The following is a 71,520-nucleotide window of genomic DNA, read 5'->3' on the forward strand; positions in this document are numbered from 1 at the left end:
CAGCCTCCTTGAAGTGAATGACCTTCACTGGGTTTGCGCATGTGTACTCGGTGAAATTACAATGCAGCAACCACATTGTAAATCGCAGTTCAATTGTCATGTTGTACACAATGCTTCTAAGTGTTAGCAACAAGCTGTTGATCAGATCCTTGGAGGCCGTTTTCAGCAACAGCTCCCTGGTGACCACCAGTATCTGGTCTGACTTCTCACACTCTGATTTGCTTGCAGGAAAGCTTTGCCATATATGGGCAAAGCTTAAGTACACCAAAATATACCTGGGATACCAATAGGGCTGGCTCATTCTAAGAGAATAGCAACTGGCGCTTGTATTGTGCCAGCTCAGATGCAGCTCTTTGATTAGAACATTGAAGTCCACTCCCCTCTTCCACATCAAGCGTGATTTCTGTGCATGACAAGCCACATCAAACAGCTTGAGATATCCCATGTGCAGCCTGGCTTGCTCTGTACGGGCCTCTGCTACAGGGTAAACTTGTCCCAGGCTAGTTAGATGGTCATGAACATGTTCCAAAGCCCAGCTTTCTAGATCATATGGAAGTTTTGATGCTGACCATGAAACTTTGATGGAAAGAAAGAGAGAGAGAGAGAGAGAGAGAGAGAGAGAGAGAGATTCAACTCTGCACAAGAGACTCCCATGCTCTTTTGGAATTAGGTAAGAAATTGCACTTACTGTAAAGAAGCTACTACTCTTCGAGTTGGAGATGGAGTTCCAGTGCATCGAGCTTTTGCACCAGCTTTCCTAATGACCACTTGGGGTATTGGGAGTAGAGGTAGTTATTGAGGGTCTCCTTACCTGTCCCTGCTTGCCTCTACTCTATGGTCCCTGCTTCGACTCCTCAGCTATTTCCAGTCAAGAGTCAGTCCTCTTCCTTTCCTCTTAGAGAGTAGATGGAAACATCTCTCTCCCCCTTCCTATTCAGTATGTAGCTGATAGATAGGACTAGGTTTTTCCTCTCTAAATGTACTTCACCAATACATCTTTTTCATTTAGATTGTACAACAATCTCCATGCGTGTTCTTCACATAATGGCAACAACTCAACTCTGCACTCTACTCCGTAACTGGTGTGGGTAGCTTCCTTTTGGCGCCTTGCTAATAAGATCAATAAGATGCATAGCTATGTTGTGACCGGACATCAAACCAAGACATTTCATAACCACATGTTAAGACAGAGATCTATCTATCTTGGATGCATTTTTGATCACATTTTGTCTGTTCCCATTGCTCTTTTGGTTGCTGTTGTTGTTTTGTACTGAACGTGTGAAACAACCTTGAAGTGAACTAATCACAAAGTCAGATTTCTTGTGATAGCGAAAGGAAAATGATAGCTTCTGTGGACTCCACCCCACGCCTATAGGCTTTACTACCTTGAAAGAAGTTTGCTTTTGCAACGGAAGGTTGGAAGGCCATTGCGGTAGATTCGGTCTAGAACACACAAGTCTACTTGGTGGCAATGCTTAAACGGGTCATTGGTCAGGAGATCCATGTCTGGTGTTAGCAGCAGAGCAGATCCTTCTAGGGACACACCAAGGTAATTTGGGCATCCAGACCGACCAGCCACGAGCCCCCACCCCCACGCGAGGCTCCCCAAAACTTCCTTTGGGGGGCCCACCCCACCAAAGGTCCATTAAAAAACCAAACCAAAGACTCTAATGGTGGCTGAGGAGTGGCAGCGAGAGGGGAGGGACGTTGTCTTGAAGCAACTGAGATGCACGCCTGTGCAGTTTAGAGATCTTCGCTAGCCCATGACGTTACGTGGGGCAACTCAAGTTGCTCGGAGGGCAACCCAAGCCATGATATTGTTCAAAACGGAGCTGGCTTCATCCAGGTCAGGGTCTCCTTGGAAGTCCAACTGGCGCTTCCCCCCTCTGTGAAGGAAGGATGTTGAGAAATGGAATACAGAAGCAAACAACTACTTATCTTATTTATATCTCATGTTTCAAGGCAACTGTTCTCAAAGTGGTTTACATACAAAAAGGAGAAGAAAGTGGCCCCCTGTCCCCCAAAGAGCTCGCAATCTAAAAAGAAGCACAAGGGAGAAGCTAGTGCCAGTCACGGAAGGAATGCTGTTCTGGAGTTGTCGCCTAACAGAAAACCTGAATTGGTCATAAAGGTCTGTTGCCAGCTCTTCAATGTCTCGGCATGAAATAAAGAGGGCTTGGTGCTAGCATCACCAAGTTCCAGATGTCCTCTTGTCTAATCAAGTGCTGAACCTCCAGCAGGATTGTAAACTGAGAGCAGGAGCAAGCCCCAAATCCAGCCCTATGGCCATTGGTGCTCCTGTGGAGACAGCCTCTCATAATGCATGACTGAGCCACCTCTCCTGGCTTCAGATTCTCTTTCAGCCATGAAAGACACTGGGTGGCCGTGGGCCAGTCACTATTCTCCGCCTAGCCTACCTCAGAAGGCTGTTGCAAGGATAACATGGAGAATGCTACCCTCAGGGAGGAAGAGTGGGGTATAAATGTAATGGGGGTGGGGTGGGGTGGGGCAGCAGTGTTGATCTGGACCCCGGCTGACATCTGTGCTCAGCCATAAACTCACGGGTGGTCTTGAGCAAGTCACACTGTGATCCTGCCTGCCCACTGGTAAAACAGTAGCTATCATGACTCACCCAGTTATGTGCAGATTAATCCCACGAATAAAATGGTGTGTACAATCAAAGATGCGATGTCAAGATTATCATCCAGCACTGCTGTCAGTACAGAGCTCCTCTGCAACCTCTTCTCTCCAAACCTCTTCATAACATCCGTGTATATAGACTTATGCAATAATATACAAGACTTCCAAACGATTCAATCGGATTCCACACAACACAGCCCCAAATCAAGCAAGATCAAAAGCCTGTCTGGGGTTGCACAGCCTGGCCCAGATGAACCCCAAACCACCTACCCCACTAACAACTGGTTTAACCTTTGGGGCCTGCCTCACCTGGGCCCGAGGAGCCATTTTTTCTCACCTCCTGAGAACAAGAGCGCCAAATGCACTCAGCATAGAATAGTCAGGTGAGCTCCTCCACCCGCCACCTTTCCCAGGTTTGGCCCACTCCAGGGCTCCAGGTATGCTATGAATGCTCCTGTGTGGCCAGCCATCATGGGCCTCCTTAGAGAGATTCCTTGAAGGAGATCAGGAATGCAGCATCACAGCCCAGACGTGCTGGCCCCACTATCAAAACACACAAAGCTTTCCATGTTTTCTTCACAGAATTCAAAAAGAAAAATAGCACTTAAGATACACCTTATCATCACCTGTCACTGGGAGAGTAACTGTGGCATTTCCCATTGGGAAGTCCCTACTTCATATATTGTCTCTTCCACAAAAGGCATAAGGAGAGCTTAGGCATAACCCAGTGCCTGAGTCATCCCATCTGTGAGATAGGGCCAATGAGACTCACCTACCCTACAGGGCTGTTGTATGAGTTGCAACAAGACACAAAGCTCAGGATTCTCCATTGCCTCTCAACAATTCCCCAGGGACCCAGTATTCTACTCACCTTCATTCTCTTCCTCTTCTCACTCTTCTTTCTGGGCATTTTTACATCTAGTTCCTTAAATGTTTCCCAAGCTTTTTTCATTTTCTCCCAACAGACCCAGTGTCCTGTCTTCACTAGGTCATGCAGTGTTCAGTCAGCAACTCACTGCACAGGCCCAGTTCAGGGAAGGCTGCTAGTCCAAATGGAGATCAGGCCTAAAAAGAGGACAGGAATACAGTTTGGACAAGGACCAGAGAACTCTTGCAGAAAGGAATAACAGGAAAAGACAAAGGCCCCAGGAGATAAGCCAGCAGAGCTGGGATGCTGGACACAGACTCAGACATTAGAAAACACAGCTAAACATGCTAGGGTCATCTTGAGATTCAGCAGGGCTTAAATAGGGGCCTGCAGGTCTCCACCCTGTAGCTGGTCTCTTCAGCCCTTATTGGGTGCAGCTAGTTCAGGCTCTTCTGTTGCTCTTGAGAAGACCCCTTCCTCACTAGTTGGTCTCTCCTGAGGGAGATGCTATGCTGCCAGTTGGGTGCTTCTTTTCCATTGCTGCAGATCGGCCTGGGTCTGGTGGCATTGTTGCTCTTGGGGCTGCAGTAGGGATGGTGGCACCTCTCTGTTGGCCATGCCGGGATGCAGGGGTGTAACTAGAGGGGGACAGGGGGGGCACGTGCCCCGGGCGCCACCCTGGCGGGTCACATGGGGGGTGCCAAAGAGTGGCTCCCCCCCCTGCCGTTTTCTCTCAAAAAATGATAATAGCATCTCTGCTGAGCTGACTGGAAGAACTGTAGGCACAAGCAAGCAACCAGCGCTTAGTAGCAAGCCTTCTAATGTAAGTGACTATAAATGTTTGCTTTAAGTCAAATGCAATATGATGTTTCTGTACCTTACTTGGCTGCTGGCTTGTTGGAACACTGAGAAGGGGGGGGGGGTACAGAGGCTTATTGGAAAGTTGGTAGCCCTGGTGTGGCTTGTTGTGCTATCAAGTTGGTTTTGATTCCTGGCAACCACAGAATCCTGTGGTTTTCTTTGGTAGAATACAGGAGCAGTTTACCATTGCCTCCTTCCACGTAGTATGAAATGTTGCCTTTCAGCATCTTCCTATATCACTGCTGCCTGATATAGGTGTTTACATTTGAACCCGCAACCTTTTGCTCCCTAGGCAAGTTACTTCCCTGCTGTGCCATTAGGTGTGGCTTGTATTCCTTGTAAATCTAGGAGTAGGCAGTTGTGGGGTGTGTGTGTGTGTGTGTGTGTGTGTGTGTGTGTGTGTGTGTGTAGGATCTTGATTATGGAAGTTGGCTGAGTGTCAGGATGGGACAGGTGTCTTGTGTGTGTGCTGCAGTAGTATTTAGGAACATAGGAAGCTGCCATATACTGAGTCAGACCATTGGTCTATCTAGCTCAGTATTGCCTACCCAGTCTGGCAGCGGCTTCTCCAAGGTTGCAGGCAGGAGTCTCTTGCAGCCCTATCTTGGAGATGCTGCCATGGAGGGAACTTGGGACCTAGATGCTCTTCCCAGAGTGGCTCCATCCGCTGAGGGGAATATCTTACAGTGCTCACACTTCTAGTCTCCCATTCAAATGCAAACCAGGGTGGACCCTGCTTAGCTAAGGGGACCAGTCATGCTTGCTACCACAAGACCAGCTCTCCTCCTCCACAACATAGGAGTATATACTGCATGTTGGCATCTGATGTAGGAATCTGCTTATGGTGGGCAAACGTATGCACAGTATGTTGGGGGCGCAACGGGGGGCGCGGCAGGGGGGGGCGCAATTTCAGTGCTTGCCCCATGCACCGTTTTCCCTAGTTACGCCTCTGCCGGGATGTGTCCTTGCCCCCTGAGCAGGGGTGGGATGGGGGTGGGGTCTGTCAGGGGATTCACAGAATGTGGGGAGATCCCGGAAGGCTGATGGTTTGGATTCCTGCATGACATGACCCAAGGATGTCTCATCTGAAGCCCTGTTGGGGATTGTGTAGGGGTTCTCCACATCTGAGGGCCCCTCAGTGGCAATGTCGGTGTCCTTATCCAAGGATGCTTCAGGGTGTAATTTAGGGTGGATACTGACATCCAGCCCAATTCCGCCTTGGTGTTCCACAAGCTCTTTGGGTGAATATTTGCTCCCTTCCCCTGAAGGAAGGAGACCCCCATCTCCTTTGTCCCCCCACCTTCATCCATATGAGACATGGAAAGGACTTGAGCTATTGACGTGATCCTTCCTATGCACCTTCCTTTCCCACCGAGTGGTCCTCACCAGCTCTTCTTACTTTAATGTCCCCCCACTTAACCCAGACATCCCTTGCTTTCTTTCCCCGTCTCCTCTAATAATAAGCATCTAGTCAGTTAAGCACATACACTTAAGGCCCATTCACATGTTATGTTCAACACTCATACGACGAGTGTACAATGTACACAGGTAAAGTTCTGTACACAGGACAGTCATTCACATGTTATGCTGAGTGCAGTACAGAAGCACACTTCCTATCTGTACCATAATAGGAAACAGATTTGAAGGAAATACCACTACTACTAATAATAACAACAAACAAACAAACTTTATTTGTTAGCTGCCCCATAACAAATTGTTCTCTGGCCTATATCCTGGCCAGGTTTACTTTTAAAATAAACACAGGCACAGCCATTCACACAAACAAGTGTACAGACATCTGTACACTCGTACCGCATAATGTCGGAATCGGACTTTAGACAGTAATGCTGTATTAGTGGCCAGACACGTGAAACATCTTGCGTGATCTGTGTCATGTGGAAATGTCATGTGTGTTTCTTTAGATACAAGTCAAGCCTCTCTTTTGAATTCAATAACATATTTTTATTTCTATTTTAAACCTGTGGGTGGTCAGTTCTTTTGAGAAGTGGTCTATAACTGTGCCTCACTGATTTTTTGTTGAACCCTGTTTGCTCTTTGTGACATCACTCTCTGTGATATTACCAACTGCCTTCTCTCAACTGTCAGCTGCTCAGAAGTTTCTGGTGGGAGCAAAAGGGGTTGATTTCTGCCATTCCTGGAGCCGTTCCCATCACTGAGTGAGAGAGAGGAGCTGGGAGAGGAGCTGCTTCCTTCTCGCCTCTGCTTTCCTCTGCCGGGGTTAGCAGAAAGGTTGATCTCCAGATGATGCAGTTAAGGGCTTCAAGGACACCAGCAGGCCTTTCTCTCCTGGGCGCCTTCAGCATCATAGCAGGTACAGGATAAAGATCATGATGGAGGGTAAGGGGCTTCTCTTCTGTGCTGTGAACCGTTTCATCAAGTGGCGAGGAGTTTCAAGGGTAGCCCTGGCTTTCCTCTGTTTCCTTTGGAGGAGACGTAGGGGGTTTCTGTAGAATTTCCTTTATCCGGCTGTTAGCTAGACCTTGGTCCACTGGGCCAAGAGAGGCACTTTTTAAAGTAGAGACTCTTCTTTTGAGCAGGGGGAGAGCAGTTGTCCCTCTTCAGCACTGCACAGCGCCCTTTCCAGGGCCTCCCTTGTGTCTCTTTTCCAATCATTTGGCCCTTGGGAACAGGGAGCCAATGGGGGGGGGGTCCTCCTCTTGTGCCACACAGTTTGGGAAACGGCCCTGCTCCCTGGGCCAAGAGGGACCTTTGGACGAAGTCGCAGTTCCTTTTGGGACACGGAAACATCTTCGGGCCTTCTTGTGACACACAGCTTGGCTTCCCTCCCTGCTAACTGAGCAAAACATTTTTTAAAGTGGTGCCTCGCTTATATTTCGGGGTGGGGGGCAGGGAGCAACTGCCCCTAATCAACTCAGCATAGCATCCTTCTGAGGCTACTCCTGGCGTCTCTCTGGAGCTGCTGCTTGGACCGTGAGCCCCTCTGGGACAGGGAACTCTCTTCTCATTCCTTTTGCAATGTTAACTCCTTTTAGTTAAAAATGGCATCTCAACCTTTGTACTAATTGTGGATCGTGAGTGTGACTGGAAAGAGTGATGAGATCGCATGGTCCCTCCTCCCTGCATGAGAGGGAGGAGTCTGGTCTTGTTCAGACACACCTCTGCACGTCATTCAGACCCGGGAACTGTGGGTTAAGTGCTTACACATCTGGATGATCTGCTTTTTCTTTATGTCAAAAGAAATAGAGATACCAAAGCAGGACGTGAAAGATTTGGGGGCACAAGAGGAGAGCTGGTCTTGTGGAGGCAAGCATGACTTGTCCCTTTAGCTAAGCAGGGTTGACCCTGGTTGCATCTGAATGGGAGACTTGATGTGTGAGCACTGCAAGATATTCCCCTCAGGGGATGGAGCCGCTCTGGGAAGAGCAGAAGGTTTCAAGTTCCCTCCCTGGCATCTCCAAGATAGGGCTGAGAGAGATTCCTGCCTGCAACCTTGCAGAAGCCACTGCCAGTCTGTGAAGACATTACTGAGCTAGATAGACCAATGGTCTGACTCAGTATATGGCAGTTTCCTATGTCTTTTCTCCTGTCTACCTGGAGGAAGGTCAAGCTGCACAAAGAGAATGCAGGATCCTGCAAGGATACAGCTGACTGTGATGAGGGCATAATCAAGAAAGGTCTGGATTCTTGAACAGTAGAGCCTGAACCAGCTGCACCCAATAAGGGCTGGAGAGACCAGCTACAGGGTGGAGACCTGCAGGCCCCTATTTAAGCCCTGCTGAGTCTAGATGGCCCTTGCTACAAGAGCATGTTTAGCTGTGTTTCCTAATGTTTGAGTCTCTGTCTGTCCAGCATCCAGGCTCTGCTGGCTTATCTCCTGGGGCCTTGGTCTTTCCCTGTTGTTCCTTTCTGCAGGAGTTCTCTGGTTCTTGTCCAAACTGTCTTCCTGTCCTCTTTTTAGGCCTGGTCTCCACTTGGCCTAGCAGCCTTCCCTGAGCTGGGCCTGTGCCAAAGTAAAAGTGCCCAGGAGAAGGAGTGGGAATCGGAAAAGAATGAAGGCGAAGCAAGCAATGGAGGATCCTGATAGCTGTGTCTCCTGATCCATACTACAGTCCTGTAAGGTAGGCGAGTCTTGTTGGTTCCATATCACAGATGGGATAACTGAGGCTGTGGGGTTTGCCTGAAGTCTTCTGAGGCCAGATCCAAAGCAGGGACTTCCAGATGAGTCATCCAGACTCCTGGTCAGCCGGTCCTAGTAGCTCTCCTAGTTACAGAGAGGGCTTTGGGAAGAAGCTGGGTCTGTCTTAGAGAAAGTAGGTGCTCTTTGTGTCTCTGAATTCTGTGGGGGAAACATGGAAAACTCTGCTGTGTTTGGGTTGTGGGGCAAGCACTGCTGGGCTGTGATGCTGCGTTCCTGGTCTCTTCCAAGGAATCTCTCCAAAGATTGGGGAAAGGAGGCTTGCCTTCTCCCCATGGCTCTGCTCTATGCTGAGAGCATTTGGGGCTCTTTCCCCCAGCAAGTGCTCCAAGATGGCCCCTCAGGCCCAGGGGAGGTAGGCCCCAAAGTTAAACCAGCTGTCACTGGGGTAGGTGGTGTGGGGCTCATCTGAGCCAGGCCGTGCAATCCCAGTCTGGGACCAAAATGAGCAGGTGTGGGGAAGAGATGCCCCTGAGGCCCGTGGGGAGTTGCAGGGAGGGAAGGAGAATCGTGTGGCTTGTCTCGTTTCAATCTGCAAATCAGCCCTATAGGGTAGGCAAGTCTTCTCTGGCAGATGGGAAGCCTGAGGCCCTGGGGTTTTCCTGATAGATTTTTAGCCTCTCTTAATGTCTCTGTGCCATTTAAGTTAAATACATTTAAAAAATATTGCACAAAGTTGACTGAAATGCAGCAAACTGGAAGGAGGTGGCAGCTAGCAGGCGGTCCTGGGACTGGATTTGGGGAAAGTGCTGCAGAAGTCGAGTGTGTGGAGGGGAATGCAGGAAGGCCTGGTCCCTGCAGCTGTGTGGAAGACAAGGGCCAGATCGCAATGCTCAGTAGCAGTGAATGGGCCCCGTGAGCAGGGGGGGCTGGTCAGTAAGGGCAGGGGGGCTCTTCCCCCTCACCCCCCCGAATCCCAGGAGGACAGGGGCAGAGGGGAGCATCTCCAGTCAGTGTCCCAGGAGCAGAAAAGGAAGGACTTGCCTAACTGATGTACCAGGCTAGAAGGACTCAGTATCACTTACTGCCTGGCTTTGTGTTTTCATGTTTGAATTCCTGTGTGTCTCCTTGGTTCCCTGTGCCTGCCTCTCAATTTGTGTGCCAAGGTAGGCTTGAGGTGAATATGCCCTAAATATTCTGTTTTCTCAGTATATTCTCACGGGGGCTGGGGGTGGGAATAGGAAATTGTGAGTAATTCCTACTGAGCATTAAAATATTTGGAAAACATTCTCCAAATAATTCTCCCAGCAGCCTCATTGGCAAATGAGAGCTGAACTTTTAATCTGCTTAGAAATGCAGTTACAGTTAATTACCCAGCAGTTATAGCCCATTATTGCTGTGACACCTCCTCCTCTCCCATACTTAATTGACAGATTCACTGTAAAACTGACTCCTGATTCAGTAAGAATTTCCCTTTTTTGTTCCTTTGATTTTTAAAATTAATCTCAGCCTGTTCAGAATCATCATAGCAGGAATGTTAGCATTGAGGAACAGGAGCAGCCCATCAAGACACACGTTTATGTCCTCTTTTCTGCAAACTGACCTTGGAAAAGCAGAATTAAACACAAAATTGTGAAATGTAAAACCCCACATTTGGTGTGCTGATTGTGTTGTGTCTGTTTACCACAAGACAACTGGCGTATGACTCAGGGAGGCGTGAGTTTGAATCCCCCACTCAGCCATGAAAGCCACTGTGTGTGACTGTGGGCCCACATGCTTGTCTCTCAGCCCAAACTACATCTCTGATGGTTGTGAGGATAATAATCATCATGTAAAAATACGACGATGGATATTCATATATTGCTTTTCAACAGCAGTTCCCAAAGCGATTTACAAAGAGAAATAAAAATAAAGATGGATCCCTGTCCCAAAGGGCTCACAATCGAAAAAGAAACCTAAGGCAGACACCAGCAACAGCCACTGGAGGGATGCTGTGCCTGTGTTGGATGGGGCCTGTTGCTTGCCCCCTGCAATGGTAAACCCAAAGAAAACCACAGGGCTCTGTGGGCGCCAGGAGTCAAAATTGACTTGACGGCACACTTTACCCTGCCATAGAAATATATGGCACTGTCTATATTGCACTGTCCTCTTTGCCTTCTCCATACTCCATAATCTTAATCTTGACCAATCCCAAACTGAAAGAAGTGTGCACACAAATTCTAAACTTCAGACAAAGATCTTCATAAAGAGAAGAATAGGCAGCAGACACTTACCCATTGTTCCAAGAAAAGAGGTCAATCTCTCTCTCTCTCTCTGTATTAAGATTAAGAGAGGCTAGAAAACATCCTGTTCCTTTTTACCAAGGCCCTCTTCATAACTTGGAGACTGGAGTAGCACAGGGCCAAGAGGCTGCACTAGCAGTCTGACAGCCCCCACTGGATGCTGCCTCTATCAGGAAAACCCCAGGGCCTCAGGCTTCCCATCTGCCAGAGGGACTTACCTACCCTATAGGGTTGATTTGCAGATTGAAACAAGAGACACTCCACACGATTCTCCTTCCCTCCCTGCAACTCCCATGGGCCTCCAGAGCATCTCTTCCCCACACCTGCTCATTTTGGTCCCAGACAGGGATTGCACGGCCTGGCTCAGATAAGCCCTGTGCAGTAGTCCTGTTCAGGTGTTACATCAACTGTAGATGCTGAAACCAAGATGTACTGGTTTCAATACTAGTACTGGTTTCAGTGCTAGATGTACTGAAACCAAGTACAGCATCCTCTAGAGCAGAGATTCTCAACATTGGGTCCCCAGATGTTATTGGACTTCAACTCCCATAATCCCCAGCCAAAGGCCACTGTAACAGCGGGGAAAGGGGAGGCAGGGAGGTATCCTGCCGCCCCAATTACTCGTAACATTACGGGGCCAGAGCGGGAAAGAGTCGGGAGGGGTAAGTAAGCCCTCCCGCCGCTCTTAAAGCTACCCCCCCCCCCACCTGAACCGGAACGCCAAGGTCCGGACGGTTCCGGGCCCATCCCTACTTGTAGGGATGTGGATGAATCAAGATCTGTGCACAGATTCACAGCACCGTTTTGGCCCCTTTAAAAGGGAGGAGAGAGCAGGTGCCTGCCTATTCCTCCACCTCTCCATGCTGCTTCCTACTGCGATGGCACTCCCCCCAGTAGCCCTGGCGCAGCGGAGCAGCAGCAGCAGCACACACATGGCCTCTGCACATCTTGGTTTGTGCACATCCCTAGTATGTTGCTGCCCCTGCTAACTGAGGAAAGAGGCACCACCTTTTCAAGAGGTGACTTGGTCATATTGAGCAGTGGGTGGAGCAATTCTTCCTATCCAATTCCAGCATAACACCCCTCCATAGTAGTAAACCACTATGGCCTGGTTTACACAGTCATTTGAAGCTAGGTTTAATGTGGGTTACCAGCATTGAAGTGATTGTGTGAACCAAGGTGTTAACCTGAGATTCCCACCTTGACATGGGTTCATGCAATCACACTAATGCTGGTAACCCACATTAAACCTAGATTCAGACTATTCTGTGAACAAGCCATATGTTGTTGTTGTGTTAAGATTTTTTTTAAAGATTTTGAGCCTTTTGGGGAAAGGCAACCATCTTTTCCCTTTTTTTGATGTAATAATAATAATAATAATAATAATAACAATAATAATAATTCAATTTCTATACTGCCCTTCCAAAAATGGCTCAGGGTGGTTTACAAAGAGAAATAACCAACAAATAAGATGGCTCCCTGTCCCCAAAGGGCTCACATTCTAAAAAGAAACATAAGACACACACCAGCAACAGTCACTGGAAGTACTGTGCGGGGGGTGAATAGGGCCTGTTACTCTCCCCCTGCTAAATAAAGAGAATCACCACGGTAAAAGGTGCCTCCTTGCCAAGTTAGCAAGGGTTCCTTTAAAACCCTTGTTGCTCTTGTTGAAAAGTGATTTAGAAATATTTGACATTGTAGTTGTTGCTGTGGACTTCTGGTAGTTCAGCCAATTTTGTTGCTCGTCTAGTCATCATGGTGGATGATTAGTGCTCGGTTGTCTCTTATTTAGCCAGTGTCTTCATTATTTCCCCACTTTTATTTCCATTTTAGCAAAACAGTGCAATAGTGACTAGAACTCCCAGCATCATTTTCTTTTCTTTTTTTAATGTAGGAACAGAAGAAGCTGCCATATACTGAGTCAGACCATAGATCCATCTCTCTCACTATGGTCTACACAGACTGGCAGTGGCTTCTCCAAGGTTGCAGGCAGGACTCTCTCTCAGCCTATCTTGGAGAAGCCAGGGAGGGAACTTGAAACCTTCTGCTCTTCCCAGAGCAGCTTCATCCCCTGAGGGGAATATCTTGCAGTGCTCACACATCAAGTCTCCCATTCATATGCAACTAGGGTGGACCCTGCTTAGCTAAGGGGACAAGTCATGCTTGCTACCACATGACCAGCCCACCTCTCTGTAGCTGCAGGATGTGTGGATATGGATAGGGGCCAGGGTGCAGAGGGATGGGGATCCAGTCTTCTGCTCTTGTGCCAATTACCAGCTTAGATCTCAGTATTCATCACGGAAAGGAAAGCTTATGGGCATTTCCCCTTCAACAGCTAACAAATTCTGGTAGCAATTAGCATTAGGGCTATGGATTTGAGGGGAAGCATTATACCCCTCCTGCACACTACAAACGTCATCCAAATCAGCCCCTCCCTTTGTGGCTTGCTTTATTGGAGGGCGGAGAGGGCATTAGGAGTTCCATAGAGATCCTGAAATACAGTCCCTCTATGTTCAAATACACCCCACCCATTGAGTATTTATCCTGTCTTGAGATTCAAGGTATAAAGAGAGTCTTTGGTCCTAGCAAAAATACATAATTTCTCCCTACAATCAGGCTCTGAAACTACAGGCTGCTTAGCTTAACTTCTGTGCCAGGTAAATTGATGGAAAGCATACTTAAGGACAAAATTGTTAAACAAATAGAAGAATAGGCCTTGCTGAATGAGAACAGGTTCATATGTGGTCTGGTAACAGAAGGCAGGAATAAATGGGCAGTTTTCACAATGGAGGGAAGTGTGAAGTGGGGTCCCCCAGAGATCTGTACTGGGACCAGTGTTATTCAACTTGTTCATAAATGATTTAGAAATTGGGGTAAGCAGCTAAGTGGCCAAATTTTCAGATGACACTCAACTATTTAGTGTAGTGAAATGCAAAACAGATTGTGAAGAGCTCCAAAAGGATCTCTCCAAACTGGGTGAGTGGGCGACAAAATGTCAAATGTGGTTCAATGTAAGCAAATGTAAAGTGATGCATATTGGTATTTTAAAAACCCCAACTTGACATATACACTGATGGGGTCTGAGCTGTCAGTGGCTGACCAGGAGAAAGAGCTTGAGGTCATGGTGGACAGCTCATTGAAAGTGTCCTCAGTGTGCGACAGCTGTGAAAAAAGGCCAATTCTGTGCTAGGGACCATAAGGAAGGGGACGGAAAATAAAAATGTTAGTATTATAATGCCCTTATACAAATCTATGGTGTGGCCAGATTTGGAGTACTGCGCACAGTTCTGGTCACCGTCTTTTAAGAAGGACATTGTCGAACTGGAAAAGGTGCAGAAGAGGGCAACCAAGACAATCAGGGGCCTAGAACTAGGGGCATATCTAGGGGAAATAGTGCCTAGGGCAAGCACTGAAATTGCACTCCTGTCCAAACAGGGATGATGGGACTTGTAGTCAACAATATCTGGAAATGCCTGTTAAAAGGAACACTGTACCATCTAGAGTAGAACACTGTACCATCTAGACATGGTTGTTGATCAAAACCTGAAAACATGAGCCATCTCTGTAAAAGACTTAGAACAGCAGTCAGGAGTTATGTGAGGATTCCAAGTTTCATTTTCGGTCTCATCTCAGGCTTTAAAAAAACAAAAAACAAAACTGTGACTTTGTCCTAGAGGATCACCTGCCCAAATAGCCACTAGCAAAATAGGGGAAGAAGAAGGTGTTGGTGGTGGTGGTGGGGTGTCTATAAACCAGTGAATGATTCCTGCCAGCCTTTGTCTTGTGATGACTGTTGGCTCATGATGGGGTATATGTGCATTCACCACACTAGTGCTTACTTTGGCACCAGGAGGGAGGAGGATACATTAGTTTGCCACACGAGACAGAGGAATTTGCATTTGCAACAGGAGCAGACAGCCAAGTTCTGGCAGGGCCAAAACCAGCCCCTGCCAGACTAAGAAATCATTGTCATTTGCCCCTTCCTGTCACAAGCAGTGTGCTGTTCTTTTATTATTGACTCTAACTCTCAGATATCCCAGTCATGGATGGAAAATTCAGGGTCAATTTACAAGAGACACATTTTCTACATGGAAGTTTCTTCTGTGCAGGTGTTGTGCAGAAAGTTTTGTGTAGTGACCACCAGGGGCATAGCAAGGTTGGAATGGGCCCAGAGATGAGATTTTAAAATGGGCCCCCAGCCCCTCAAAGTCCAGGGCCTCCACACATCCCAGGCCCCCAAGGATTAAGTCTGATATTTCAAAATAAGTATGCTGCCTGGAAATACATTTCACTGAATACACACACGCACACTTCACAGTATATAGTGATAGACATTGAGTACTATATATTTGTGCTACTTTTAATGCCTAGAACACACCAGAAACACTAATTATTAAAATGGCCTCCTCGCTGCAGATTAGCAAAGGAGACTTTCAACCATGCAGGGTGAGCCTATGTTTGTTTTCTCAGAATTCTTGAACAAATTCAGTCAAGTTTGATTCCAGGAGGTTTTTCACATGAGGCTTTTAAAGCCCTTTAACACACACCTCCTCTGGAATGGAGGTGCTGCATTCACATGTTGGCCAGATTTATCCTGAAGTCCCTACAAGTTATTGGGGAGCAGTTCACACGCAATTCAGGTTTTTCCACTGCTCGTTAGAGTGCAGCCTGATTGATATCCAGAGTGTGAGAAGATGCTCTTATACAAAAGTTCTCATGTCTGAGCAAGTTACAGTCTTCATATGCTCATTGTAAGAGAGCAACTAATCATTGGTTTGACTCATGCTGTAGGACACTAAGTAAACAATTGAAGAGTATTTACAGACAGTATAGATCGGGCTCAGAACACTCCCACCAATCTATTTTTCAGATAAAGAAAACATACAAAAGCCGTCTCAAACTTGCTAAACATCAAGCCTCACAAAATGACAATGGATATTCATATACTGCTTTTCAACAGAAGTTCCCCAAGCGATTTACACAGAGAAATAAAAATAAAGATGGATCCCTGTCCCAAAGGGCTCACAATCGAAAAAGAACCCTAAGACAGAAGCCAGCAACAGCCACTGGAGGGATGCTGTGCTGGGGTTGGATGGGACCTGTTGCTTGCCCCCTGCAGTGGTCAACCCAAAGAAAACCACAGGGCTCTGTGGGCGCCAGGAGTCAAAACTGACTTGACGGCACACTTTACCTTACAAATGCCATCGGTATATAAATATCAGAGCATCAGCACTTAAAAAGGTGTCTCTTTGCTCAGTTAGCTGGGGTAGCTGCTAATTGAGTCAAGTTAAGTAGCTAATTGCTAAACTTTATTTTCTTAAAACTACTTGCTTTCATAAAACTCCCCTGCCTTGTCTAGCACTCCTCTGTGTATATGGAGATTGTAGCAAATCCTAAGAGATCAAAGGTAAAGGTAGACTGTGCCGTCGAGTCGGTATCGACTCCTAGTGACCAGGAGTGGTTTACCATTACCATCTCCCATGCAGTACGAGATGATGCCTTTCAGCACCTTCCTGCTGCTGCCCCATATAGGTGTTCCCCATAGTCTGGGAAACATACCACCAGGGATTTGAACCAGCAACCTCTGGCAGTCATGTCATTTCCCTGCTGTGCCATTGAGTAGCTCCTAAGAGATTAGCAAAGCATAAAAAATCTTTCTCTATTTCACAGTGTTGAAGAACCTCTTGAATTTGTCTTCCCAGAAGATGGAGAGGTAAGTCTGACTCCTACCACCTCCAGAGGCCAGACTGTCAGAGAGCTACATAGGAAAAGACAGCAGTCCACAGATATCAAAGGTGTTGAAAAAGGAGCGTACTTCCTCTCTGTTGCTACTGAGCGCAGCACTGAACGCTGCCAATACGAGAATGCAGGTTTAGGCTAGGCAGTAGGAATGCTTTCCCAAATGGGAGAAGGGTTGCCAAGGTCACCTCATGGAGTCCTGGGCTCCTCTTTGCTGATGGTTTTCAGACAGAAGCCAGATAACGATGATCTCCAAGGAGCCTTCCCACTCTAAAATGCAAAGATTCTGCTGTGATCGTCACATTGAGTCTGCAAGGGATCTGCAAGTCCCGCCCCCCCGACACCCAGACTGATTCTATTTGCCCCCCAAGTTGACTGCAGTTATGAGGAAGCAGATTTAAGCTAAGCCTTGAGAATAATTTCCCACGGGAGAGATGTCTGCAGAGGCACACACAACCATCCCAAGTACAGATATAGATAGTATAGAGGTACACTCGCACATATACTTGTGAACACTTTTTTAATGTCAATAATTGGTAAAGAGGGACCAGTGATGCATGGATTTATTTTTCTGATTGAATCCCTTCCCTTGATGGGAGTTGCAGCCCAACAACATCTGGGACCAAGTTTGAGAATCTCTTGTCTGTTGGCTTCCCAGAGGCATCCAGTGAGCCCCTATGGGGAAACAGCATGCTGGATTAGATAGGCCTTGGGTCTGATCCAGCAGGGCTGTTAGGTTCTTAACAGTCAGGTATGATGGGAGTTGTAGTCCAACTTCTATTTCCAGTCATTCTCTTCAGCCTGACCTACTTTACAGGACTATTGTGAGGATAGAAGAATTGCATATTTGGAGGTCCCGGCAGTAAGGGCAGATATAAATTCCAGAAGCCAAGGGTTCTTAAAATTGGGTCCCCAGATGTTTTGGGACTAGAATTCCCATCATCCTCAGCTACAAAACCTTGCAGGAGTATTGCATGTCTTGTTGATCAAAAGGGAATCATGCATGTTTGGAATGGAAGGGTCCTTGTAAGAGCCCTGAAAAGTCAGAAGTTAGATTACACAGAAGTTATATTAGAAGTTACAAATATTTTAAAGTTGATGCTTATGCTTTATTTTAAAAATATTTATATATTTCATATTGAAAAGACTCTTGGTTAAAACAACGCAGGGTTGTGTACAGCCCATCGGATCCCTCTACTACCTCTTGGTTTCTCCCAAGACGTGCTCAAGAGAGATTTCCATAGAGATCTGCTTGCACAGACATTACACTTTCATCTTGCTTCTGCATCCTTGCAATAGCTGCCACTTGAAGCACTAGAGGGGTGGGGAGGGATAGCTATTCACAGCAATTAGCCAAGAAGCTAGGGATGACCCACCTGTAGCTCAGCAGCTGCTGTTGGACTAGAATTCGCATCATCCCCAGCTGCTGTGTTGAGACTACAGATGATCACCCCCATCAAAACAGGTGGCTGGGGATGGTAGAAGTTTTAGTATGGTGGGAGTTGTAATCCAACACAGTGATAACAAATATAGTCCCCTGATGCAAATCCATGGTGAAAAGCATCGTGAAAGAAAGCATCAGGGTTTGGGCAACAGCTTGTATAAGGGGGCTGGATAAAGAAATCAACATGAAAATAGGAAGGTTGAAACTAAGGGCGAATAAGGGAAGGCCATTAAAGTAACACATTGATCTGAATTTAAGATGCTATTACCCCAAATGATTTGATGTTAAAACTCAGGGTCACGACGTAAATTCAGAATCCTGCTGTTTTAGGTAAGTAAATGTTTAACATATATTAAACTGCCACCCATTCCTGGAGGGCCGGCTGCCCGTTGGTTCTTTCCTCCTGCCTCCCAAATGACTTGATGTTAAAATTCAGGTTCATGACATAAATTCAGAATCCTGCTGTTTTAGGTAAGTAAATGTTTAACATATATTAAACTGCCACCCATTCCTGGAGGGCCATTCGCCCGTTTGTTCCCTCCTCCTCTTGCCGGACCCCACAAGGCTTGGCGTTCCCTCCTCCTCTTGCCGGACCCCACAAGGCTTGGCGTTCCCTCCTCCTCTTGCCGGACCCCACAAGGCTTGGCGTTCCCTCCTCCTCTTGCCGGACCCCACAAGGCTTGGCGTTCCCTCCTCCTCTTGCCGGACCCCACAAGGCTTGGCGTTCCCTCCTCCTCTTGCCGGACCCCACAAGGCTTGGCGTTCCCTCCTCCTCTTGCCGGACCCCACAAGGCTTGGCGTTCCCTCCTCCTCTTGCCGGACCCCACAAGGCTTGGCGTTCCCTCCTCCTCTTGCCGGACCCCACAAGGCTTGGCGTTCCCTCCTCCTCTTGCCGGACCCCACAAGGCTTGGCGTTCCCTCCTCCTCTTGCCGGACCCCACAAGGCTTGTTTCCCCTGGAACTATATTTGGGGACCTTCAACTTTATTTGGGCAATGTCCCCCAGAAGTTTTGTATGTGAAATTTTTGTACTTTAAATTGCCTCTATCTTAAATGGTTTCTTTAAATTTTTGTACAGCCTATTGGATCCCTCTGCTGCCCTTTGATTTCTCTTGGACCAGCTTGACAGATGTTTCCGTAGTAGTCTCTTTCCACATGTTTCATGTTTCTGCTGCTTGTTTGCTGTAGCTGCCACTTGAGCCCTCATGCTAAATATGCTAAATAAAATAAATGTGTGGTTTTGTGGGGCAGCGGGTGGGGCTATCTATTCACAGCATTTAGGCTCTGGCCGGGTGGAGTTGTGGTGTTAAGAGGGGGCAGGGCAGCAAACTGATTCTCTACAGAGCAGACATCCAAAAGCAAGAGAAATGGCACAGAGGAAGCCGAGAGGCTAGAGATTGCCCGACGCTTCCCAGCTCTTGTTGGATTACAACTCCCATCATCCCCAGCTTCTCTTGTTCAGGACTACAGCTCCCATCACCCCCTGCCATAAAGCTTGGCTGGGGATGATAGAAGCTGTCCTCCAATCACCCCCAGCCACCTTGTATTGTGGCATGAGTTGATGGGAGTTCAACAACAGCTAGAGAACCTCAGGCTGGCCACACCTGCAATAACAAATACAGTCCCCTGATGTAAATCCAGATCTTCTTATGAAGAGAACCATCACGTTTTGAGCAATGGCTTGTTGGGGGGGCGGATAAATAAATCAACATGAAAACCAGGCAGTTGAAACAGAGGGTCGTGAAGAAAACACCACTTAAGTAGCTCACATTTGTTTCCTTTTTCTTCTCTCTCCGCTATACCAGCAAAGAAGAGCTTCCCTTTCAACATCTAAGAAAGGATCCCATCCTGCTTCTGATGCACTGTTATCAACGCGAGTGCTGAGGGTTGCATCGGCCGGGTAAATATGCATTGACACAATGACAAATCTCTCCGGTGGCTGAGCGGAATGGTGGGCCCTAGAGAAGGCAGGAAGAGGCTGAGGAGAGCAACCCCACAACAGATGCCCATTCCCTTTTTGACTAGGTTTGCAAAAGCCTCATGTACACTCAAGGTCATGAGGCTTTTGCAAAGAGGGGGCATAGTTTCCCGGGAAACGACTTCACCCCAGGAGTGGAATCCACACCTTAGTTTACAGAGCTCCCTTCAAACTAGTTACTGAAGTTGCAGCCCAGGTTTGCACCCGTTCCCTCTGTCCCATCTCTTGATTCCGAGTCTGGGTCCCCACCCCACCCCTTCCCCTGGCTCTGCATCCAGTGCGGGGTGCAAATGTCACGTCCAGTCCTGGCAGGGTGCAAGAAACAAGGCTGGACCCCACAGTGAACCATTCTGTAAGGCCAAGCAGGGGGGCAGAGGGTGCGCTAGTGAAAGCGATCCCCGCCCTCTCTTGGCCTTCTGCAGGGACACCTCGGCATCCACTCACCCCCCTCAGGTGACAGTGTGGGATTAGCCGGTCGCCATTTGGGGCCGAGTAGGAATTTTCCCCATCCACCCAGATTGGCCTGGAGGTGGCTGGTTTTTTGCCTACTCTGCACTGTTGCACTGGACGGGATTTCTGATCTGGCGGATGTTAGGAGTGGTGCCGCTAAATAGTGTAGCCCCTTGGTCACCATGGCAGGTCCGAGGAGGGGATGTAGTGCCCCACCCCGTTGGTGGCAGGTGCGATTTCCCCCAGCTACACTCTAGTTCTCTGCTAAAATGAGTCAATAAAGTGATGGCCCTAGTTTCAACCCATTTCCTGTGTGCTGTCGTTTATTTCTGGGTGTGGGTGCAAAGGGACTTCATGGCAGAACGCTTGCAAGACAGTCTCAAGTAGCATTGAGTGTGAGCTATAGATCCACAAAGGCAAGCTTTACAAAGAGGCAGAATCCGAAATTCAGGAGAAGCATGAGTTGCTCCTTCTGCTCTAGCCAGGTCTTCTGCTCCTCCAACTCCACAAATGGGAGTCTGGGTCATACTCACACAATCAAGTGGCAAAGCTCTGCATAGACTGTATCACTTCAGGCTGCAAGTGGAAGGTAGGGTTTTTAAATGCTCTCCCTCATAATAGTTTTTTTTAAAAAAATAGCATGTTGGGAACAAGTGTTCAACTCAGGGGTGCAAACAGAGAAAAAGCTTAAGGAGCACCTCATTAATTTTATTTTGTGGATCGGTATGGGCTATTAGAGGCACAGTGGGGAAGTAACTTGCCTAGGGAGCAAGAGGCTGCTGGTTCAAATCCCCGCTATTTCCCAGTCTATGGGAAACACCGATATCGGGCAGCAGTGATATAGGAAGATGCTGAAAGGCATCATCTCATACTACCAGGAGATGGCAATGGTCAACCCCTTCCCAATTCTACCAAAGACAACCACATGGCTCTGTGGTTGCCAGGAGTTGGCAGGTGGTGTGATAAAATGCAGGGGAAACTGCTCAATTGGTTAAGGGTGATGTGCACTCTTGGTTCAGTCTAACCCTTTCCCTTCAGAGCTATTTTTCGATGTGCAGGGATCTTCTGTGGGGAGGGATGCACAAATCACACGTCTGCAGCTTGAAGTGATACAATCCAGGAAAAGGTTACTCAGTGATTTTGCTGAATGTTTCAAGTATTGTCAGCAGTCTGTCTGTGAGCACAGCAAAAAGAGAATCTGGTGTTTAGTAGGTGCCAGCATGAATGTGTCACACTGGAGTAATCTCTCCTCATCTTTTAACAGAGTTACTAGTTTGGTAGAGGACAGGGATGCTGTGGACAAAGTGTGCCTTGATTTCTGCAAAGCATTTTGACACAGTCCCCACAATATCCTCCTTGACCTCTGTGGAGAATGGGGCCAAAAACTCCATGTTGTAGGTTTGCTTGGTCTTTATTTTGATTTATATTTAAAATGGCTGTCCATTCACCACTTGCGTTGCTGGAGTAGATGAAACCTTGACCTTTTCTCTACCCCAGGGTTGTTTTTCTGGCTGGTGTTCATCCCTGCCCCACCCCCACCCCTAAGTTCTGGTTTGTGTTTGCCCTGATTGGCTAATCCAGGGCGCTTTCCAGATTACACTCTGAAATTATGCAGGGATTGCGGTGTCACAACACAGGAAGTATGGAAGCACACTGAGCAGGTCTGGAGTGACACTGTTGTAGGGTTTAATCTGGAAAGTGCCCTCAGGAGGTGGGCAGAGTTCCAGGGATTCAAAGGGGAGGTTGGAGCAGTTTAGGGAGCAGGAGAGCAGTTGGAGGAGCTGAATAGCAAAGAAGAGCTGAAGATCACACAGAGGAGCTGGATTGCTCTTGGAGCAGCTGGAGGAACAGATAGCAGCAGAACCAGACAAGGCAGCGCTGAGCAGAGAGAGAGAGAGCCAGGCTTGCAGGGAAGCCAAGTGGGCTGACGAAGAGCTGCTGGTGAGGTGCCTCTTAGGGCCAGCGTGGAGTGTCCGATAATTGCTGGATGGGCTTATCTCATTTTCTTCTTCTTCTTCTTTTTTGCTCTTATGGTTGTTAAACATTGCAAAAGCTATGTTCAAATTGGTATTTTTCCCTCTCAAGTAAAGATTTCACCTCTTGATTAAATTCTGGTGTAGTCTCTGTCTGTGTTCTCCACCCCAGGCTTAAATGCCACACCACCCTGCCTAGATTGAGTGAGAGACGGAAGGCTGATGGGCTGCCAAGTGGAGACAGCCAAGAAACATAAGGAATTCCATTTGGGGTCAGCAGCAGTAAAGCTGGTCAAATCATGGGGCTGGTTGAGACCAGACCGTGACAATCTCTCTCATAATCTGATCTATTTAACCTAACTAGCCTTTGCCTGCTGCTGCTTCTACAATTATACTGGATTCTCTGGATAAATCAGAGTGCAGCAAAATCCCCTCTAAAGCTTCCCTGAGAATTACTTGCCGCTTTCTGTAACAATTCTCTCTTTCAAAAACGGAAGACCAGAATGGGCGAGGTCTATTGGTATAAAATAGCACATGGTTTCCATAGATGGTGTGTGTCTGCCATCAGGGAGCATTTATGGCTCTAGTCTGGAGAGTGCCTTCAATAGGTGGAAAGGAAAAACACATCCACTCACTCATTTCATTCCACCATTAGTGGAGATGGTTTTGTCTCTATGGCAATTACTACTGACTAATAACTTACTCCAGAGCAAGTGCACATAATGACATTCGTACCTGTAAGCCTAAATTTAATACCACAATTAGTGAAGAAGCTCTTGAAAGTTAGTTGGGTGGTAGAGCACACATTTTCATGTGCGAGGTAGCTTCAGACTTCAGTGTCTCCAATTCTGCACTCTCTCCAGGCCCATAAAAGTACGGAGGCACCTTCAGATGTGATATTGTGCATATTTTTCAGTGTTGAGAGCCAGTGTGGTGTAGGTCTTAGGGTTTTGGACTAGGAATAGGGAGACAAAGTTTAAATTCCTGTGCAGCTGTGAAATTCAGTGGGTGTACCTTCCAGGCTCGTTGTGAGGACAGACATAACATGTACTCTGCTCTGGGATCCTTGGAGGAAAGCCGGAGGTGGGGGTGGGGGAATAAAAGTAAAAACATTTGCCCATCTTATCCATCTAATGTTGTATACCTACAATAGCCCTGTAAGATAGTTTAGTATATTGCCAGTTGGGGGAGCCATGGCTAGTGGACAATGGGCTGCCAAAGGTCTGCTTCATGACTGAGTGGAGATTGGAACCAAGCAGTGTTCCCTAGAAGAGGGATTCCCAGATGTTGTTGACTACAACTCCCAGAATCCCCAAGCAAAAGCCATTGCAGCTGAGGATTCTGGGAGCTGTCAACATCTGGAAATCTCTCTTAGAGGGAACACTGCAGCCAAGGGTTTTTAGCTTGTGGTTGGAACCACGACGCTGCACCAATTCTTCTGCTTGGGTCCTGATTAGTACCTGGATCATCTGAGAAGCCCATACATGTTGCTCCAAGCTCTGAAGAGGTGGTCTGTTTTGGTATTCATTCAAGACTGAAAGAAGACGCCACGTAGCAAGCATAGGATGAAAGAAGTCCTGTGGAATGTGCAGGGCTTTGGGGAGTAGTGAGGGCGAAGGGAGGCAGGCCAAAGCTTAGGCTCGAGTTGAAGTGATTCCATCAAACAGGGCCAAAGTAAATTGGATTGCTCCCCTGAAGCATCAAACTGAATTGAGAACACATCTGAAGCACCAAGGTGATCCCCAAATCAAATCAGTGCTGATTTATTTGGCCCTGCTATCTAGCCCAGCATCCTGTTGCCCACCATGACCAACCAGAAGTCTACAAGCAGGAGGGAGAGGCTATATGCTATCTCTAGGCTCAGTAGGGTGCTGAATGCCAGTTGTGGGGAGAAACAGTGGAAGAAGGGAGGTATGCCTTCAAGACCAATATCCACGGATAGATGTGTCCTCCATGAATTTGTCTAATCCTGTTTTAAAGCCATCTAAACTAGAGACCATCAATACACCTTGTGGCAGCAAATTCCAAAGACTGATTAAGTGCTGCTGTGTGCATGAATACAGGGAAACCTCTCTATCTGCAGATCCAACACCCATGCTTTCGTGTCTCTGCTGTCAAGTCATTGACAGCCAACCTCGGCTTACGCAGGGAAAAAAGGTGAAGAACGGGTTTATTTTGCATGTCCAGGGTGGCTGGAAATGATCCCCAAAGTCATTTCCGGCTGCCATTTTGGGAGTAGGAGCCATTTTGTGGCTCTTTTTAAAAAAGAAGACAAATGGCCAATTTGGGACTAGCGGAGGGTGGGGGTGGCGGTTTTCCTGGAAGGCTGGAGACTTTGATAGGGCACTTGCTTTTGCTATTTCCCCTCATTTCCTGCCATTTTTGCCCTTTCCCCAGCCTCCAGGAACCTAAGCCCCGGATTCCCATTGCCGCAATACGCCGCTATCTGTGGATAATGGGGTTCACCTGTAAGTCCTTTTGTCTGTCCTAAATCGTATGCCAATCAGTTTCATGGAATGACTCCTGTTCCATTTTTTCAAAGTCCAGCAGATGGAAGTCATTAGAATAATGTTTAAAAGGATACCATTGCTCCTGTGCAGCAGGCCTTTTAAAATTGGAATCAAAATCTGGGGTCTCTTCATTCTCAGCAGACCAGACCTCACTGGGTAATGGAATGACATCTCTTCTTTGGAGGTGCACAAAAACAGCTGCTGTGCAGCCAGCTCAGGATCCAATACCCTTGAAGTAGATGGTTTTGCATTTCACTGAGGAGGACCCAGCTTTGCTAAAAGCAGGCCAAGAAGTCCTGCACAGAGAGGAGAATTGGGGGAATGTAGCTTCTCTGGCAACCAGTGGGTGGGACAGCAAGAATGATAACAGATTGCACGGAATATCGTCAGACAGAAACCAGCTTCAAAAGGTGGAAGGCAATTCAGCAATCAAGAGAAACTCCAAAAGCCAGAAGGAAACCAGAGATGTGAAGGGGGAAATCCATGGCTTGCCAGGGGGACAACTTTCATGAAATTCCAGTTCAGCAAGCAAAACAAATAGGAATGAAAAGGAGTGTCTACCCAGTGTGTGAGAAAAGCTTGAATCGCACACCAGACTTTAATGCCCATTGGAGAATGCACACAAGAGGCAGTATAAATGCATGGAATGTGAACATTTTAATTATTTTAATTATCAATCAATGTGTAGACACAGAAAAGCCGTATAAATGTCTGGAATGTGGAAAGAGCTTTTCTGATCAATCATATCTTCTTAAACAGCAAAGAATCTGCACATGGAGAAAACTGGATCAATGCTTTTTTAATTTTGTATTATACACTACATTTATAGACCACCCCATCCAAAGGCTCTGGGTGGTGCACAACCAATTTAAAAAGACATAAAACACCATCTAAAACACAGTACTTAAAACAATATAAAAACAATTCAAAAGCATTTAAAATCAATTAAAACACGCCCAAACAATTTAAAAACCTTGGAAGACCAGGCCAAACAAGTTTGCAGGGCCCTCTTAAAGGCCAACAGCGAGCCTAAATTGTGGCTATCTGCTGGGAGTGCATTCCATAGGCCAGGAGCAGCTGCAGAGAAGGCCCGGTTCTGAGTCGCCACCAGACGTACCGGTGGCAACAGGAGATGGAACTTTCCAGATGACCTCATCGTGAGATAGGGATCATACAGAAGAAAGCACTCTCTAATGTAACCCAGACCCAAGCCCTTCAGGGCTTTAAAGGTAATAACTGGCACTTTGTATTTTGCCCGGAAACATATCAGCAACCAGTGCAACTCTTTAAAAACAGGCATAATCTGGTCTCTCCAGGTTACCCCAGAGACCAGTCTGGCTGCCGCATTTTGAACTAACTGAATTTTTCGTACGAGTGTAAGAGATTTTTGACTCCCCCAAAACTCCTGCAACCAGGAATAAATGAGGGCTCCAAAAATCCCCACATTCATAGACGTGGGTCCTTTCTGATGGTACTGGCTGCCAAGAATCCCAAGACCCAAGAAGACACGAGGAGAAGTGAAGAGATTATATTTAATCAAAACAGATTTATTTTCTTACCAATATTCAGATGAATCACAGCATACAGCATGCAGTAAAATTACTTCTCTCACACAAAGCAGTCACAAAACTAACAGCCTAGAGACACTGACAGATCCGCCAGACCCTTGCGGTCACAATATACGATACCCCAAGGGAACCTCGACTTGTTCCTCTTTTTGCTAGATGCTAGGTGCCGTCAAATTGATTGATCGGATCAACTTCCTCCTTTCCTCCTCCTGTGTGCCGTGCCTGAGCCACCCTCCCTGAGGGAGAGAGCCCCTTTTTTCTACCCTCAAATTAGGGTTTTAAGTATCCTCTCCTTTCCCACCTACGCATCTAATAGTGGTTGGACGAAGAAGGGGTCTTGACCATTCATGACCCTCGGCTAACCTGTTCCATTTGACATTTAATATCATTGTCTAGGGGAGATGTGGAAGAGGAACAAGGCGTGGGCCAAGTGACCCCCCTTCAAATGGAACACCGAGCCTTGGCGTACTTTAGATCTGAGGTACTGAAAAATGAGGAAGTGTGCCCGAGCCGACAGGCCGATTTTCTCCAGGTTTAGACAGAAGCTCTAGATGGGGGCTGCTCTTGACAGCATGGAACATTTGCTGGAACAGGGGAACTTGGCGTTCACTCACGGGTTCATGCCAAGATCAAGGCCTAAACTGTGTCGAGCAAACAGACTCAAGTCAAGCATCTATCTAATACAATATGGCTAACCTATCTATGCGCTAATTCAATATAAAATTGACCGGATTGGGCCTTACACTAGGTACATCACTGTTTTGAGATCATTCTCTTCAAGGAATGGACGCAGCTGTCGAATCAGCCCAAGTTGATGGACAGCACTCCTGGCCATAGCCTCCGCCTGAGAAACCAGGATGAGGCCTGGATCCAAGAGCACTCCCAAGCTGCATACCTGTCCTTTCTAGGGGAGGGTAACCCCATCCAGCACAGGAAGATCTAACTCATCTCTCAGATTCCAATCCCCCACAATGAGCACCTCCATCTTGCTTGGATTCAGCTTCAATTTGTTATCTCTCACCCACCCCATTACTGCCCATAGGTACCCATTTAGGGAGTTAATGCCATTCCCTGATGATGATGATGATGATGATGATGATGATGATGACGACTGATAAGGAGAAATAGATTTGGGTGTCATCAGCATACTGATAACACCCTGCACCAAATCTCCTGAAGACCTCACCCAGCAGTTTCATGTAGATGTTAGAAAGCATAGGTGACAGAATGAAGCCCTGAGGGGCTCCATACAATACTTCCCATTTCAAAGAGCAACCACCACCAAGCTCCACCATCTGGAATGGCAGGAGCAAAACCACTGCAAAGCAGTGCCCTCTATCGCCAACTCCTACAGGCAATCCAGAAAGAAGGGGGAGGGCAGGAGAGGGTGGGGCAGGGGGAGAGGGGCAGGGGGAGAGGGGGAGGGCAGGAGAGGGGAGCAGGGGGGAGAGGGATGGAGGGCAGGAGAGGGTGGGGCAGGGGGGAGAGGGGAAGGGCAGGAGGGAGGGTAGGATGAGGAGGGAGGAGGGCAGAAGGGAGGGCAGGAGAGGTTGGAGCAGGGAGGAGAGTGGGGCAGGAGAGAAGAGCAGGGGGAGGGGGGAGGGCAGGAGAGACTTTGGCAGGAGAGACTGGGGCAGGAGGGGGAGAGGGGGTGGGAGGGGAGGGAGGGCAGGAGAGACTGGGGCAGGAGGAGGAGAGAGGGGTGGGAGGGCAGGGGAGATGGGTGGGAGGGGGACGGAGGACAAGAGAGAGAGGGAGGGAGGGAGGGCAGGAGGGTGAGTGAGAGGGGTGGGAGGGGGAGGCAGGGGGCAAGAGATTGGTGTGAGAGGGAGGGGCAAGAGAGTGCGGCAGGAGGGAGGGGAGGGGTAGGAGGGAGGGGAGGAGGCAAGAGTGTGGGACATAGGGGGGAGGGAGAGGGAGAGTGGGGCAGGAGGGAGGGAGGAACAGCCAGCCCCAAAGAGCACACAGATGCTCTGTGCGGGTTGGCTAGTTTCCTTGATTTGCTGACAATGAGCTCCTTTCCCTGCCTCACAGGGGCTGAGGAGCCACTGGCAGGACTACATCCTCTGGCCGCCCAAGTGTTCCTTGAGCCCCTGATGTTAGCCAGTGGCTAACATTCATTGCTTCTTTTCAGCTGATATGTTTATATAGAGATGGAGATGCTGCATTGCTAACATTGAAGCCCTGGGTGCAAAGATTGTAGGGAACACAGCAAGTTTTGCAATTTCACTTCTCCTTATTGCATCTGTAAGTTTTGGAAACTTAGCTTCGATTCCTCTGATTAATATATGGTGATTGATTGATTAAGTGCCATCAAGTCAGTGTCGACTCTTAGTGATGACATAGATAGTTCTCTCCAGGATGATCTGTCTTCAACTTGGCCTTTAAGGTCTCTCAGTGGTGCATTCTGTTGGAAGTTAAGGACTTTGCACTGTCTCTTGTCTCAGACAGTGGAGGATAGACTAGTGAGTCAGAGGACTAGAGGGTCAAGACATTCGTAATCCCTTCTCTACTGCTCTGACACTATTCCTTTGGATATGTAGATTGCTAATCTCAGGGACTAGCTTCCTCTCTCTCTCTCTCTCTCTCTCTCTCTCTCCCCTAACAGCCCTTCTACCTTGCAACATGGCAAGCCTCTCTCCCTGCACCATGTGTGCAGAGAAGATGCAGAATCCATCTGCATCCAGCTAGATAGATAGATTAGAGATCCTAACTCCTCACTTTCCTATCTAGAATAGAGTTCCTTAATAAATGCCTTATATATTGATTTGAAACTATGAATTGGCTCCAAGTTACTTTACTCTCAGCATACACGCATGCCTAACTAAATTCCGCTGTGCTGTGCCTCTGTGCACTCTGCTATAATGAGAAAGGGATTCTCTCACCACAGAGAATTTCCAACACATTCATTGCTGTTGTCATCGAGTCCATCCGCCTTGCTGCTAGTCGTCCTCTTCTCTTTCCTTCAACTTTCCCCAGCATTATGTACTTCTCCAGGGAGCTGGGTCTTTGCACAATGTGTCCAAAGTATGATAGTTTGAGCCTGGTCATTTGTGCCTCGAGTGGAAATTCTGGATTGATTGATTCTATGATCCATTTGTTTGTTTTCCTGGCTGTCCATGGTATCCTCAAAAGTCTTCTCCAGCACCAAAGTTCAAAAGCGTCAATGCTTTTTCTGTCTTGCTTCTTCAAAGTCCAGCTTTCACATCCATAGAGTGTCACGGGAAAAACCACGGTCCGAACAATTCTAATCTTTGTAGGTGTAGACACGTCATGGCATCTAAATATCCTTTCCAAGGGCTTCATTGCAACCCTACCAAGTGCTAGTCTGCGGCATATTTCTTGACTGCTGGATCCTTTACTGTTGACGGTCGATCCTAAAAGGCAGAAGCTATCTACCACTTCAATGTCTTCATTGTCAATTCTGAGGTTGGTTGCTGTACCTGTTGTCATTAGTTTAGTCTTCTTTACATTTAGTTGCAGTCCCATTTTTCCCACTGTGCTCCTTGACTTCCATTACTAGAGCTTGCAGATCATTCTCAGCTATCAGGGTGGTGTCATCAGCGTAGTGCAGGTTATTGATGTTTCTTCCTCCAACTTTAAAACAGATTGGTCTCTGGGGCAACCCGGAGAGACCATATGATGCCTGTTTTGAAACAGCTACACTGGCTGCCGATATGTTTCCGGGCAAAATACAAAGTGCTGGTTATTACCTTTAAAGCCCTGAATGGCTTAGGTCCAAGTTATCTAAGAGAGCGCCTTCTTCTACATGATCCCCACCGCACATTAAGGTCATCTGAGGAGGTCCGTCTGAAGTTGCCGTCTCCAGTTGTCTGGTGGCGACGCAGAGGCGGGCCTTCTCTGTAGCCGCTCCTGGGCTATGGAATGCACTCCCAGCAGAAATTTGTAATTTGAGATCTTTGCTGTCCTTCAAGAGAGCCCTTAAAACCTACCTGTTTGGCTTGGCCTTCCAGAGTTTTAAAGGATTAACTGTTTTAAACTGTTTTAAACTGTTGCCCTGATTTTCAGGGCTTTTAGCTGTTTTATTGGTTTTATTGTGTTTTAATAGTTTGATTTGAATTGTTAATTTGTTTTAATTGTTTTTATCATGTTGTGAACTGCCCTGAGCCATTTTGGAAGGGTGGTATATAAATCAAATAAATAAATAAATAAATAAATAACCACACTCATCTTCTTCCAATCCAGCTTCTCTCAGTCGATGCAATCAAAGGCTTTTCTGTAGTCAATAAAGCACACATTGAGTTCTTTCTGGTATTCTTTGGCTTTCTCAGTTATCCAGGGTGCTTCAGCAATGATGTCTCTTGTTCCTCAGCCTTTTCTGAAACCAGCTTGAACATCCGGCATTTCCCTTTCTACGTAGGGCTCTATTCTGCATTGGATGATCCTGAGCATTATTTTGTTAGCATGTGCTATTACGGATATTGCGCGATGGTCTTCGCAATCTGTGAAGTCTCTTTTCTTTAGTAGGGGTATGTAGACTGACCTCTTCCAATCTGTTGGTCTCTAGGCATCTTAGAGTTCTTAGATCTCCTTGGGGACAGAATCCAGCTGCAGGACTTCCGCGGGTAAGTACTTTTGCATTGATTCCTCCAGCACTGTCTGTCTGAGCAATTTTCAGCCCAGCCCAGAAAAATTAAAGCCTCACCTGGGGGATGGCTAAAAACGGGACAGGTCTGAGGAGATAAGGAAGCTAAAGGACAGGCAGCCCGCAGGCAAGGAGGCTGAGGGAAGGGGGCATTGCTGGCAGTGAACGAAGGGCCGAACTACGTGTAGCGGCGTGAGTTTTGGGTGGTATATAAGTATGGTAAATAAATAAATGTGAGAACAAGCATGCGATTAGCCCTTGTGTGCCAGCTGTACAGCAGGGAAGGGCAGTCTGGCCTGGGGCCATGGTGTGTGGGACAGGGCTGAACTCTTTTCCGCTGCCACAGTTCCCATCCAGATCAGGCCCTCCCTAAGGCTGCTCTTTGCCCTGGGAAAGAAGTTCCCATTGGCTTCAGGTGGATGATCTTCACTGGGACTGTAGCGTGAAGGGAAATGGTTACGTATCCCCTTGCTGGACATGACTGTCCTGATTCTGGGCACCCTGTCAGATACTGTTTTAACTTTTAAAACAACAACAACAATTGCGGGGCCATACGGCGCATTACATTGACGCGCACACAAACATGGCCCTAAAAGCATGGGCTGTGAACTCAGAAATTCTCAGTCATAGATAAGTTGAGATATGGACTTACTAGTTGGCCTCCTAAGATAGTAGTTTAGACTCTTTTAGCTTCCAGTCTCCATCTGCAATATCAAGGGTATTAAATAATAATGCAGATTATAATCCAAACTGTGCTTTGGATTTCAGAGACTGCTCAGGGCCGAATATCACACACTTCCTCTGCTTGCAAATGCCACCCGCAGTTTGACACAGAAACCGGACAAAGAGCGGTTCTTTTAAAGTTCTGCTTTAATAACAGGAATCTGACGGAGGGTGGTTGTTGTAGCGTCGCTGGGAGAAGTTCTTTAAAACTGGTCAAAGTGTTATAACAATACTCGTTAAAGTGAAATAACGTCCCAAAATCCATCTCTGTTGATCAGGCAAAATAAAAGAAGAAAGGTAGCACAGGAAGATCTTTTATTGTCACAAGCATACTTGTAGTCTCAAGTGGAGCAAACAAAACCATGATCTACGACAGATCATCATTCTCAGAACTCTGCTTGTTTTTTCAGTAAGATTGCTTAAATCTTAAATCGTGAAGCAGAGAAGTGTGAAAGAACAAGGTGAGAGGAGAGGAGAGCTGGTCTTGTGGTAGCAAGCATGACTTATCCCGTTAGCTAAGCAGGGTCTGCCCTGGTTGCATATGAATGGCAGACTAGAAGTGTGAGCACTGTGAGATATTCCCCTCAGGGGATGGAGGTACTCTGGGAAGAGCACAAGGTTCCAACTTCCAAGTTCCCTCCCTGGATTCTTCAAGATAGGGCTGAAAGAGAGATTCCTGCCTGCAACCTTGGAGAAGCTGCTGCCAGTCTGTGAAGACAATACTGAAGCTAGACAGGTCAATGGTCTGACTCAGTATATAGCAGCTTCCTATGTTCCTATGTAACAAGTGACACAAAACTAAATGACCATTCATTCTCAATTGATTTATTAATCATCAGCTTGGAGAACCTCCAGCTCTCAGCAGCTGCTAGATGTGATGGGCTTAGTGCTACCATGTGTAGGCACTAGAAGGCCTGGTCCAGACCTTTCTGAACTGGAACCAGGACCGGCCTTAGGGGTGGGCAAGGCAACTGGTTGCCCAGAGTGTCAACTTTAAGCAAGTGCAAAGAGCTGAGTTTGCACAAGCCACACAACTTGGCAACACTGAAAGACCAACCTGGGTTGTGTGTGTGTGTATATGTGTGTGCGTGTGCATGCCAAAAGCACTCCTCACTCCTCAAAGGTGCTGTGTATGATAGGGCCAGCCCTGCTCAGGGTACTGAGTAGTTAGCGTGTAACTATTTCCAAAAACAAATATGCAACACTCTGCATGCAGGAGCGTGTATGTGGATGAACTAGGGGGGAAGGAAGAAGTTGGAAGATGCTGCAAGTCGTAAGAGTCTAGGTCAGGGCTGCACAACTCAAATGCCCTAGTGGGCCAGAACCACACACAACTAGGCGTGAAAGGGCCGCTGTCAATTTTTAGCACATTACATTAAATTTAAAAATATCGTTAGTTACTTGTGGACCTATTCCCCCTATCAACAGACCCATAGTTTTAACCAAGAAATAGTGGCCAGAAAATAGGTCCTGTCCCTGCTCAGTCAGTGGGGCCCCTGGAGTGCAAACCAGCCCAAAATAAATGCCAAGTCCTCTCCTCTCCCTAAATTGTCATTGCTTTCAGGCTGCAATGCTAGGCATGCTTACATGGGAGTAAGACTCACTGGGTACACCATGGAACATATTTCTGAGAAACCATGCATAGGATGGCGCTATAAGGCAGTTTTCAGCTCCTATGTTGCTGCAGGATACCTGGGGGCCAGTAAAATAGTCCCTGCAGGCCGAATCCGGCCCCCGGGCCTTATGTTGTGCAGGCCTGGTCTAGGTGGATGCACACACGCCTGCCCTCTTGTGCCTTAGCCAGATTGATTTTCAAATGAAAAGGGAGAAGATGTAGACATGCTGCTGACCCAAATGGAACCTCCCCTCCTGGACAATGGCAGAGAAATCCCTGCTGTGAGAAAAACCCGTTTTGGGGTTTTTTTGGTCAGTATCCCTGCCCTGCCAGAGCACTACAGACTGGATGTGCAATTCTGTCTTCCCAAGACGTGTCTGAATGGGAGTCTAGACATGCCATCCTTGCTTCTCCTTATGCTGTTTAGAACCATATTTCTTTAGGGGCTCCATTTTGTATTGCTATCGCCTTCTTGGCTAAATGCTCTGGAATCTAACATATAGATGAAAACCATAGTCCACTGCCCTCTGCAGCACAGTGGACTATCAAGTTTTCATCTATATCTTAAATGGCAACTTGGATCACATTTTATTTCCCAACTCTGGATTTAGAGAGCCATCCCTTTTATTTGCCATTATGAGGGCATGTTATTCTGAATTATGCTCTCCCACAACTTACCTGGGTGCTCAAATGCATTCCCAGTTATACCTCAGAATGAAAGAACTGTTGGGAATTCTCTCTGGTAAGAGATACTCTCCTAATATAGCAGAGTGCACAGAGGCACAACACAGCGGAGTCTGCCCAGGCATGCGTGTATGCTAAGAGTAAAATAACCTGGAGCCAGTTCATCGTTTCAGATCAATATATGGAGCATTTATTAGTGAACTCCATTCTAGATAGTAAAGTGGAGAAATAGTATCTCTACTCTATCTAGATAGCTGGATGCAGATGGATTCTACATCTCTGCATACATAATGCAGGGAGAGAGGAGCTTGCATTGCATGTTGCAAGGAAAAAGAAAGGAAAGAGAAGGAAGAGGAAGTGGCCAGGCAGGCAGGCAGGAAGTCAATCCCTGAGAGTAGCAATCTACATACCAAAGGGATAATGTCAGAGCAGTAGAGAAAGGATGACCAATGTCTTGACCTCTCTAGCCCTCTGACCCACTAGTCTGTCCTCCTATGTCATTGAGACATGAGACAGCGCAAAGTCCTTCACTTCCAACAAGAACTTTAATCTTGCAGAAGCATTATGAAGAATTGGTAGACGTGCATTTTACAAAATGTGCCCTCACTTGACTTGTATTTCCATCTCTGAATAAAGTGTTTCTTTTTACTCTTCTCTTCTTTTTCTCCTCTTCCCCCGCTCTGCCTCGCCCCACCCCCCACCTTTCCTGAAATATGTGGGACTGATCTGCTCAGATTCCGAGGTGGCTTGGATGTTACGAGAGGTCAGACAGGAACAGAGTCTGTCTGCACCAATTTCCGGGGCAAGGAGATCATGTTCCATGTCTCTACAAAGCTACCCTTCACAGAGGGAGATGCCCAGCAGCTACCTGGTGCTTCGTGGCGCTTAGGGAGCTGCAAACTGTGGACGGGGTGGAAGAGAGAGTGATGTATGAGCATCTAGACTGGTAGCGACATATAGATATTTTAGTGTTGATGGAGCAAGTTGGGAGTGGGGTTTAGAATAGATTCAGGTTTTCAACTGAGATGGGAGGCCGGTGGGGTTAAGTAGGCCATGTTGGGCTATTTGCTGTTTGGAAGGATAACTCCCTCTCTTGTGTGCTTCCTTCCAGCTTCAGCGGAAGCGCCACATTGGGAACGATATTGTGGCCATTGTCTTCCAGGATGAAAATACTCCCTTTGTCCCTGACATGATTGCCTCCAATTTCCTGCATGCCTATGTGGTAGTGCAGCTTCATCACCATGCCCTTGGGGAGACTCTCTACAAGGTAAAATGCACACCTGGGAGCCATAAACACTTCAAAAGTAGCACCTGCTGCATCTCTGAACTTTTTCCGTTGCCTAAGCTCCTTGCTCCTGGCCATTAGGCCTGTGTAAATATTTGGCTCCAAGTAGCCAAAGTCAGATAATCCTCCGGGCCAAAGTCAAATCACCCTTCCGAAGTGACTATCCCCATTGCCCACCTGCTCACAATGTTGCGCTGTTCCCCGCAGTGGTGGAGACCCTTAAAGATGCTGCTGGATGCTCTGGCAAACTCCAGTGGCATCTGGGAAGGCACGCAGGGAGCACTGGAAAGTGAGGAGTCCATGGGAAAGCACGGGAAGGATTCCACTTCCCAGACATTGCTGCAGCTCACCAGGGCACCTACTGGCCACGGTGGGGCTCTTCTGCTGTATTAGCAGCAGGGAGCGGCATTCATGTGCCTCTATAACAGGGTCTTAATCTAAGTTGCACTTTGTCCCTCTGCCCAGAGGAACAAGAGGCAGGGATCAGATTGCTTTGTCATTGCTTAAAAGATGTGGAAGTGAAGCCTTTCGTGCTCACTGGTTCTGTGTATTTTGTTAAGAATGGCCAGTGTATCATGTGTGTGCCATTCTCCACCAATGCAGAGGGTGCTGCTTGTTGTCCTCTGGTATCCTTAAATAAGTACCGAATTGACTTCTGTGATCACACTGGTAACGCTGACTCTGATTGGTGATAATGTGACCCATTCTTGTTTGGGGACAAGAACCTGGATAATGGCAGGCCGGTTAGTTTCTTAGTGCTGCAGAAGCACCCAGCACAAATCCTGGAAGGAACAGGAGTGGGAGGCGAAGGTTGCCGAGGTGTTTTGCCACTCTGGTCTGCGATCTCTTCGAAAAAGCTAAGGAGGCTGTTCACACGAGCAGCCTGGACAGAGCTGCTTGAATGGAGCACCGGCGGTCAGAGCCGATCTTGGCGCTGCCCTGCCGGGTAGCCGAATTTCTGTCCTGGGGCTATTCTCGGGGTAGACTGGTACCCTGGTCATGTGTCTGCTGGGGCTGCCTGGAGTGGAAATGCCCCCAATGTGCCTGGCTCCTTGCGCAATGCATTGAGGGGTTTCTGGAGGCCAGGCTGTGTTCCCCAGGCCTCCAGATGGCTGTGCTGCCATGAGAAGCATGGCATTTATGGGCCTGTGAGTCGTGCAGTCCCGGAAACAGTAAAGATCATCTGGGGAAAAGGTCAGATTGATCCTGCCTTCCCCCGACCGCACCCTCCCTGCCCTGCTCACAGGTTGTGAGAATGACCTGAAGGAGTTCCCTGGTGAAGAGAAATGCAGCTGATCTGATCTCTTTAGAGTTATCAAGGCATTTTTAGAACATTGCCTAGTAAACCACAAATAAGCCATCTTATATTATTATTATTTCTCTGTGTAAACCGCTTTGGAAACTTTTGTTGAAAAGTGGTATATAAGTATTTGTTGTGGTGGTAGTAAATTTGCCGGTTAGCTGGGAATCAATGCAAAGATATTACAGTGAGGTGGGAGAAAGAATTGACAAAGGCAAGGATTATGTGCAAAGGAAAACTTTCAAGTTGGAATTAAATAGCCTACAGTGTTGTTCTTGAATAGCACAGTGCTGAATAGCACAGGGTGTTTTTAGGCTTGCTTGGGGTTTTTTGCATGTGAGTTGCCATTTTGGAGGGGAATGGAGAGAGGGCAAGCTCTCCTCAAAGTCACTCTGCATGCAAAATGGATCCGTTTCCTGCTGCTCTGAGGCTCCAGACCCTGCCCTACACAAAGAGCCTTTCCACACAAGCAGTGTGGAGAGCCTTACTGGGCTCTGTGGGGGGAGAGTGGGCTGAGCAAGGAGCCAGGAGCCGACCCTGGGAGGCCAGATTGCCTGCCCACACAACTATGGGCTCTGTCACGAAGCCAGGAGGGGCGGTGGGGATCGAGGGCCGCCCGGCTCCTGGAAGTCCCAGGATGCCTCGTGCAAGTGCACGGGGCATTCTGGGGAGACCCCGGAGGCTGCTTGTATGTAGTCTTCCGGTCAGGGGTCTACTCATGTGTTGCTGTGCCCAGTAAAACAGGGTTAGCAGAGTGCTAACGTGGGGTGAACTTAAGCGGGCTAAGTGAAGTAGTTTATTTAGGAAATGCCTCAGAGAGCTAGGAAAGGCCTTCATGCCAAGGCCTTTCCTAGCTTCTTGCTACATCAGGAAGGAAAAGGAGGAAGAGGAAGTCTGTCTCTCAGGTGAGAGTCTCAGGTTTCATCCTATCAGCCTAAGGAAGGGAAAGTAGAGTACAAAAAGTGTAGTCAGATATGGGGCTCCTTTGCTCATGATCTCTACCCCTCGTGCCCCTAATGGTCAAAAGGGTTACTGGGCTAAGAGTCGATGCCATCAGGAGCTGCATCTCCTCACACTTCTGGGTCTCCTCCACACAGTTTCTAACTGGTCAAAGACCAAAGAAGAGAAGTATTTATAATAGAACTTGGTAGGAGTTTGCAGTTGAAGGTGGACATCCTTGGACTTTTCTAGATGGCAGAGGTGTGATTTTTTTTTAAAAGCTTCTGCGCAACTTCCTAAGCCGCCATTTTACCCACTGTTCAGATGCTTATGTGGGCATCCATGCTCCTTCCTATCATGGTTTGACTCTCTGGCCACATGTTGAGCATGGACTTTGTGTGATTTTTCACAGTGCTCCCTGCCACCCAGCTCTTGGGTTCTGAGAAGAATCTATCCCTTTTTCATTACTGCTGAAGGGACATACGCTATGCCAAGTGCTGGCTGGGAGGTGGTGCTGTGAAAATGGGGCAAGGTCTGTGCTCAGCATGTAGCCAGAGAGTCAATGGAGCCCACACAAGCCGATGCTTGCATCTGGCATTAGGAAGTTGTGTGGAAGCTTTGAAAAGCCTTCATTTTACTGCTCTCTGGAAAAGCCCCTTGTCTCCGCTTTCACCTTGCTTCTCAGTCTTAGAGTCAGAGTTTGCTAGCATGGCAGGACCTCGTTTTCTGTGTGCAGAGGCTGTTTTTGTGTGGGGGGAGCATTCAAACATGCATGCAGCCCGTAACCTGCAGCCCAGGAAAAAGGTTCCTCTGTGAATTGACTGATTGTGTAAACTGGCCCTCCTATATACTGTATATATATATATACTTGCCTTGTTTTCTGTTATTCTGACTTGGCTGTCTGTCTGTGCTTGTGTCCTCTTTGTTCTCCGACATGGGTGCCTTCTCTTTCTGGAGCAGGAGCGGACCCTCAGTGCTCTTCTCGAGGGTCTTTATGAGGAGCTGCAGATCCGGAGACGCAGTATGATGGGCTTGGCCTCTGGAGATGATGACAAGATAGAGAATGGGGGTGGTGGCTTCTTTGAGAATTTCAAGGTGAGAGAACAGACACTTCGTTCCTTTTAGTGTAATGGTGTGTTTATCGATTTCTTGTTGTTCTGGAGAATATATGCAGTAACAAGGGCAGGCTTGGGAGTATTGAAAGCACTTCACAGAAGTCCTCTTGGTTATTTCCTCTGCAAGGTAGGTTTGCAACACTTCCTCCAAGTTGTCGGTGTAAGGAGGAGGAGGGCTGAGGCCAAGGCCAAGAGACGGGGCTTACCGAAGGCAAAGGACTTCCCTGGCTCAGAGTTCAGGCTTTCCAGCCACCACACTGCTACAATTTTGCAGTACCTGATTTCCAAAGAAAATACTTCCACATGTCTAGCTGCTTTTTGCGGGCAAGTTGTTAAGACTGGGGAAGTTCTGGGGTCCCAGTGCAAGTTCTGGGGCCCCAGTGCAAGTTCTCCGAGAGGTCTCTTCCTTCCCCTTCCAGCTCACTCTTTGTTGTGCTCCCCAATGCCTGCACACTTTACAGTCCTCCTAACTTGTACAACTTGCACTCTCCCTGTCTTACTATAAAAAAATTACAATGAATGGAGGGGATGCATATTCTGTCGAATAATGAGCCCCTGCTGGCGCAGTGGTAAAACTGCCGCCCTGTAACCAGAAGGTTACAAGTTCGATCCTGACCAGGGGCTCAAGGTTGACTCAGCCTTCCATCCTTCCGAGGTTGGTAAAATGAGTACCCAGAATGTTGGGGGCAATATGCTAAATCATTGTAAACCGCTTAGAGAGCTCCGGCTAGAGAGCGGTATATAAATGTAAGCGCTATTGCTATTGCTATTGCTATTGCTAATATTAGAAATGAAGAGTGAGGGAGGTCTGACATGCCATGATGTAAGCAACTTAGTCCGGTTTCATTGGTTGCTGTCTCCCACTACAGTCCAGGAGCAGGCAGAACAGGTTTTTGGGGTGCATGGTCTGGGAAGCAGGACCCCAGCCCTTGCCTATCATGACACGGAAATGCCATGATAACCCCAGGCAAAGTGCCTCATTGGGAGCGGGAGGATTTGCATGGAACTGGTTGGAAGTGTGAATGGGATCAAGGCTGGAGGATTTCATACCCTGTTTTGTACAATGCTGGGGGAGTCCACAAGAAGAACCTTTGCATCAGCCGCAGTTGTCTACTAAAGTGTTGTGTCCTGCACCTGGGCACATCCACAGCCTTTGGGTACATCCAAGTTTGTAACTTGTCACATCACCTTGCAGCCACCTAATGGCGCAGCAGGGAAGTAACGTGCCTAGGGAGCACGAGGTTGCTGTTTCGAATCCCCACTGGTATGTTTCCAAGACTAGTATGGGAAACACCTGTATTGGGCAGCAGAGATATAGGAAGGTGCTGAAAGGCATCATCTCACACTGCACGGGAGATGACAATGGTTAAATCCCCCCCTGTATTCTACCCAAGACAACCACGGGGCTCTGTGGTCTCCTGGAGTTGACACTGACTCGACGGCACCACCTGACTTTCCTTGACATCCCCTGGGCAGTTTCCATCTTGCTTTCCCAGGCTTTGATGGAGCTGCCCCTGCCCAGGACTGGAGAAATGCTTGTGGGGCTTCCTTCCACTGGCCGAAGATCTGAGGACAAAGGTCTGTGGGGACCGAGTTCCTTCTCTCCAGATGCTTCTGGGCAGACTCTGCGAATAATCTTTACTTCAGCAAGAAAGAGAGGTTTCTAGTCCCTCCCGGTAGTTGTAGATATTCCTCTATATTCCAAGCTTCTTTTTCATCCGAAAAGAGAAGCCTGGTAAGAGGAAGTCAAAAGCAACCTTGAAGAAGAGAGATGCTTTTTTCATACTTACAAGCCCCTCATGGCAGTTGCAGCTTCTCCTGCAGAAAGCTCCTGTTCCACCCACCAGCAATGGCAGCTAAATCAAGCCCCCATGGGCAGAGACAGTATTCTTCAGAAGACCAACTGCTGAATACCAAATACCACAGAACTATCACCTTAAAGGGGTGCGGGGTGGGGGGACACCTAATATCATTCTCTCTGCCCTTAAGTGTTTTTTTTTAAAGACTCTGAGCCTCCAGCTGTTACCAGGAGTGACCAGCCAATTGCACACAGACAGGCAGGTGGGGAAACAGCCCTCCCTTCTTGTTTGTCCCCAGCATTTGGTATTCAGCAGCATACTGCCTCTGCCCATGGAGGCTTGATCTAGTGGTCAGTACTGTTGGTGGAACAGGCAGGAGGAGCTTTGAGTAGGGAGAGAGAAGTGGATGGAGGTGTGGGAGTGGCTTGTAGCACCCCCACATTTTGGAGGGCCCAGCTGCCCCAGCACAGGGAGGGACACAATGGTTTTGCAAGACCAACACACAAAATTAGGAACTAGATCAGTGGTTCCCAATCTGGGTTCCTCCAGATGATGTTGAACTAAACTCAAGCAGAGTATTATGAAAGCAAACGAATGTTCTTATAGCAACAGCAGATCCAATAACCCTCAGTCAGAACCTCAGAGAGAGCCTGTGTGTCCCAAAGATGCTTCAGCCAATTTATCGTTCTGTTTCTCCTGGGTGCTTTCCAAACTAGCTGCTCCACAGCAGCAAAATGCCTCTGTTCAGCAAGTTGTATTCGAAATGTAAACAGCAGGGAGAGCAGTCTTGCAGAAATTAACAACCTGAAAAAACAGCAACTTTCTTAAACTGGATATGCGACGTCATAGCACTATATCGCAGTGATTAAATTCAAAACAAGCCACTGGAAATGTGAACGGCAGGCACCCTGCTGTCTGCAAAGGGACTGCAGTGTCACGACGCAGGAAGTGTGGAAGCACACTTCAGAGATACGCCGTGACCCCGTTGCAGGGTCTAATCTGGAAAGTGCCCGGGATTCAAACTGTAAACTGGTTCCAAATTGTTTTCCCTGTGCCCTGCCAACAGTTAGAAGGTATCGCCTTTCCAGTTCTGATGGCTATTGCATCCCATGGACTGGAGAGAGACTTACAGATGGAACATTAAACATCCTTCTGCTGTTTAGATCCCTGACTCCTTGGTTAGACACAATAATAATTATCCCTCTCTCACTGCACTAGAATGAGGGGTCATCCCATGAAACTGAATGCTGATAAATTTAGGACCAACAAAAGGAGGTACTTTTTTTTACACAGCGCATAATTAATCTATGGAATCCTCTGCCATGGGACGTGGTGATGGCCACTAGCTTAGATAGCTTTAAAAGGGGCTTAGATAAATCCAGGGAGGAGAGGGCTATCGACGGCTACTGGTCTGAGGGCTATAAGCCACCTCTAGCCTCAGAGGCAAAATAAATACCTAAATACCAGTTGCAGGGGAGCAACAGAAGGAGAAAGGGCATGCCTTCATCTCTTGCCTGTGGACCTCTCAGAGGTGTTTGGTGGGCCACTCTGTGAAACAGGATGCTGGACTAGATAGGGGCCTTGTGCTTGATCCAGCAGGGCTGTTCTTATGTTCTTATGAGGATAGACCCATACACAGTAATCAAGATGACCAAACTTACAGCAAGACTTGTAGCCCAGTCACCCAATGGTGATGTTTCCCACAATGTTATAATCATCCCAAAAACAGTGATGTAGGAAGGAATGCAGATACTTTGCAATAGAAAAGCCAAAAAATGTCCTATCCTAAGGAAACTCATATTATGCAATATGTGTACATTACAAAAGTGAAGTATGTATTCCCATATTCTGCACAATTTTGTTCTGATTTTGCTAGAAGCACTGAGCCATGCAAGGCATTGGAGCCCCCTTTCCTAGCCCACGAGCATTCTACTGACAACTCTGCCCCCGTTCCCTCTAGCTAGCCTGGCTTTGGGTATCTCATGAGTAGGCGTTGCCTGCTTGACTGATCTCATCAGCTATAAGGCTCAGAAACCTGCTTTTCTGTTCACAGAGATGATCAGGATGCTGAATTCCTGCCAGTACCAGATCTTAGCAGCTTGTCTGTACTTGCACAGAACTGTGGCGCTCTGAGTAGGCCCTCCTACTGCAGGCGTGTCCATAGCACATATCTAGACCAGGGCCAGACAACTTCCTGCCCTCCAGCTGCTGTTGGACTACAATTCCCATCATCCCTAGCCACAGTGGCCAGTAGTCAGGGATGATGAGTGTTGTACTCCAACAGCTGGAAGGCTGCAGCCCTAATCTAGAGAGTGCATTTTAAACCCCTCAACAAGCTCCATCAGACCCTGTGGTACTTCTGCAGGAGATGCTGATATTTCCGCTTAGCTCTTGCTAGGGAAATGGATCAGGCAAGAATCAATGAGGCAATCTGCATTACTGGCTTTTCACTAAGAAAATGAGGATGGGAAGCAGCTCAGGGCAAAGGGTCTCTTTCTATGATGGACTCTTTCCCTGCCTCTGATCTGGAGAGAAAAAAAGAATAATCAATACCCTCATTCAGAGTATCAGTTGTTGTGATGCACCACTGTAGAGTGTGGGGAATGCGGGGGCACTGAATCTAGTGGCAGACCATATCAACGCCACTGACTTAAATGGGTTTGATATTCATTTCCCCAGGGAACCCTTAGAAATGTCATTGTTTCCCCCCTGGAGTGAGAATGGAACCTGTCCAGTGCATGAGATTATTGATCCTGTAACATGTGAAATGTCTATATGAGGAAAGAGGCACCTCTTCCCAATGGCACCAAATTAGTTCCCAAGCTGGCCACCCTGTTTAGCGAAACTCAGGGCTGACAAAAACCAAGGAGGCTGGCCACAAGCTCTTTGTGACATCTGCTCTTGTGATACAGGTGCTGCAGTCGACAGCACATCCTGTAACCTGCCTCTGTTTAGTGCTCTCCGTCTTGGGGCTTTTTGCAATATAGACACATCCTGAATTCTTCTCTCCTTTGTAGAAGATCTGTCCCACTCAGGTCTGGTGCTTATTGATGGCCCTTATGGATAATCACTGACTCTGCTTTCTGCTTGTGCTGTACATGATAGTCCATGGCTAAAGTTTCAGTCCTAAGGGCATTTTCACTTGAAAGCAGATTCCATTCAAAGCAAGGAGACTGAACCACAAATGTGCTTAGAACTGGGGTACAAGCAGGAAAGGGCTCTAGAGCTGGTAAGATTCTGGACTGCATGACTTCTGTGGCAGGTGAACTTTTGAATGACTTTTCACTTAACAAAACAGAACCACCTCCCTCTATCTAGTATACTAGAGTCACAGGGCAAGGGTTGTGCTGAACTTTACTTTTACTGCCCTATATCCTATAAGTGCGCATGCATGGTTCGGGTTTTGTTTTGTTTGCTGTGGGGTGGGCCGCATTCAGACATGCAATCCTCCACCTGCAGTTTAAAGTGGCATAATTCTGCCACATCAGTTCTGTCACCTTATTTTGCATGGTGTGGGCCTGGTTTCCACAACCAGCAGAATATAGAATCCTGAGATGACAGAGTTGCCTGTTTCTCAACACCCCTGGAGGTACGCAAAACACAGGCAGGGGTATGGGACGAGGAGAGCGGGGAAGAAGCTCAAGAAGGAGGGTAGAGAGGAGAGGGCCGAGTTGCCTTTGCTGCTCAGTCTTTGCTGCTGTTTTTTGCCTAGAATTAGTCTCGCTTTCTCTTCTCCTATCTTTTGCTCTCTTCCTGTTGTGCACCTTCCTTCTCTTAGAGGGCAGAAAAACTGGCACACCATGCCATACACAACACTTCATATTTCCCAGCAATAATCTGGCACACTGTGCTTTGCACAGTGCTGGGTTCAGCCCTCCTAGCGTTGACCAACATCGTCTCTAGCCTGGTTCATATTCCAGTTTTGCAGCCCAGTGTAAAAACTGGCAACCCTGCCCATATTAGACGAGACATCTGTTATATCACAGCCTTATACACGCAACCCTTCTTTCATCATATGGCACCCGTTATTGTGAATATAAAATCAACTAGAAAATTGAGGTTCTACTTAAATTTCTCAGAAGGTAGGGGTTCTCTCTACTTAAAAGGCTGAAAGACTTGGGCCTGTACAACTTGAGGCTGCAAGATGCGATTTTTGAATCCTCCTTCACCTTAAACAAACTTTCTGCAAGTAAAAAGCACTCTCTGCCACACTGCGCATTCAACAATGTGATTGCTCCATCTGCAGCCCACTACCTCATTCTGCTTTATGTGCAGACCAGGTCATGTAGAACGATTCTGAGGGGCCGGGGCATTTTTCACACAGGGCTTTTAAAGCCCTGTAGCTGAACACACATCTCCTCCGGAATGGAGGGTGTGCGTTCACATATCGGGCAGATTTATCCCGAAGTCCCTACAAGCTATCAGGGAGCACTTCACACACAATTCGGGGTTTTCACTGTGTATTAGAGTGTAGCCCAATTTATATCCCAGGTTAAAAAATCCACTTTTTGTATCAGTTTTTTGGAACAACTTGGAGTTTGCAGTCAAGCTTGCTGTGTGAAGGATGCCCTGGGAAGTCATCACCTTTTTGACTCTAGATGGAAAACCTTGATTTTATTTTTGATGGAATATCTTCATTACAGTAATGAGAGCCTACTCTCTCAACTGGTGCTGGTGGCTCTAGATAGCAGTGGAAGATGTTGGGTTTTTGGAGAATTGGAATTATGTTGGTGAGTATCTCTTATTTGCAGGAGACTGAGAGCAAAGACTTTGGCAACACTGCTAAGGATGATCTGGATTAGATCAGTCCAAGTAGCTTCTGTCCAAGGAGGTTCAGAAAGCAGTACCTTCTCTGCCTGAGTCTTGGCGATGTAACCTTAGTTCCCTCGGCGATGTAACCTTAGTTCCCTCGGCCTCCCTCCCCACTACCCTCCACTGTCTTCTGGTGCTCTTCATGATGTCCTTCTGTGTGTCTGTGAACCTGTCTGTGTCTGTCTCCCTGTTGCCCTCTCTCCAGCGGGTGATCCGGGGCCAGAGCCTGGATACTATGGGGATAGCCATGAGGAAGCAGCAGCTGCAGCAGCCGCCATCCACTCTGCCCAGCCGCCCGGCTACTGCTGGTCTTGCTCTCAACCAGAGTGTCGCCGAGGGCCCCAAGGCCATTGCTGCGGTAAGGTATTGGGGAGGTGGGGTCACAGTGTGGAGAGTACCAGGTCTTCAGTGTCCCCTCCCCTCATTCCCCTGGACCTGCTACTCTGTTGACATTATCAGCTCTTGGTTGCTCCATGTTTGCGTTAAGTGCAGCAGGGTTCATCTCTGTGTTCATTTCCCCATCTTATTTCCCCTCTGTCTGGACCCGAATCATTTATGTGCTGATTCTGACTTTGACACACAACTTGAGGAATGGGGAATGCTTCACTTCTATGGGGTTGAATATTGTAAACTTTAGAGACCCCTCCCTCCTTGAGCATGGCGAGCAAGGACTCTCTCGGCTGCTTGCGGACCTTTTGGGGCATTGATTCTTCACATTCAATCTATGCAAAGTAATTCTTTCCCTAAATGCAGATGTAGGAATTTAGTTTAATATATTTATTGAAGTTAATTTTCCATCTCAGCCTTGCCTGACCAGACCTTGGCTGTTGGGTTGGAATTGTCCACTGCTTCAGGAATGGAATACAAACTCAAGAAATCAAATTTAAAAGTTTATTTCTATCTTATCAACTTCAAAACAGCAATTGCAAATGTAGATTAGACAAACCATAAAAATCGCAAACATAATTCAGACAGACAGTACACCCAGAGTCAATTGACCGTTGCCTGTGGTAGGTTACAGTGGACAGTACTTGTATACTCCACCCACTTTCAGAAAATCCTCCTTTCTGTAGGAAACAGAATCCATTTTAGTCTGTGATAGGCTATTACAAATAGATATTCGTCTACCTTAAGTGGTGCAGTGGGGAAATGCTTGACTAACAAGCCGAAGGTTGCTGGTTCGAATCTCCACTATATCAGGCAGCAGCGATATAGGAAAAATGCTGAAAGGCATCATCTCATACTGCGTGGGAGGTGGCAATGGTAAACCTCTTCTGTATTCTACCAAAGAAAACCACAGGGCTCTGTGGGCGCCAGGAGTCGAAATTGACTTGACGGCACATTTTACCTTTATTCAACATTACAATATATCCTCTCCCAACATGAATCAAGCACCCTCTATATTTTTGTGCTGACAACCAATTGTTTTTGCTGATAGGTCTGTCATTCTTTCTCCCATTTACGCCCTGTAACTACTAGTAGCACATCGATATCAATGGCTTTGCTTAATTCCCCTTTTCCTACAGCCAAGATATCCTATGCTTAAAGCTTATGAAGGGCTACCCATGCTAACTAATGATGCTTGCTGTAGGCTTGGTGGTTCTGAATATATATTGACAATTGATTAAGCCCCCATATATATCTTACATAGTAAAGTGAAATTTTGAAACTCATTTGGAGGCTTGCGCTTGGGCAAAACCCCCCTACCAAACCTAATATCTGAAGAATTTTGAGAGAAGTAAGAGTTTTGATAATGTTTCTAGAATTTTAGGGCTATCTGTTCTTACATGGGCCCCTGCATAAAACATATAGCTCAGAATATTTAGTGCTGCTGAGTAAGAAATGACACCCGGAATCCAGGTAGACAAAACACCTGCATTAAAAATGTAATGTCAGTGCTTCATCAGGTTGTGGGTATAGCTGCCTTTCAGCAGCATTAAATTGTCCTGTTAAGAGTCCAGAATTGGTAAAGAAGTCTCCCATGCAATGAGCAAACTTGAGAAGAATAGGGATGTTTGCTGCCACCCCCAATCTCCCCCCACCCCACTCCCTTCAGTGCTGACGTGTTGAGGCCACCCCCAGACCTGGAGTTGACCTTGGCCACCGTATTTCTTGAAAGTGAAATTTTCTGGGAGAAACTGTCTGAGGAGTTCTGAGGGAAGTAAACATTTCTATAAGAGTAGCAAAATTTCTCAGGGTTTTCCCCACTTACAGCAGGCAATTTGCTGAGGATATTGTATCTGCAATGGGTATTGTTTGCATAGCAGGGCCAGTCTGTTCAATGACTCACTGACTGCTAAGTGTGATGAAGTGGTGTCTGTCTAGAAGCTAGAATAGCTGGAGATGCTACATTGGCAGCTGTTCTTTCACTTGGCATTCATGTAACTGTTGCTTGATCAGATTTGGGCTGAGCTTGTTTGGGATGGTTTCTAATGAGACAAGTGAGCATTTCCTCTCTTGCACAGGCAAGGCTTTGGAAGGACAGGAATCCTAACATCTTTTTCAAAAAGCCACAATTGGGTGGGTGGCGTGATTTGGAACAGAACTGCACAAGGGGTCGCCTAACAGTTTGTCCCACCTTGCCACAGCTCTGCTCCAAATCACTCTCTTGGCAGTTGCTTTTTGAAAGAGAAAAAGTCATCTGGAGTTCCAGTTGCAGAACTCCTGCATCTTTGGCCTTGAATTACTCCTGCAACTTTGGCCTTGAATTACATGTGAAGAAAAAGCTGTTCTGGAGATAGTCCAGTCAGCTTGAGGCTTTAGTAGCAACCAGAATGTGAAAAGCCTGTCTGTGTGGATTTGTTCTCAGACAGGGCTTAATTTGAGCAAGGCATGGTCCCTGAAGACTCCGAGAACTGTAGTCAAAACCGGTGTTCTGTCACTGAACCATGTCCCTCCCTTTAGTAGTAGAGTGCATGCTGTAGAATACCTTTTCCTTAGGTCGGAGGCTGTGGCTTACAGTTAGTCTTAAGCCATGATACCACTGCCCTCAGGGCTCCAGAACATTCAATCACATCTGACCTCTATGTTGCCGATATCACGTGTGCAAGAAGGGCAGTAGCCGAAGGAGAAATGGCAAGTTGATTTTCTTTTCCTTCCTTTTCTTGCAATGGGATTACAGTACATAAACATGGTCAAGGATGATGATAATAATGCATGTGAATATAATGGGGGGGAAGGGGTCGGGGAGAAAAAACCCATAAACATAGCTTAAACATAGTAAGATACAACCAATGCAGGAGAAAAGTGGGGGAGGGGGAGGGGGGATCGCCTTCTTCAAGAATATATATCTTATATTTCAAAGCATAAACAGTTAATTAAAGTTCAGCCAGGTCGCTGAAAATTCTCCTTTACCTTGCCGATGAAAAAAGACCCGTTCAAATGCTGACAGAGAACACATACCAGTAATCCAAAGTAGCAATTCAGGAGTGAATTTGTCCTTCCAGTGTTGTATTATAATCCTTTTGGCAACACCCCAAGTGCAAAGAATCCACAGTTCTTGATATAGTTCTAGATTCTATATGCTGGGGATGTACCCCAACAATATGTGAACATCCTTAAAGGCATTGATAATTGCAATGTCATATTAACTACGGTATTAATTTCAAGCCAAAATGGCACAATAACTGGATAGAACCAAACCATACGCTTAAGTGTACCCTCATACAGATTACACCAACATCTAGCAGTCTGCAGCCATCCTTGATTAACATTGATTTAAGGCAATGGGATGTGCTGCGCCTTTTCTTTTTTCTTATCCTCTGGACCAAACTAGACGATTATAGTAAATGTTCAGGTACTCCACACACACTGGCCCTCACACACCTAGTTCCACCCCACCTTAGTCTTGCCGAGTAGAACTGTTCCTGCCATTACATCATGACATCCCACGTTCTGCATCCCTGCTTCACTTCATTGGCTTCTGGCTATGACAGAGAAGGAAACGTGTCTCAGGAAGTTCTCGTGAATTTTAGGCAGGAAGGTGGAGCTTGACACCAGGGTGCCATTTTCAGCCACAACTACACATCTCTCAGAGTGTCCCACTTGGCCCTCTGGGGATCTGTGCATCTACCTTTCTGTGTGTTCTCTTCCCTGGATCTATATCTCCCCTTGTTTGTGCTACTGTCACTCTCCCACCCCCATACTTATGGAGTTCTGACTACTGATGTTTGTTCCCTTCTGTCATTAGTGTGCTCCTCTTTCTCGAGATTCTTCCCTTTCTCCTTTCCTGTTCTGTCAACCCTTGGCCGCTCCCTCATCCTGCTCACCTGGTACCTTGTGAGACTGGACAGGGCTGGATCTGTTGGCACTGAACAGCAGTACAAGGACAGGGCCTGGACTCCAGGCCTCCCCCTAGTCTTCCTCTTCCAGCTCTTGTCTTTGTTTCCTTCCCTTCCTTTCCTCCCTCTAGTCCTTTGCCCTGCCTGGGAGAAGCCCGTCGCGCAACCGGGGCAGCCGCTTCAATGGGAGACGCAGTAGTGCCATTGGCATTGAGAACATCCAAGAGGAGAAGAGGTATGGCTGTGCGAGGGAAAGGGAAGGCTAGAACGGGGGCTGCTGGGCGGGGGGTGATGATGGCAGCTCTCTGGGTTGTGCGAACCTCTTTCTGTGAGAGCTGTTACTAGAATGAGTGGTCATCGGCGCTTGCCATTGCAGAGCCCGAAGTGAGGTGACATTTTTTAAACTGAGGGACTTCATCCTTTTTAGTCATAACCTTCACTCACTGTTGTGAGCTGTGGGCTCTGTCGGCCCCCTCTTTCCCCCAAGAGCTTCAGGCCAACCGGAAGAGGCACCAGCTCCCGATTGCCACTCGCTGGTGACACATCACCCCTGGGAAACGGGTCTCTCCCCCTTTGTATGCATCTTAATCACTGGGCATTTGGGGGAGGTGATGTGTCCAGTTTTAATTTCTGTAGTCAATTATTTAAAACTTGCATGTGGCACTTTTGTGCAGGTTTTTGCTATTTACATGTTTAGTAGTTCTCTGACTTGGCTAGCTTTTCTAGGGGGGGGGAATGGGGAAAATAGAGGGGGGGGGAATGGGGGGAAAATGGGGGGGGGGAAATAGAGCAATAACCGGAGAGAGTTGTTAGTATTGTGTGATCTTGTTTCCAAATTGATGACATGAAAAAAAAAACCCCTAGAAAACCAGTTCTAGATAAAATAGGATAAGATGGCACCAGGTGGAACTGAGAGTCTGGATTTGGGGGAGAGAGAGGGGAACAAATGGCTGGGGCTGAAGAGAAGGCAATGGTTCCAGTGTTCCTTCTAACAGGGATTCCCAGCGGTTGTTGAGTACAACTCCCAGAATCCCCAGCTGTGACAGTTTCTGCTTGGGGATTATGGGAGTTGTAGTCAACAACCTCTGGGAATCCCTGTTAGAGGGAACACTGAATAGTTCGTAAGAGAGGTGAAGGTGGTACCAATAGAAGATCATTCCCCATAATCTTCCATGCTCTTCTCTTTTATCCCACTGTCTTCTCTGGTCAAACAGTGGCAAAATGACAGTGCATGTCATGGGCAATCATAACGATTGTACCACCTTCTTTTTGGATGAAAAACAACCGCCTATTACATGTTTTCATTCTAGGAGATGGAAAATGATGCAAAAGTGGAAGATAAGTCCAAAGAATCAAATTTTCTCAAATGGTGAAGGGATTTTGAGTTTTATGACGGGAAGAAGGACATAGATAATCTGTATTATAATTTGTGGCAAAGTTTGACCTTTCCTTTTTGCAGCTGACCAGAATGGGATTGTTACTTTCAAATTATACAATAACAAAAGTTTCTGGTGAGATTGAAGCACGCTATGCTAAGTAAAGAGGCTTTTCCAAAGTTTGCAGCTGCGATTGTAAGAGTCTTTTGTGTGTGTGCCAGGGAAAAGTGATATTCTGACTTAATAATAGCCCCATTTGCTGCACTGCAAACAGCTTTGGAAGGGTCTCAGGAGTTTTTAGAAAGAACTTGTACAGCAGTTCAACACCACACTGTGCTCCTGAAACTTGCCCCCTTTCTCTGTCATACATCTGTCATCTCATGGATTAGGGTTTAAGAGTATACTCAGTAATAGTAAGCAGGGGCAGAATGACCCTTATTTTACTCACAGTCCCTTCCCAAAAGTGTGTTGTCATCCCTTTGCCCCACCTATGGGCAAAAATGGAGGTTTTTTCATTTGCTCCAAGAGCGACAGAAGTAAATTAAGATTCCTGTTACATGGGCAGTAACAAAATAGCAAAATTCAGGCATTATATGGCCTTCCAAGTCCCACCACCACCACATATTTATTTTCATTATGTGAACAACACATAGTGTGAACAACACATAAGAATAGCTAGAGTCTGTGGAGCAAACTAGATAAGAGATTGAAGACACATGCAGCATCTGTTTCAGTTTTTTATTTTGAACTAAGTGTAAACTCCCAAGTTTGATGAGAGCAGCAGCAGGGGGAAGAAGGGGTGTTTAGCCCTTTCCCTGTGGGCGGTTTCCCCATTCTCAATTCTGCCCCTGCTTACTTTCTCCCAGCATCTCAGATCACCAGCGGACATCCTGACTAACGAAGTGTGTGTGTGCTTCAAGGGACTGAAGGGCAGGTTGGGAGCCCTTGAAGAGTTCCCCCCTTTCCTCCTGCACGCACCCTGTTGATCCAGAGCCCTTAGAATCCAGAGCACTCCCCACACTCCAGAAGGGCTCTGCAAGATTGGAAACGCATTGCTGGCTGGGACTTGTGTAAGGGCTCCCGTCATGGCCCCACAGTCTCTTGAAGTGTGCGTACTTCATTAGTGGGGATGTCGGCCACTGTATCTTGCCCAGCCAGAAAAAAAGCAACTGGATAGAATGTTTTTGATCAAGCAAAGGGCCTGTAGGGAAGGCGTTAATCACCCCCTCCCTCATTGCTACTGCTCTGATCAAATTTAAATTAGGAACATAGGAAGCTGCCATATACTGAGTCAGACCATTGGTCTATCTAGCGCACTCAGTAGTGTCTTCACAGACTGGCAGTGGCTCCTCCAAGGTTGCAGGCAGGAATCTCTCTCAGCCCTGTCTTGGAGAAGCCAGGGAGGGAGCTTGAAACCTTCTCCTCTTCCCAGAGTGGCTCCATCCCCGGAGGGGAATATCTTACAGTGCTCACACATCAAGTCTCCCATTCAGATGCAACCAGGGCAGACCCTGCTTGGCTAAGGGGACAAGTCTTGCTTGCTACCACAAGACCAGCTTCCCCCCTTGGCAGCATTAAAGTAACAGAGATTTCTCTTGCATCACTTCTAATTTGACCCTCCACTGTGACAGTGGAGTTTACAAACCAAAGTTGCAGCTGACCTGCCTTGCTCTCCAAGAGTAATGCTCAGTTTTAGTTGCAAAGAAAGTACGTGTGTGTGTGTGTGTGTGTGTGTGTGTGTGTGTGTGTCCATCCCTTCTCCTTAGAGTCATGAGGGCTGGAATATCTAAATCGGATCCACCTTCTATTATGTCAAACTTGTGTCTTGTCTGACTGTCCATGAGAATGGGGAGCAGTACAAAGCCAAATTTCTGGCTACATGTAACAATTTCTGGCGTACTCCTAACGACTAGAGTGCATTTGCCCTTCTTCAGCTTAATTGGAAAGAACAAATGGACAAAGCCAAGAGAGATTTAAATGACCTTTAAACAAAACAACAACAACCCTCTTCCCTACCAGTCAGGTTTCCTCTCTCTGTGGTACCACTAAACACATAATTGCAGAGAGGAAATGTGACTATGTGGCTCTTCTTCTTCTTTTTTTTAAAAATTAAATTTTTATTAATTTTAACAATAATCATTCACAACACATTAAACAAATATGGACTTCCCGCTCACACCTCCCCGTGAATCACCAACTATAGAGTTAATGCTTGCTATAATAATAATTCAAAACATAGATTTAAACTTTACAAACACAATTTTGATCTACTCAACCTGCTAATATTACTAAATTTCAAACCCTGTTGTAAAATCAATATTTTACAAAATAGTTCTTTAAATACAATAAAAATGGTTTCCAATCTTCTTTAAAACATTCTAAAATTTGGTCTCTTATCAATACTGTAAGTTTTGCCATCTCTGCATATTCCAAAATTTTTATCAGCCAATCTTCTTTTGAAGGCAGTTCATTGCTCTTCCATTTCTGTGCATATATTATTCTGGCTGCAGTGGTAGCGTACATAAAGAATGTTAAGTTAGTTGTAGAAAACACTCCTTGTGTTATTCCCAGCAGGAAGGATTCTGGCTTCTTAGGAAATGTCATTTTAAATATTTTCTTTAACTCATTATATATCATGTCCCAAAATGCTTTAGCCTTTCTACAAGTCCACCACATATGAAAAAAGGTTCCTTCAGAGTGTCCACATTTCCAACATTTGTTTGAAACATTTTTATACATTAATGCCATTTTTTTAGGTGTCAAATACCACCTATACATCATTTTATAATAATTTTCTTTTAAAACATAACATGCAGTGAACTTTAAATCAGTTTTCCATAATTTTTCCCAGGCTGCCATTTCTATATTGCACCCCACATCTTGGGCCCATTTTACCATAGTCATTTTAACCACTTCGTCTCTTGTCTCCTCCAAAAGCAAGAGCTTATACATTTTAGAAACTAATTTTTCATCATTTTCACACAGCTCCTTCTCAAATCTCAACATCTGATCCTCAAATCCAACTTTAAGATCCTTCTTATAAACTTCGTTTAGCTGATGGTACTGAAACCAATCACTAACCAAATTTTGTACTTCAATTATACTTTTTAACTTACAGCCCTTTCCTTGAAAATATAACAGATCCCTATAAGTACCCCATTGCGATTGGATATTTACCTCTTTACGTGCTAAAGCTTCAATCGGAGATACCCATAGCGGAGTTTTAGGTTCCAGCCATTTTTTATATTGTACCCATACCCTCATTAGACTCCTTCTTACATAGTGATTCAGAAAGTCTTTATGTATTTTACTTTTTTCATACCACAAATATGAATGCCATCCAAACCTTCTATCAAATCCTTCCAAATCAAGTATTCTAGGATTTCTTAATGTTATCCATTCTTTTAACCACGTCAAACAAACAGCATCAAAATACAACCTTATGTCTGGTAGGGTAAGACCACCTCTTTCCTTTGCATCTGTTAAATTCTTAAAATTAATTCTTGGTCTTTTCCCTTGCCAAACAAATTTAGTTATGTCCTTCTGCCATTGCTTAAAACAAGTTAAAGTATTGATTATAGGAATAGTCTGAAAAAGAAATAACATTTTAGGCAAGACATTCATTTTCACCACTGCAATTCTTCCCATTAAAGACAAATTCATATTAGACCATCTTTGTAAATCAGTTTTCACTGTATTCCATATTTTAATATAATTATTTGAGAACAACAAAGAATTATTATTTGTCAGCCAAACCCCCAGACATTTAATTTTCTTCTCCAATTTCAACTCACTTATTTCAGAGAATCTATCCTTAGATTTCTGATCCATATTTTTAGTCAAGACCTTCGTTTTAGTCTTATTTATATAAAACCCAGCCAATTGGCCAAATTGTTGTATTTTTTCCAAGAGTCTTCCAATCTTGTCCAATGGATTTTCTAAAAAGAACACAGCATCATCCTCAAAGGGTCTTAGTTTATATTCTTGTTTCCCAATTTTCGGGCCTTGTAAGCTCCACACCACAACTCATATATCTTATCACTGCCAGTTTAATTTTCTCACGGTAGAGTGGAACGCCTTCTTCCTTTAATTGGCTGACTTGATGATAGACATATTCAATAGCAAACAGCAAAACGCTTCTTTCATAGACTTTCTCAAACAGCAGTGGGGGGAAAAAGCAATAGTAATTCCCACTAATATAGGTTTTTTTTAAAGCTTTAAAGCTTTTAGACATCAGTTCAGTTCTTGAATCCCAGCATTTAGAAAGAAGATTGAATTTCCCTCCTTGATTTATAGTCAGAACACTTACAGCAACGGCTTGAGTTCTGTGAAGTCCTTCCAACAAAAGCAGGTGCGATTCCAGCAAGTTATCCTTAATCACGCTGAGAGGTGAGCTTCTTGAACTTTAAGTAATTAATTAAATCCAAACCGTAGAGATTAGATGCCAACCAGCTTCAGTTGAAAGGATTTCCGATGTAGGAGGAGTGAGCTTGATGTCTCCCAGCCCCCACCGCTCTACTTAAAACAGAACTGCGCTCTTCAACACAGCTCTAAATTAAGGAGCCGGCTCAGGGGGAATCTGTGGGAGATCTTGATCCAAACCCTTTAATCCAGGGTGGCATGGGGGTGGTGGTTATGAAGCCTCAAAACCCCCTTAAATTGCTCCTCCTCGGTCTTCCCTGTCGGGAAGCGTGTAGCCTCATTAGCTATCCAACCGGAAGTCCGACTATGTGGCTCTTCTGACAGATTAGCCCGTATCAAAACTGTGGTGTCTCACAAGCAGAGAACTGGAAAGTGCTGCGATGTTTGTAGTGCAAGGAATAATGATAGAAAATGGTGCTGTTTGCTACAGAAAAGGGTCAAGAATCCTTGAGATCACTAGTCAAACTAGTGAAAAGGGGAGTAATTTCTCTGGCCTTGAGCTTCTGGAGAATCTAAATGGTCCCTACACAGCCTGGGCTGGAGGAGCGTCTGCTGATGAGCCTTATAGGAATTGTTAGCTCTTTTGGAAGGACTCCTGGCTCTGTGTAGTAAACTGTTTCTCATTTCTCCTTAGCAGACGTTGCTGAAAGAATACAGAAGGTACTGGAGAGTCCAGGACCCTTCTTTGACCTCAAGTCAGATGGTTCCTCCAGTCCCAGTTCCCCAGAATTCCCTAACAGGAAGAGCAAGTGAGTTCAGACAAAATATTGCTGTGAAGGGAGAGGCTGGAAAAGGTTTCAGTAGAGCATAGAAAAATTGGTCATCCCTACCGTGTTGCTACCTACCAATACAGAAGACATTGGCTGACATGATGTGCAGCCCACCAACCTCTGTAAGGATGCGTTGTGGGGCTCTTGCAGTCGCAGACTTCAAAGGAAGCTCCAAGGTTGCCCTGAGGCAGCAACTGCGGAAGCTATGTTTCCACAGGTTTCCCCAGTTGGCACTTCCTCTCAAGGCTGCAGAGCCCCACAGTGGATCCTCCTTATGGAGGTGGTAAGCTGCGCACCATGTCAGCCATTGAGCATAGTAGCTAGAGGCTTGAGCAGTTCTGTTCTCACAGAATAGACTTTAAGATCTATATACAACAGGAAAGCTTTGTTGTAGAGATGTGCGTGAAACGGATTTTGCATTCTGTCCCAAGCTTGGAATGGAATGCAAAATTCCTGGAAAGTTCTGTCAGAACAACCAGTCGTGTCAGTTGTTCCGACAGAATGACCCTGTTTTGAGTCAGAACGCTCCGAGCACCATTTTCAACTCCAAAATGGTGGTGCTGACCACAAAAATGGCTGCCATGTGTGTGCAGAGGCCAGAAGAGTGCCATTTTGCTTGAATGTTTTGAGCTCGAGTTATTCTGTTCTGAGCTCATTTGAAGGCACTCTGCTCTGAGCTCGGAACACTTGAAATGGCTGGTTCCCAGTCAGAATGTTCCGACCATGATCCATTCTGCATATCCCTACGTTGTTATAAGGGAATGTAACATTTTTTGATCCTGTGTTATTACAAGGGGGGTGACTGGGGCTCCTGTTCTTTCAGCAGAATCCCCTCCAGCCAGACATCCGAGTATTGTGTGATGCAGCCCTTGTCCCACTCTTCATCCAATGTGAGCAGCTGTTGCAGAAGAGTGAGTGAAAATGGAACGTCTGAGGAGGAGGAGATTGAGGCGGTCAGTGTGGGGTCTTCTGAGCCCCTTTCACTCTAGTAATTCCCCTGTCTCAACTGAGTAGATACAGCAACCCTAAAAGCTCCCTCTTAACATCTAGTGATGGGGGCCTCTTTCCCGTTTCTTTTGTGCAAGAGTTGATGTGTTCCCTTGAAGGTCCCCAGAAGCAGGACACGCTCGCTCAGAGTGCGTGGTTGGACGATAATGTCTGTACACCCAGCAGTACCAGCTCACCAGGTAAAGACAGCAGGAATTCTTGTGTGTTCTTGGTCAGACTGTACATTCCAGGGGCAAGGATAAGAACATAAGAACAGCCCTGCTGGATCAGGCCCAAGGCCCATCTAGTCCAGCATCCTGTTTCACACAGTGGCCCACCAGATGCCGCTGGAAGCCACAGGCAGGAGTTGAGGGCATGCCCTCTCTCTTGCTGTTACTCCCATGCAACTGGTACTCAGAGGCATCCTGCCTTTGAGGCTGGAGGTGGCCCATAGCCCTCTGACTAGTAGCCATTGATAGACCTCTCCTCCATGAAGTTATCCAAACCCCTCTTAAAGCCATCCAGATACAATGGATAACTTTGTGTCTAAATGGACATAGTTTGTCCAACATTGGAATGGGAAAGTCCAAGATTCTGTACATGCTTATGAATGGTTATCAATGCTATGATTTGTTAATTGAATAATTTTGATATTTCAATTTAAACAAACTTCAACAGATTGTTCAGGTCAACTCATACATTACTCTGGCAGTGTTGTTGATCTGCAAAGTCATGGCAGGCCTCATGACACTACAATGATGATAGGAATGTTTATATTGCACAAGAAGATTTGAATCATATGGGAACCTTGCTGCCCTGATGGAAGGAGGATACCAGCATGGGAAAGACCCATGGGTGTCCTGGCCTATTGGCATGATGTATTCCCGATTCTCCCTTCAACCTCCGACATTTAGGGAGGCGACTGAAACCTTAAAATAGCAACACCTCTTGAATTACCCCATAAAAGATAAATAGGGTCAGCAATTTTCCAGGGACTAGTACCAGAAGATTGGGACTGTCTTGGGCAAATTTAGTTAGCAGGTGATTATGATTCAGTGTCACAGTTGGGAAAAGGATGAATCTAAAGCTCCCAAAATATGTTGATTTAAAAACCTGCTTTTTTTAAACCCTTGGTTCTTTTTCAGTAACTCGGCCGCTCCCTTCCGGCAGCGGTGCAGGCTCCATGGAGAAGGGGAAAGGTGGCAAAGTGGATGTTCAGCGTTACAGCCCAGTATGTTTCCGTTTTTTCCATGACATTCAGGAGGCAGGGAGGTGATTCGTGGGTTCTTCATATCTAGGAAACTAGGGGCAAGGGGAAGAATTTTTAAGAAACTGCCACTTCCTTGTTCCACAGGCCTCCATTTTGTGCTGTGTGTGATATCATCGCTGGAGGGGTGTCTCAGTGCATGCTAGGTAACGCACAGGTAATCCACACCCTAGGGGGCCTTGGTGCCCTAGGGTAAGGGAATAAGGGCATGTGGGGAAAAGATGACGGAAGGGAAAGGGACTCTGCCATTCCTACACAACCTGGTAGGAAAATGTGGGTTGGAATCCAAAGTAAAACTTCTTTGGGTCTGTGTTCTCCTTTGCCCCACAGCACTTCCCAATCCCTTTTCCTTGACCCTCTTGCCACACTGTGTGGGCCATTTCGCGAAGATGAATATGCTCTGTTCCCTACCCAGCACCATTCTCTCACGGTGTCTCCTGCATGCTTCTAACAGGCTCGGTGAACCTCTTGGCTAAATTCTCCCCCAACTCTCTATTCCTTATGATGCCCTTCCCGGCTCCGTCTCTCTGTGTTGCTGTGGCTTGCTGCTTTTCTGAATCATCTCTCTGCTCACTGGCTAGTTTTGTGTGTGTCTGTCTTTGTTGCTTTCTGTCTCCTGTCATTAAGGTTGGTTGCACCCTTTTGTCAGTTTCCCAGTGTGTTTAGGGAAGTGTAAGGTGTTGAGGTCAGGAGAGGGGCAGCCAAGGCTAGGGAGGCTTTCGAATGGCCTCTGCAGCTTCTTTGATCTGTAACTCATTTTCCAGGCAATGTGCTCTTTGACCCCTGAATACTTCCTGATCTGGCACAATATTGATTTTTCGGTCTGGCTTTGCAAGAGACAAGCAGAGCGTCTTGCAGCACAATGGATGCCAGGCTATTGTGTGGGCTGCATAGATCAGGAGGATACAGGAAACCCAGCCCACCGGACCCTCATCACTTAGGGTCCATCACTTAGTCCATCACTTACCTCATCACTTAGCTGCTTGTGCCCTAACAGGCAGTGCTTTCTGCTTTGCAGGATCAGCCCCAATTGAACCCACAGTGTTGATTCTGAAATCCTTCCACCATCTTTCTACTCTCTGAATATCAAGCAATTGATTCATATGCCCCCATGCAGCTAACATGCTGCTTGGCTCTGCATAACATTTGGTAAATAGCAGTCACAGGGGCCGGTGTCCAGAATGGGGCTGTGGCATGTAGGGAGGGGGATTTTACCTTTTATCATGATCCCAAATCCAAGTTGCAGGCTTGCGCAACTGCTATTCAGTAAACAAACCACCACGCAAACAAGATGCTTAAAATCATGTCTAGTTTGGCCCTGGTGACCAAACTTGCCATGTGATGGCATTGGTGCATCCCTGCAAACAGTCCAAATGACCTGAGTGTTTATTGCTGACTTGTGTATCAGCCCAGAGTGAGTGTGTGAATTGGCCTCCCAGCTGCATTCGTAGTAAGTGCCATGTTGTTGTTCTTCCTTACTTTCTACCCACAGTCTCTTCCTCCTCCTCCTCCTCCTCCAGCACCAAAGGGTGTTCCCTCCAATGGGATGAGCATTCTGGGGAGCCTCTGAGCAATGTCATTTTCCTTGTAGGAAAAACCCCGTGGAAGGGGATTCTTTCAGCCTGGCTAAAAAGCCCACACAGATCTCTACAGAAACCACTTGCCCCACTTGTTACCCCTGCTAACTTGGCAAAGAGGCACCTTTTAACATGGTGATTCTCTTTATTTAGCAGGGGGGGGAGTAACTGGCCCTATCCACCCTCCAGCACAGTACTTCCAGTGACTGTTGCTGCTGTCTCTCTTATGTTTCTTTTTAGATTGTGAGCCCTTTGAGGACAGGTTGTTATTTCTCTGTGTAAACCGCCCTGAGCCATTTTTGGAAGGGCGGTATAGAAATCAAATAAATAAATAATAATGAATAAATAATGAATCTATTTTGGGCTTAAAATAAATTTTAAAAATGATTCATGTATAGCTTCCTCAGCTGGTCACCTGATTTTTTTTTTACTCCCGCCACACACGTTGACAAGTCTGGATTCTTTACGGAGGCTGCTGGTAACTGACAGGTCACTTTCTGGCTTCTCTGCTGCAGTGCTGTCTGGTTTAATCTCCAAGAGGGGAGGGCTTTTTCTGTCTAACCTTATTACAGCTAAAGTAAGTGTCCATGATCCAACATGGAAGGACTCTTGTACCCAACTAAGCCTTCTCAGGAAGGCAATGTCTGTGTCCCAAATTCACTCTTCAGACTCCAGGCCTCAAAAACTGAGTACTGAAAACCTTATCACTCCAAAGATTATACCCGATTTGTAAGAAGGCCTGCTCCAACAGGTGATGCATTATGCAGCATAAATACATGTGCATATTTATTTATTTTATGTTATTGTTAAATTTATATACTGCCTTTCATTAAAGCAATCCCAAGGCAGTTTACAGCAAAAAAATTTTTAACAAGATGGTAAAAAAGACAAAATTAAAATATTAAGGGGGGGGGATATTAAATCCAATTAAAAAATTTAAACAAAAAGCATAAAAGCAATAAAGATTATAAGGAGCAGCAGCAGAGAATCAAATAAATGCCTGGGCAAAAAGGCAAGATTTGACTTTTTTTTCTAAAAGCTGTGATGGAAACTGAGGAGCGAATAGCCACCGGGAGAGCATTCCAGAGTCTGGGGGCAGCAACAGAGAAGGCCCTGTCCAGCGTGCACAACAACAGTGTCTCCCTCATTGTCGGCACCCAGAGCCGAGCCCCCTCAGATGATCTCGTCAAGCGGGCAGCAACCCTTGGGAGCAGGCGGTCCCTCAGGTATCCCGGGCCCAAACCATTTAGGGCTTTAAAGGTCAAAACCAGCACCTTGAATTGGACCCGGAAACAAACTGGTAGCCAGGGCAGCTCTTTCAAAATGGGTGTGATGTGCTCCCACCGGGCAGCTCCGGATAAAACCCTAGCTGCCGCATTTTGCACTAGCTGCAGTTTCCGGATGTTCTTCAAGGCAGCCCCACGTAGAGCATGTTACAGTAATCCAGCCTTGACATGACTAAGGCATGGGTAACTGTGGCCAGATCTGCCTTCTCGAGAAAGGGACGCAGCTAGTGCACTAGCCGAAGCCGTGCAAAGGCACCCCTGGCCACCGCCTCCACTTGAGCTTCCAAAAGCAGAGCCAGGTCCAGTAATACCCCCAAGCTGCGTACTTGTTCCATTCAAGGGGAGGACAACTCCATCCAGAACCGGTAAAATCTCCTCATCCCGATTGGCTCTCCTACTGACCAACATTACCTCCGTCTTGTCTGGATTCAATTTCAGTTTATTAGCCCACATCCAACCCATCATGGCCTCCAGACCCTGATTCAGGACATCCACCACCTCCCTAGGATCAGGTGACAAGGAGAGATAGAGCTGAGTGTCATCCGCATATTGCTGACAACTCCGTCCAAGTCCCCGGATGACCTCTCCCAGCGGTTTCATGTAGATGTTAAACAGCATGGGGGATAAGACTGAACCCTGCGGGACCCCACAGGCCAATGGCCACGGGGCCGAGCAGTAGTCCCCCATCACCACCTTCTGGACCCTCCCCCCAAGAAAGGCCCGGAACCACTGCAACACAGTACCTCTGATTCCCATACTCGAGAGGCAGCCCAGAAGGATACCATGGTAGATGGTATCAAACGCCGCCGAGAGGTCCAGCAGAACCAACAGGGACGCACTCCCCCTGTCTAGTTCCCGGCGTAGGTCATCCACTAGAGCAACCAAGGCAGTCTCAGTCCCATATCCGGGGCGAAAGCCAGATTGAAAAGGGTCCAGATAATCCGTATCATCTAAGAACCTCTGCAGCTGGGACACCACCACACGCTCTATCACCTTGCCCAAAAAGGGCAGATTAGAGACCAGTCTATAGTTGTTCAGGTTGGAGGAATCAAGGGAGGGCTTTTTTAATAATGGTCTCACCATCGTCTCCTTGAGGCATGATGGCATCTTGCCCTCCCTTAATGAGGCATTGATAATCACCTCCTACCATCTACCTGCCCCCTCCCTGGCAGCTTTATTAGCCATGAAGGACAAGGGTCAAGAGCACACAATGTCACCCATACACTGCCCAGCATATGATAGCAGGAGGGGTGTGTGTTCCATTTCATAATTCATGGGACTCCTCAGATCTATGGAATTTGACTGTACATACATGTATACAGGTGAAACTCGGAAAATTAGAATATCGTGCAAAAGTCCATTAATTTCAGTAATGCAAATTAAAAGGTGAAACTGATATATGAGACAGGTGCATTACATGCAAAGCGAGATAAGTCAAGCCTTAATTTGTTATAATTGTGATGATCATGGCATACAGCTCATGAAAACCCCAAATCCACAATCCCAGAAAATTAGAATATTACATGGAACCAAGAAGACAAGGATTGTAGAACAGAACAATATCGGACCTCTGAAAAGTATAAGCATGCATATGTATTCAGTACTTGGTTTGGGCCCCTTTTGCAACAATTACTGCCTCAATGCGGCGTGGCATGGATGCTATCAGCCTGTGGCACTGATGAGGTGTTATGGAAGACCAGGATGCTTCATTAGCGGCCTTCAGCTCTTCTGCATTCTTTGGTCTCATGTCTCTCATCCTTCTCTTGGCAATGCCCCATAGATTCTCTATGGGGTCAGGTCAGGTGAGTTTGCTGGCCAATCAAGAACAGTACACTGTATACTTTTCAGAGGTCCGATATTGTTCTATTCTACTGCTCTGACACTATCCCTTTGGAACTGAGATTGCTACTCTCAGGGACACTTCCTACCTGCCTGCCTTGTCACTTCCTCTCGCCCTTCCTTCTCCCTTGCAACATGCAAACTCCTTTCTCCCTGCACCATGTGTGCAGAGATGCAGAATCCATCTGCATCCAGCTAGAGAGATAGAGATCCTATCTCTTCACTTTACTATCTAGAATGGAGTTCACTAATAAATACTCCATATATTGATCTGAAACTATGAACTAGCTCCATGTTATTTTACTCTCAGCATACATGCATGCCTAAGCAAATTCCGCTGTGTTGTGCCTCTGTGCACTCTGCTATCGTGAATAAGGGTTTCTCCTACCAGAGGGAATTCCCAACAGCACTGGTGACTCCTTGCTGTGTATGTCAGCTTGATTAATTTCATGTGTTACATTATTGTGAAATAGAAAAGAATAGAAAACATTACAAAATTGAAACAATATAGGTCTCAATATTCTACTACCAGAAATATATGACTAACCCACTTAATATGTCATCCTTTCTTTCTATCTATAATTCATCATATTTCTGCTTATATTACAGTTCAAGAGAAATCTATTCAACACATTGAGATTATTGTTATTCCTTCTTATCCACCCTTCTACATAAGAGGTAAATTTCAAGAAGTTAATAATACCCTAGCCATTATTTTTCCCATTATTAATAATTGGAGTTGCTTTTTGTTTCCAGCATTGAGCTCCTAAACTCCTAGCTGTCACAAGCAAAAGAAAAATAATCTGTACCTCTTGTTTTCTTCCCAGTTAATCCTAATGGCCCAATACTTGATGTTTAGAATCTAGTGGAATAAGAACACTCACTATCTTTTGGATTCTATCTAGTCATGGTTATGTTTTGTTAATTAGATGTTTGTCCAAGTGGGGATCCTGCAGGAGTGTTGGGGGGGGGCGGTCAGGAACAAAAAGGAGGGAAAGGAGAAGGAGAAAATGGAGTTGTTTCTGAATAAAGACTTAGTTAAATCTACATAAGATGGTTTTGTGTTTACAAGGGAAGCAATTTTAAAGTATTTGGTGAATTTTGAGCCAGCTATGCGTGGGAGCCTGCAAAGCTTGTGACTGTCTCTGCATCTTCATTTCATCGCATTACTGGGCCGACATTCCTGAACGACTGCATTCTACTCTTGGGAATGCAGGAAATACTCCTGGCACTGCCATATATTTACAAACAGCACAAATGGAGTTAGCTAGATTCAGAAAATGAAGCTACAATCCACAGACAGACAATCCAATTATGCCCCTAAAATATATATTAATGGAATGTATGCCATTGGGTTGGTGTCAGGTATAGTGGCAAGAGTGATTAGCCTGGATCAAATTGACCTGGTTTAAGTTGCTGCTCTATCAAGTTGCTTGCTGAGTCACCTTCAGCAAGAGCTTTTTCAGGGAGCATCTTCACTTTGGGAGGGTTAGTGTGCGGCCACATATCGGCCCGATTAACCCAAAGTGCCTGAAAATTTTCAGAGAGCACTTCACACACCATTCAGGGGTTTTCCTCCATATTGCAACCTAGCCCGGTTTATGTCCAGGGTTAAAAACTCCTCTTCTTGCACCGGCATATCCGTTATGCCCCAAACTTGCAGTAAAGCCTCGTGGTAAGGCCTGCTGTCTAAAAAGCCTCCCGGATGCTTTCCAGACTGGACACTACAACAGTGTCACCACATGGCCATTAATTGTCCTTCCGCACTGTCTGGGTTTCTGCATCGCAGTCCCTGCGCTGTCAGCAAGGTGCTGTCCACATTTCCAATGCTTTCTTTCAGGTTTTCTCTTTGCAATACAGCGCTACAACCTTGTAAATAGATAGCTGTATTTTCCCGATGCAAAAGTTTAATGCAAGCTAGAAAAGACTGCTCCCCCTGGTGTTGAGTTTGCACAACAACCTCTATTTACGAGTTCAAAATGATTTTGCTAAGCTGAAGTCAACTACCGCTGTTCAGTGGGTAATCTGGAAAATGCCCTGGGAGCTTTCCAGATGACACTCTGTTCAGCAGTAAAATGCTTCGGCTTCAGGATCATTTTAAAAATGAAAATAGCTTGTGCAACCCTCCTACAACGGGAAAATACAGCTATTTATTTGTGATGCGCATGCAACATTGTAGGACTAAAACAGAAGGATAAAATCCTAAAGATGTCATGGGAAATGTGAATGGCACCTTTCTGACAGCACAGGGTTTGCAGTGTTGAAACACAGGCAGTACGGAAGCACACTTAACAGACAGTAGTGACACTGTTGTAGTGTGTCATCTGGAAAGCACCCTGGTCAATTTCTCTTCCTTGCAGTCTAATTTCTCTTGCAGCATTGTTGTGAGGATAAAGTTGAATAACCCTGTATTCTGCACTGAAGTCCTTAGAGGAAGAGCAGGCTATCAGTATGAGAAATAAAGAAGGAAAAATTAAACATTTTCTTTGAGAAAATGAGTTTTTTTTCTTTTTAAAAACAGGAAGCAAAGCACAGATGTAGTGGAACATGAGCATAAACGAAAGTATAACTAGCATGTTTTTGGAGAGGTTTGCCAAGTCTTTACTCCAAAGAAGAGAAACTTGAGCTGCTAACTATTTATTCCATGTTATCCATGTCTGTGTTCAAGACTGTGTTCCAAATGACTGCTATATGAATGAGATTTTCTCAATCAAAGGATTTGATAGAAGGTTTGGATGGCATTCATATCTGTGGTATGATAAAAGTAAAGTGCATAAAGATTTCCTTAATCACTATGTGAGAAGGAGTCTAATGAGAGTGTGGGTAAAATATAAAAAATGGTTGGAATGTAAAACTCCATGATGGCTATCTCCAATTGAAGCTTTAGCACGTAAAGAGATCAATATGCAACCTGAATGGGGTACCTATAGGGATTTGTTATGTTTCCAAGAAAAGGGCTGTAAGTAAAAAAAACCCTAACTGAAGTACAAAATCTGGTTTCAGTATCATCAGTTAAATGAAATCTATAAGAAGGATCTTAAAGTTGGATTTGAGGATCAAATGTCAAGATTTGAGAAGGACCTGTGTGAAAATGATGAAAAATTAGTTTCTAAGATGTACAAGCTGCTGCTTCTGGAGGAGACAAGAGATGAAGTGGTTAAAACGACTATGATAAAATGGGCTCAAGATGCGGGTCATAATATAGATATGGCAGCTTGGGGGAAATTATGGAAAATGGATTTAAAGTTTACCGCATGTTATACTTCAAAAGAAAATTATTATAAGATGATGTACAGGTGGTATTTAACACCCCCAAAATTAGCATTAATGTATAAAAATGTTCCAAACAAATGCTGGAAATGTGGACACTGTGAAAGAACCTTTTTTCATATGTGGTGGTCTTGTGGGAAGGCAAAGGCTTTCTGGGATATGATATATAATGAGTTGAAGGAAATTTTTTAAATGACATTTCCTAAGAAACCAAAATCCTTCCTGCTGGGAATAACGCAAGGAGAGTTTTCCAGAAGAAATTTAACAATTTTTATGTATGCAACCACGGCGGCTAGAATAGTATATGCACAGAAATGGAAGAACAATGAAATGCCCTCCAAAGAAGATTGGCTGATAAAAATTTTGGAATATGCTGAGATGGCAAAACTTACAGTACTGATAAGGGATGAAAACCTGGAATGTTTTAAAGAAGATTGGAAACCATTCTTACTATACTTAAAGAACTATTTCTCTAATATTGATTTTTCAGCAGGGTTTGAAATGTAGTAATAATAGCAGGTCGGGTAGAGTAAAATTGAGTTTGTAATGTTTAGGATATATGTTTTCAATTATTATAGCAATGGTTGACTTGTCTACTGAATGAATCGCACAGACTGGTGAGTGGGAAGTCAATATTTAAGATATTGCAAAAACCAATAAAATTTTAAAAGCAAGAAAACCAGGAAAACAACACTTGTGATGTACCATATGACCTAATTTCAACTTATACGATAAATCCATTCTTTTATAGGTTGAAGAAAATGTCCGTTAAAAAATGTTGTTAGTTTGTACATTCGATTACAATTAAAAGCAACATACCTATCCGAGAGAGAGAGAGAGAGAGAGAGAGATTTTCTCAATCGATGTTTGCTGGAGAAAAGTATGTGGATTTTGTCTATAAAAATAAAAGCTGTGCATTGAATAAAAATTAAGCAAGTACCTGGATTATCTGTGCGTCTGAAAGATTTAACAGATTCCATTCAGATTGTCTGCTGCTTCAAACTGTCATCAAGATGCAAACAAAATATGGGAGTTCAGTCAAAGCAGAGTTGTCACAACCAAAAGATGCTTTTCATCTAGAGGTGTTGCTGCAGTTCATATTTCCTTCAGAAATATGGGCCCTGGGAGCTCCTAATGCTCACATCAATCATTTGAATCTGAGGCAGGCATTTGAATCTGAAGGGGAATTTCCCCCGTCCTTCCAGAATAGGCACCTTCTAACCCCAATAATTGTTGCAATCAAACTTGCAAACCAACCTTGGCTCATGTTAACACCTAAAGACCTGTGGCAACAGCAGGTCCTATCTTCATCCATGATGCAAGATAAGGTCTGCAGACCTCTGTGGGGTTGACTGTAGGTGAGGAATAAAGCTGGTGATCTAAACCTAAAGGAAGGTGCTCAACCACCCAATCCCTGATTTTCACCCAAAACACCAACACAAAGTAGCTTGTGTCCCTGCTGAGGAAGTACTGAGGAAGTACGTGGGGCATGGATAGCAAAAGAAAGTCAACCACTAGTTTCAGTACCCCCAAATAACTTCAAAATCTTTTACACTCTCATTTTGTGAACTGCAGCTGCAGAATACCTCACAATGATAAGACCTAAGAACTCAGCACAGTTTCACATAGGACTAAAAAAAAGAGTTCCAAGATGGTCCTCATGATCCGCGGTTTCAACAACCCCGGATCCACATATCTGTGAACGGGTCTTAGAGAAAAGGTTTCTTTAACTGTAGTACAAAAATAGACTAAAATCCACCAATTCGTCATTTTGAGGGGCAAGAAATGACCCAGAAATTACCAGAGGCGTAACTAGGGAAAATGGCGCCCAGGGCAAGCACTGAAATGGCGCCCCCCCACCGCGCCCCCCCCCTGCTCCCCCAACATACTACATTATACTTAGGTTTTTCCTCACAAGCGCCTGCTGCCGCCGCCAAGCCAGGCTACTGACTGGCCGCCAGGCGCCAGCAAAGCAATGGGGGGGGGCGCAGGTGGCGGGGAAGGGACCGCTCGTGGGGAAGGGGGCACCGACGCGCTCCCTTGACTGCTGCAGCGCTGCTGCACTGAGCAGGAAACATTTGTATTAACAAAAAAAATTAAAAAAATAAATAAAAATTGGTCATTGCGGCGCCCCCCACGTGACCAGAAAAGATGGCGCCCGGGGCACGTGCCCCCCCTGCCCCCCCTATAGTTACGCCTCTGGAAATTACTTCCGATGGCATTTCGGGCCACTATTTTACAGGGCAGAGCTATTTTGTGTGTGGAAATGGGGGGTTTGGGTGGGCATTGCTGGAGACCTGGAGAGCAAGGTAGAGTACTTTATTTCTCTTATTTATGCCCCCCCCCCCATTATTAGTCTTTTTTGGTGTTTGGGAACCTAACACACAACCTCCAGTGATTAACCCTCTACTTCTAAGACAATGAGGCGATTCTTACGATTGCAAAAAAAGTGGGCTAAGGGAGCCTAGCCCAACTTTTGGCGAGCGTGAGAACCACCAGGCGAGCCCAGTGTCCTCAAAGCGGGTAACCCGCTGAAGGAGCCCTCCCCTTAGACGAGGTTAGTGGAGCAAGTGCTCCGCTAAGCCCATCTATTGGATTGTGTGTTGCCACGGCACGGCTCTGCGCCACGACAACACACGAGGAGACCCCCGCCAGGAGGCTGAAAGAAACCTCCCACACTTGTGTGGGTCATCCTGGAACTCCCAGGGGCTGCGCGACCCCCAATCCCCACAGCCCCTTCTCTTATTTTTACTGATAACATAATTTCTAATCAACATTTTCAAAATGCATGGTTCAAGAAGATAAAGAGGGTAAGTCCTCATAGATCATTTGCATCTCACCATTCCTTTCCCATTTCCCGGATCAAATCTGATATTCTAAAGACAAGCAGAGAGGCCTTCAGCTATTTTCATTGGGTTGTGATGATAAAGAAGATTTAGATCAAGTTCTGCAACCACAGAACGTTCTCCAAGAAGGTTTCTGGGCAGCCGGCAGACCCAGTAAAACCGCCATCATGGAGGGCTTCAAGATGACTGCTGCCAGCATTGTGTGGAAGCACTTTGACATCTCTCCAAGTGCCCCAAACCGTGCTTCTTGTGTCCACTACAAGGCACAAGTCCGCAGTGGGGAGGTGGTCAAGCATCTGGGGACGTCCTCGACACGGCGACACATCTTGTAGCATCACCCTGGTGTCCTTTCTGCTACTGACAGTGCTAGCAACCTATTTGTGTGCCTTTGATGAGCTCTGCCAAGGGCTGTGCTCCAGTTGCTGAGAAGCAGGGGACATTGCCTGCCAAGCAGTGGGCACACTGCCAAGCTGTGGGCCCCACAATCTTCGATGCTTCTCTGGGGAAGCATCTGTTGATGCCTGGCTTTAAAAGGGGTTGCCTGTCCTTGAAGCAAGGGTTACCTGTCTTTGAAGCTGTTTGATGTTCTGTATTGGCCTCCGTCCTTATCTCTTGGACTGACCATAGTCCTTGTTTGAGCAATTCCTTTCCTGCTGCCTTCGGCATTTCATTCCGGTCTTCCCTGGCCCTTCTTGGGGTCATCTACATTTCTCCCCAACATTTATTCTGTCTTTGGGGCTGGTATGTATTTTGCTCACTCATGCATTCTTTCACATACACCCCCCCCCAATTCCTTTTACCTTTTGTTTTGGACAGAAGTAAATCATACCAACAACCTTTCAAGTGGGACCAATTCCCCTTATCAACATCAATACTTCATTCAGTTATACTACAGAACTACAACATGGACAATCACTTTTATTCAAATAATTATACCAGCTGTATTATATGTCACTGGCAACGCTGCTGCCAGTTCCACACGTTTGTTCCATCCAGCAGGAATGGTTTGTTCCATCCAGCAGGGTTCCATTATGCTTTAGCACATCAAAGTGCTAAAGCATAATGGGATTGCAACAGTGCCAGCGCCAGGTTGGAGTGGACCCTGAGGCAAAGCCCTGTACTGACCACGATGGCTCTCTGGGCTCCCAGTGGGTGGCAGCCAGGAGCTCCTTCCATCCTCCCCATCAGTAAATGGGGTAAAATCTTCAGTGGTAGCTCCTCCTTCTTCCACCCAGTGCCTGATCTGGTCCTGATGCTGACCTTGGATTGCACACAATGGGGCCTAGAGCCTCAAAACAAGTGACAGATCTGGGCCTGATGATGCTGTAGACTTCCATGGGTCAACCTGTCGATGTCTGCATTTGTTTTATCAGAAGTTCCATCCAGCAGGGTTTGTTCCATCCAGCAGCTGTGTCCTTGGCACAGGAGGAGAGGGGGCACCCTGCCCTGAAACCTGAGCTTGCCGGAAATAGGTTGGGTCTACGTTTACGATTCCTCTGAAGAATAAATGAGAAGGTACATTTTGAAAAAACAGCAGTTTAGCAATGAGGTTGACTTGGAACTGAAAATTCAAAAAGCATCCTACTAAAGGAAGAGGTATCATAATACAAAGAGACCAATCAGGCACACAGAAGAAGACCAGGAGACCTGCCTTCAGATATTTGAAACCAAAGGAGAAGCATCAATTCTGTCTGGAGTGAGTGTAGAATGGGGGCGTTTGAGGGGGCCTTGTCGGCCTGGGCCACCTAGGCCAATCTCCTGCATGATGCAGGGAATCCGGAGCTAGAGAATCCCCAGCACAGCTGCCGATCCAGTCTCTGCTCAAAGACCTTCAGTGAGTGGGAGCCCCAGCCCAGGTTAAGGGATCCATTCTCAAATGGCACTTCATGTGTATGTTGGGTTTCATATCTGTCAGTTTTTGAGCCACAGATTAATCCTTAGCTTTCAAAGAGGAATGTAATGCTTTAGCATCAACTAAATTATAAATATAATATGACTACATGCACACTCCTTTGAAGCTATTCTGACGATCACTGAAAACCGGGCTAGAGGAGCCCAGCCCGATTTTCAGTGATCTTCTGGACAGTGGACTTGTCTCTTTATGTTTTCTGCTGCTGCTCTCAGGCAATTGCAGGGGCGATGGGGTGGGGGTGGGGAGGTTTGCTGGATGTGGGGAAGTGGAAAGGCAATGGAGTTGGGAAAGGGGGGCAGCTAAAGCAACTTAAGTGGACGCTTCTCTGTTTGCTGCTACTCAAAAAGGGGGGTGTCTTTTTGTGAGCCATCTTATTTATTT

At 46.3% G+C, this 71,520-nt stretch overlaps 1 protein-coding gene and 1 long non-coding RNA gene across 4 annotated transcripts; both read left to right on the top strand.

Annotated features, from left to right (window-relative positions):
• The first annotated feature begins 6,467 nt into the window (after positions 1-6,467).
• LOC128345379 (uncharacterized) lies at positions 6,468-20,683 on the top strand. 3 transcript variants are annotated; one of them, XR_008316409.1, is made up of 3 exons: positions 6,468-6,727; positions 8,310-8,469; positions 16,439-20,683. It is a non-coding gene; the product is annotated as an uncharacterized LOC128345379 (long non-coding RNA). The 3 variants fall into 3 exon arrangements; XR_008316407.1 differs by having other exon boundaries at positions 6,469-6,701; XR_008316408.1 differs by lacking the exon at positions 6,468-6,727 and adding an exon at positions 7,771-8,025.
• A 14,389-nt stretch (positions 20,684-35,072) lies between these two features.
• Positions 35,073-58,445, top strand: LOC128345378 (rap1 GTPase-activating protein 1-like). Its single transcript, XM_053297251.1, has 7 exons — positions 35,073-35,324; positions 38,542-38,676; positions 49,719-49,822; positions 55,260-55,352; positions 56,020-56,134; positions 56,979-57,342; positions 58,288-58,445. Exons 1-5 carry the CDS (start codon positions 35,247-35,249, stop codon positions 56,030-56,032), a joined length of 423 nt encoding a protein of 140 aa, XP_053153226.1. The 5' UTR covers positions 35,073-35,246; the 3' UTR covers positions 56,033-56,134; positions 56,979-57,342; positions 58,288-58,445.
• The last annotated feature ends 13,075 nt before the right edge of the window (positions 58,446-71,520 follow it).

This window comes from Hemicordylus capensis, chromosome 2 (genome assembly GCF_027244095.1).
Source record: "Hemicordylus capensis ecotype Gifberg chromosome 2, rHemCap1.1.pri, whole genome shotgun sequence".
NCBI lineage: Eukaryota > Metazoa > Chordata > Lepidosauria > Squamata > Cordylidae > Hemicordylus > Hemicordylus capensis.

What these genes read in the sequence shown, in the direction of transcription:
- LOC128345378 (XM_053297251.1), top strand. Translation starts at nt 35,247, where the DNA reads ATGATTGCCTCCAATTTCCTGCATGCCTATGTGGTAGTGCAGCTTCAT. An exon ending in GCTTCTTTGAGAATTTCAAG is followed by an intron (nt 38,677 to 49,718) that starts GTGAGAGAACAG and finishes TCCTCCCTCTAG; the next exon opens with TCCTTTGCCCTGCCTGGGAG. An exon ending in AACATCCAAGAGGAGAAGAG is followed by an intron (nt 49,823 to 55,259) that starts GTATGGCTGTGC and finishes CTTGATTTATAG; the next exon opens with TCAGAACACTTACAGCAACG.